The following is a 72,089-nucleotide window of genomic DNA, read 5'->3' as shown; positions in this document are numbered from 1 at the left end:
TTAGAGGCTACGATGGCTCTGGCGCGTTGCTTCTGTAACAGCAAGTAAATAAATAAAAATTATTTCATAAAACTGGAATGAGGTACGTTCTACCAAGGACGATTTGGTCTCATTAAACGTGTGAAAGAAAAATCACTCCGTTGTCCTTTAAAAATGCCAGGAACGGTCTGTTCAGAAACCCTTTGCTCTCTTGCTGGTACAACGATCGACGTCCCGTCTTGAAAACGCCTCAATCAGACGAGCACCGGTTTTGGTGTGCAGTGGAACCACCCAAGCGTACTTGGAGAGGACACTGATGCAGGTAAGTAGGTAACGGTTATCGTCATTCTCTTTGGCAAACGCTGCTATGTTGACCAGGTCCGCCTGCCACTGACTGTTTATACCCCCAACCACAACTCGGTTAGGAGGGTAGCGCCGTCAAGCGGGACGGTGCAGCGTGTACGTGTCCTGCTGGGCCAGCCAAGCCGACACGAGGGTCCGTCTCACTTTGAGCCTAAGTTGCCGGGCGGTCTTGATCAAGGGCTGAACACCGCTGTAAGCCGCTGGACTGTGGGGGTCGTAGTACAATGCATGGACAACGGTATCGACCGGGTCTGAATCTCTGCCCGCGAGCGTTCTCTGACCCCGCTTCCGTCCCCACCGCGGTGACAGCAGTTGCTGCTACTGCTGCCAGCGAGGTGGCTGGTAGCCGGTGCGAGTCATAGTCCGGTGTCGCCCCTGTGTCCGTGTATAGTGAGTGAACCTATCCCAGACAGCGGATATATTATCCAGTGTACATGCATTTGTCAACAAAATTCAGGCGCCAAGACCGACCACGTGATCACCCATGGGTCATTTGGGGCGCCAAGGAGCTGAAGAAGCTGGTCAACCCCAACATACCAAGACCGCGTGGCTGCTCATTGGCCCGTCACGCAAGATCGCGTGGTCACCCATGGGTCTGATTGGCCGCGAAGGAGCTGAATGAGCTGCGGTCATTGGTCCGTTGACCGCGGACTCAACGACACTTCAGGCGCCAAGATCGCGTGGTCACCCATGGGTCCGTTTGGGCGCCAAGGAGCTGAAGGAGCTGCTCTCGCGCGCGAAGTCACGCGCCTCATTGGTCAGTTTTGGCATGAAAGAGCTGAACTAGCTGCCCTCATTGGTCTGTTGGCGGGCCTCGCGTGACATGTGACGTCACACGCTTCGCTCATGGGAGCATGGAGTCAACGACACCCTCCACCTCCCCAATTCCACCTGCTTAATCGGACACGTTCGGCTCCTTCTATACTTCTCCCCACCAAGACTGACGTCACAGACGCAATCTCGTTACCACATGCAGATTTCTTGTTTTAGATATTTCTGTGATCCTTCAACTTTTCCGCATGTTTGCAAAGCGTTTATATATTCAGGCATAATTCGAAGGAATCATTCTTTGCAGATTGCTAAAATTACACTTTGTGTCAAGCAAACATTTGTGAAATTGGCCAGTCCACAAATTGCAGTTTTGTCTTCAAAATCAAATTACAAAATTGATTTAATTGCATTGAAAGTTTATATACGAAAAGGTTCAGGAAATAGGTTAATATGATTTGCTGTGTAGTGGAAAAAATTTCACTTTGCCTGTAAAAGGGTAGTAATTTTTAAGGGTTGAATAACTCGAAATGCATGCTGTAACCTAAATGCCTTTGGCAAGTAATGGTGAACCGTCTAACAAATGACGTGTTGGTGTACGTCATACTGATAGAAATCAAGTGACCTGTAACAAAGTTTACGCGAGGTTATCTGATGAGTACAAGGGTGTCTGCCCACCGCCTATAACATGTATTTGCGATGCCCCGAAGGCGTGCAACGTAGTCAACTCTCAAAAAATGATGTGTTAAATTTAATAGAAAGACTGCTGTCTGTGTGATCAAGTTCGCAAGATACATGGAACATTTATGCTAAACCTTCCTCACCTGTAACAGCGGAGTTTCGGGTTTTGGAAATCTTTTGTCGTCAAAGGTAAAATCAGTCCAACTGCGCTCCTGTGACTGGTGAAAAATGTCAGGCAACCTTTGTTGAAATTGCCTTATTGATCACCTTTTTCACCTTTTCTCATAGGCACCAATGACACGTCTTTCCTTTAGAAACTTCTCAAGATCACAGACTTTCAGCTTCCCAGTTTTCATTATCATTAGCCAACTCTAAATTATTTTATGACACTGTTATCAGACGACGTAATAGAGTGAAGGTGTTCAAAAACAGTTGCCTCACCTTTTTGACAGTTACATGATACAGTTGGACTTTTCTACATTCAACTATGAAAGTGTTTTAACTCGAAACTCCCTTATTCCAACCAAAACTGTGTAGCATGTTTTCTATTCTTGTCTTTGCGATGACGATTTCTACGCAATCTAGTCGTCATAATTATGACTTCTAACGCAATGATGATTTGTATGCAATCTGGTAACACGATGCGGATTTCTATGCAATCTAGCAACGCGATGATGGCTTCTATGCAATATAGTAACGCGATGATGGTTTTTATGCAATCAAGTACCACGATGACGGTTTTTATGCAATCTAATAACGCGATAACGACTTCTATGGAATCTAATTACGCGACGACTATTTCTGTAATTTAGTAATGTGATATACTCATTATTTCAAGAGAGCTGTGGTCAAGCTAGGATGAACCTGACAATAGACAGTGACATATTCTTGGCTGTGTGGTAAAAATTCCATCAGATAAGTAATAAACCATGTTTATACAGTGTACGCGTTCAAATAGACATCGCTTACCATCCGTCATCCAAAATGGACTTTCCAAGCCAATAATCGAATGATCAGTTTCCACAACAACGTTCAGTACAAATCATGAAAGCACTAAAGAAGAGTAGAGTAGTAGTCAGCGGTACTCACTCATCCCTGGCTGGGAGTCCACAGGAAACACGAAAGACGTGTAGTCATTTTGTTGCATAACTTCCTGAATGTTACACAGGACAAAACGCAAAAAGGTCTGGTCCTCAGTGTCAAAGGATACGTAGACGTCGTGCAGTTAGCCATCTGAAATAACGTGAAATATGAAATGTAGACGACATTGTTGATCCTTAAGAGTATAGTTTTAGAATTAATAAAAATGTAGTTTTTATATAAACTGTTTTAGCAAAGAGTGTGATAGGAGGCAAATGGTCAGACGTAACCGATGAAATACAGCTGCTTGTCAGTTTACCTCAGCTAAGGTTTTATTCCAGCATTTCATGTAAATGCGTAAATAGTAGCAAATTAAATCCCAACACCACCGAGGTATACAAGGTATCTGCGTTAGGCTTTCAACTGTTGATATGAACATGTATATATAGCTCAGGGGACCCAGAGTCGGATTAACAGTTACACACCAACAAAGCCTAGCGGTAAAGATTGTCCATGCTATATGGCTGTAAATTGTCATTTAGACTAGGCTAAGCGTGCTAGTTCACAGTTGTTTGGTGTTTTACCCCGTACTCAAGATTATTTCACTTGTGCGACGGTGGCCAGCATTGTGGCGGGATGAACCCGGATATAGCCAAAAGGAAACCCACGACCATCCGCAGGCTGCTGTCTGCTTCACGTACGGCTGCAGGGGAAACTAACTAATCCAGTTTTCTCCACCTATAAACCACATGCAGCCATACATACATACATCCATCCATCCATCCATCTTTGTACTAAAATATCTTAAGTACCACCTTAAACAACAATCTATTAAACACATAAGTTAGGTATACTGTGTAGGTGAAAAGCTGGGGAATTTAGGACATCCCAGATGGACACTTTGGGCACTGCCCCACTCAAGCCTGGCACACATACTCCTCTAACATACAGGGAGAAGCGTTCACAACCGTGAGCTTGGAGAATACTTGAGTAACTCTTTCCCCAGCTGTGCTCTCTCCCAAGCTTTCCATGTTGTCCACCTCGAACAGTGTCGTGACAGGCACACCATTAACCAGCCCGACGATTTCCGTCGGTTGCATTTCGCAGTGGAAAAAAAAACAGGACCTGAAAAACGACATGTTGCAATAAAAAATACTCATTAGGGACCTTGCGTCGCCAATGACCACAAAGTGCTTCTCCACATCAACCATATATTATTTAACAATAGTCCTGAAGTAATACGCAGTAATTTTATGTGTATGTTTACAAGAAAGAAGACTGTCCTTGTATCATATATGATCGCTACAACTGGCTTTAATATTGCTGCATTTATATAATATGGCGATAAGCCACAGTCATACATTCACTTGTTTCAGGATATTGAGGGCTGTTCTAATTCACCCCCTCCGCAAACTATACAGAATAACATTGTAATTTAACATGGACGTTAATGGGAGAGAATCAGAATGTATCGTTTTGCTATTTGATGTCCTTTAACATAAATCTGTTTCAAGGTACATTTTCACAGTTTCTTTTACTGGTCAAACTTTAAAGTTTATCAGACTAGACTGCTTGTACAGGACATGCTCTGATGTCTACATTCGTTTGACAACCAGTGCTGCCACTACTAGCAGATTTTGCACAGAAATATTGAACAGCGCCCAGATTACTGGTTTCAGAGCAAGGAGGCAGGAAATGATGTCATGAAACACGAAAATCTTGTTTCAATCTTTGCTTCTAATTATACTTAACACACATACAGTCTCTTTATCTGAAGTGTGCGTGATTCTATCCAATACCTGACACAGTTTTATTGATGAATATTGATAGTCCCGAGCCAAGATACCTGTGATGAGGCTAAGCCTAAACAAGCCCACGTGCGTCACGCGGGATCCAAAGGTCAGGCCTGTCTAGTGGTGGAAGTGATGTAAACCGAGCTTAGAGAATGATTTATATGCTGTATGGAGTATCATGTCTGAACCCTGTCAGTTATCTCCCCTTGTCTAAGGTAATTATCTCTGTGGAGCGATCATTATAGGCTTGGATTATAGTAGTGCCGGAGGGAGCACACTAAATCACCCAACTTTAATGATATATTTTTTTAAAAACTCTTACCTATATTACAGTTGTCTCCCTTCCACCCTGGACAGCACGACTTCCTGTAGTGAGTCTCTGTGCGCAGCCTCAGTTTGGTCTCGTAAACAATTCTGTACTGCAGACTGTTAATATATTAAAAGACTTGCAGCATAGAGTAAAAAAACCAGAGCAGAAACAAAAGTGGGACAGCTGGCAAATGATCACACGTAACCGGTGGAATATGGCCTCCGATCAGTTTACCTCAGTCAGGGTTTTATTCCAATTGTGCTTGTAAATGCTTAAATAGTAGCCAGTTACATGCCCCTAGCACTAAAAAGGTAAATAAAAAATGTTGTGATGTTAAGATAGAGATACATAGATAGGAACATTTCATATGTAAACAGGTTAACATAAAAGCTGGTAAATTCTGAATGGCAGAGCGATCCCGGTGTACAATATGTTCTAATGGTTTATAAATCTGACGGTAATCACGTCTGCCCGTAACACTGGCATGCTCATTTATGCAGTTAAAACACTGGTTTGTGAACTTGATAGACCTTAGTTTGCACAGAATGAACCTGCAGATAACATTTTTATTAGCAGGAAATATTTAGAGCATGTTTTGCATGGAAACCGAAGGTTGATGGATGAACAGACGCCCAGACAAACAGACGGACCGCCTCAAATTAATATGATAATAATGATAAAAATAACGCTTTATTTCATACACCAAGGTCTATACGAAGGAGTTTCACACTAAAAGTAAGAGAAATGTCAAAATGCCACGAGCACAAAAACTCTGAGCTATACCAGAATACAAATGACTGATCCGAATAACGACATATCTCTCGAATGTCGTAGGATAACGAATTAAGATATACGAGTTTTACTACCAGTGACAACTTATCCTCCTTACCTGTAATGGATACAACGACCTCGACCCCATAGTCCCACACGACACGAAATGCCTCACGCGGTACGACTTCACTACGGCTTGCGCTGTAGTAACGTTTACTTTTCGTGAAGAAACAAAAAATAGCAGAGCTACATTTTCATTAAAAACAGGACCAACCCGAAGAAACCGTTTGATGGAAATGATAAACTTTACAGAAACCGAACGTGCATTCATAAAACTCGAACTCGAAAACCGAACACTCTGTAAAACGACGACAGCTCCTCACCGCATGTCTTGAAAAAAATTGAGCACAGCTTGACAAAACCAAAAATAAATTGAGAAAACTCAGTACAGCCTGACGAAACCGATCACAACTTGATAAAAGTGAGCACTACATCACAAAACCGATCACAACTTGATGAAACTCAGCACAGCGCCTCACGAAACGAAAGATAAAGCTGGGGCGAATCAAGCTGGAAAAGTGTCTCGATGAAGTGCATGGACAGATTACACCACGGCTCTGAACACCGATGAGTTGACATGAGCAAACGGACAACCTAATATTTGAACGACCTGATACAGAGACCTTTGGGTCACACATAACACGTCGACGACTTCGTTAGCGGAATGTGTATACTCCGTCCGCGGCAGGAAAAGGGAGGAGAGCTGGGCTGTCTACTACGTAGGCCTAGGTCTGTGCATCAAAATTTAAGTGGGACACCTTTTTGTGTGCCTTTTTCTCGCCTGGGCGTTACAAGGCTTGTGTGACACGCTTACGTACAACTATACACGAGAGGTTGACATCCACAGAGAGTAGAACGCCCCAGTAGGAGTGAACAACCTGTTCAGTTTACACAAACCGAGAGGGATTAACATGCAACTTCGGCTGGCGGTAACTCGGATGTACTTAATACCTGTCTGCAGCCGGAATTAGTCCCACACTAATTTTCCACAAGAGACAATGTTAACGTTTAGTGCTGTAAAATATTTGACAATTTCCATGATTTATATACAAAGCATGCATCTGTTCATCAAAAATGGCCGGGTGGCAGCGACAAACGGAATTTACACCCTAAAATAGAGAATTACATGTACAGTCCAGTAAAGACGGAAGTGGTATTGGGGCCTTGATTCTAGTCACAGTGTAACACTTCAAACATAAACTTGTGTTATAGAGAAGAAAGTTTACTCACAGGAACTATTTTTCTGAGATAATGAAAATAATATTCCTGTGTGACATTCCATTCATTAATTCATCAGTCTAGCATAAATGAAGACATACCTGGAATAAGCTGCAATTATGAGGAAAACCTTGAGACATAAATATACAAAGTACAACGTATTATACATTACTCCATGTGTGTAGATCACTATGTTCGTGTAATCAGATACTATATCCACGAGATGGTTAGCTCACTACCACAGCGCAATGATCCAGGAGCCTCTCACCAATGCCGTCGTTGTGAGTTCAATCCCGGCTATCTTATGCTGGCCTCCTCTCCAGTCATACGTGGGAAGGTATCCCAACAACCTGCTGTTGGTCGTATGTTTCCTCCGGGATCTGCCCCCACTCACATCGTAATGCTGGTCTCCGTCGTATACAAGTAAACTATTCCTGAACTTGGATGTATGTCCACTTGCCTGTAAGCAGACATTTAAACCTGTATGGGGAGAAACAGTGTCCACATTATGAAACACCAAGGCACAATAATGACACACCATGGCCGAATTAATGGGACTATACTAAATATGTTTGACCAAAAAAAAAAAAACAGTGAATGCCAATTCAATCGTGTTTTGGCTCTCTATCATGTTAAAATAGCACACACGATTATCTTTCACAAAATATCAGCCTCATCTGTGCACGTGTTACCGTTCAATCAAGAAATGAAGTTCTTAGCCTTTGCAAAATGGACCGCACTATAACTTTTAGTCTGTAGAATTATGTTAACACTTTAAATAACATACAGATACGAGTCTGATATGTACTGAAATACTGTCACTTGAGCTAATCTAGCTATATAGAAAAACTTTAATTTGATTAATGAAGAGGTTTTTATTCGCGGAAAAATCTCCGGTATAGTTTCTTTAACCAACCTTAATGTCCCAACAGATGTCCACATCAGGATATAAAACATTTTCACAGGAAATATTGTGACTTACGTCGTACAGGGAAATGGTTTATGGAGCCTAAAGCCGAAAACAAATTAAAAATGTTCCTAATTAGGCATGTCTTTTATTTTCCGAATCCTAATTAACAGAAGTTCGTCACATAACACATATAAAGACAGTTTCTTGCTTCTCTTGGCGGTGGGTGTCTCTTTTATCACTTTGCTTGTCAAAGGCATCCGGGTTTGCTCAATGCAATCCTCTTTCTTGCGTCATTCCGACTCCCCAAAACCTCACAGCTGATAGGATTAAATAGGATTTCGTAGTGTGGCTTATAAAGTTTAGTATATAATTTCCGTTTCGTGACTTTTGACATGACCTCAACCCACTTGTACATTGGTACACGTCTACAGTTGCGGAGATAGGCCAGCCATGCATGTCTTTATGACCATGCATGTCTGGGACGAGTTACTCAAAAGTGTATACCATGGGAGCCTAGCCAGGCATTAGCCTTTGCCTGATCCAAAGATTCATTTGGCTTGCGGCACGACCTGGAGCATGACCAGTTTTAAGAGCCACGCACTCCACCACCTTCTTCTCTCTACCCATCTCCCCCAATCCCACCAAAGAAAATAAATAAATAATTTATTGGCTTCATTAAAAGCTACTTACCAAGAGTACACGTCACATGATTTAATCTGAGCGCAAATAATACTGGACAAACTGAATTTCAAACTAAGTTTGTTGATAAATAAACCTGTTTAACAATAAAGTTTGATGGCATAGCCAGGTTATTGTCTTAGTGGAAATAGTATATACATACATGTTATTTGTACATTACAGAAAAAAAGCGTCTTTCTGATATTTATCCGTAAACAACATGCCTCATAGCCAACTTTCCATTTGTTTTGTTAGCTGGAGTCTCCGTGGCCGAGTGAGTGAATGAGTGCACGGGGTTTAACATTGTACTGAAGAATTTTTCAGTCATATGACGACGAAGGAATCTTTAGAGTGCATGTAATGTGGCTCCTTGTTGCAGGACGGATTTCCACCGCTCTTTTATCTAGTGCTGCTTCACTGAGACGCCTTACCGAGGGCAAGTAGGCTTCCCCGACCGAGCCATTATATCGATACAAGTCTTTCGAAAGGTTGCTGCTGTTAACAGAAGAAAAGTATTGTAAAGTGGAATATGTGGTATGATCTTAATTGTATTAAACAAATGGTAAAATCTTTATATTTTAATTCATAACAGCGGATTAACTGTCAGGCGTAGCTCGCCCCAATGGGTAAACGGTGTGCGCCTGAGGAGTAGAATGTATCAGCGCGTGCTCAAATCAGAATCTGTGCAAACCAAGGTTCTCCAGTCGGTGCAATTCACTCGTTGTTAAGACCAACAACTATAGTGAGTATAAAAAGCCTTGCCTGAGGGAAGGAAGTCATTTTACCTCATGTTGTGAGCCCACAGCAGGTCGTGTTTTCTTACGGGCAAATTGTAAATACGGTTATACCATGTAAATCTTTGTGGATGTAATACACGAAACTTAACTATATATGTGGAATTGCTAAAGTTCGAATATGAGCTTACTCATGTATACGCTTTTGTATGACAGGATTCTGTTCATTATGTATACACATCCGTATCCTCTTATTTATAGCTTGATAATTGTGTATTGTAAGGCTTCTGCCTCCTTGCCAATAATTTATACAAGTACTGATTGGAGAACCTGCGTTGTCTAGTTTCCAGCTCCTAACCAAACCTGGGGCCTCCGTGGCTCAGTCGGTTAGCGCGCTAGCACAGCGTAGTGACCCAGAAGCCTCTCACGAATGCGGTCGCTGTGAGTTCAGCGACTCAGTTCATGTGGAGGCCTCCAGCAACCTGCGGACGGTCGTGCGTTTTCCCCGGGCTCTGCCTGGTTTCCTCCCACCATAATTTTTAATTAATTTAATTCTTTATTTGTTTACTGAGGATATCCCACAACCCATGGGTCACTAGGGGGTCTCCTCAAACTTATATACATCATACATTTATATAATCAAAACTTGATAGTAAAGAATAAAATATTTACAATATTTACAATACACATTGGCATCCAATACTGCACACCATACTCCCACCATAATGCTCACCTCCGTCGTATAAGTGAAATATTCTTGATTACGGCGTAAAACACCAATCAAATATATAAATAAATTAATATAGTCATTACAAGAACAATGTAAAGAGTTTAGAAATATCTACAAAAGAAAATATATAAGAATATTTCTCTGTTGTTTTGAGAAAGTTAACTTTATAAAGTTAATTGCGACTTTAAACAGCCTACCTGTTGCCATAAGAATGAGAAATACCCCCATATGTCGCAACGTCTCCATGTTGCTTCACGGCTCACTTGGAAAATGAGAAAAATGTTAATCTGCTCATTTTAACAAAGTCTTTTGTCTGAGTGATGCTAGAATGTATTCTGTTATTATAGCATGATACTGTGTTCTATTCAATATAATATCCTGTTAGTTTAATAGAATCTTTCTGTTGGATTAATAGAATATTGCTGTTATATTTAACACGATAGTGTGTTACAATAGCAGAATGCATTCTAGCATTACTCAGACAACAGATTATACTTTTGAGTGTACTGTTGTGGCACTAATTATGAGCAACTATAGTTGTTTGGAATGAATTGATGTGTTGGTGTGTTATGAAACTGGAACCATGTATGGATGTATGCTGCAGGTTTAACGCCGTACATAACAATTTCAGGTTCATGCTTGGAACTCACAAATGGATATGTCAATAAAAATTTGAAACTTGAAAGACAGAAAAATTGCACCGCTAGAGCCTACTTCTGAAACGAGTAAATTAGGCATAGCAGGAGGCAGATGTCTGATTTAATCTAACAAAGGTAAGCTTCAATAACTACTGCTTGGAGAACCTATGTTGTCTAGCTCCTACCCAAACCTACCTAAACAAGAACTATCGTGGTAAACAAGAACTATCGTGGCAAACAAGAACTATCGTGGCAAACAAGGACTATCGTGGCAAACAGGAACTATCGTGGCAAACAAGAACTATCGTGGCAAACAAGCTCTATCGTGGCAAACAGGAACTATCGTGGCAAACAAGAACTATCGTGGCAAACAAAGACTATCGTGGCAAACAGGAACTATCGTGGCAAACAAGAACTATCGTGGCAAACAAGCTCTATCGTGGCAAACAGGAACTATCGTGGCAAACAGGAACTATCGTGGCAAACAGGAACTATTGTGGCAAACAAGAACCATTGTGGCAAACAGGAACTATTGTGGCAAACAAGAACTATCGTGGCAAACAGGAACTATCCTAAGGACATAACAAAAGCCAAAACAGGATGTGATTATATGTATTGTATCAGCATGTAAGTGGCATTCAGCGACGAGCCTTTGACCTCAGGCTGCATAATATACAGAACACATAAAAGCTTCTTGCAATTATAAAAGTATTATCTTCTGACTGGTGAAAAAAAAAAAACTTGAAGGTTTCATCGTCGAATATTTCGTCCTTGAAGGAATGGAATTCTGATAACTTGGACTTCTTTGAAGCTTTCTGCCTTGATTTTCATAATATAATTTTTTTTACAGATTTCTTTTGTGTTTTCAGATGGATGTTTTTATAGTGGTATCTACTTCATAGTTCTTAGTATTGTGTGACAGCTGCCACAGAATACTGAGCAGCTGCCGCACAATACAGAGGACCTGCCGCACAATACTGAGCACCTGCTGCACAATACTGATCACTTGCCGCACAATACTGAGCACCTGCCGCACAATACTGAGCACCTGCTGAACAATACTGTGCACCTGCCGCACAATACTGATCACCTGCTGCACAATACTGAGCAGAAGTCGCACAATACAGAGCAGCAGTCGCACAATACTGAGCACCTGCCGCACAATACTGAGCACCTGCCCCACAATACTGAGCACCTGCCGCACAATACTGAGCACTCGCCCCACAATACTGAGCACCTGCCGCACAATACTGAGCACCTGCCGCACAATACTGAGCAGAAGTCGCACAATACAGAGCAGCAGTCGCACAATACTGAGCACCTGCCGCACAATACTGAGCACCTGCCGCACAATACTGAGCACCTGCCCCACAATACTGAGCACCTGCCAAACAATACTGAGCACCTGCCAAACAGTACAGAGCAGCAGTCGCACAATACAGATCTTCCACTAGCATTACAGAGCACCTGCCGCACAATACTGAACACTTGCTAAACAATACTGAGCAGCAGTTGCACAATACAGATCTTCCACTAACATTACAGAGCACCTGCCGCACAATACTGAACACCTGCTGCACAATACTGACCAAATACTACACAATACGTAGGTCTGGCACAGAACACCAAGAGAACGCTTCAGAGGCCTGACGGTTAGAACGTCCACCTCGAAGTCGGGAAACACCGGGTTGGGTCATACCTAAAACATTAGAAATCATACGTGCTTTGCCTCGAGAAGTTAGAACAAGGAAACACAGGACTTGTTGGTCCTGTGTCAGTGTAATGTGACTGGATGGGTGTGTCATGTCTGGTGTCGTCGGCATGATACTTCAGTGGTGGCAGCACATAGGTGGCATGGACTCTCTCTGCCACACGGAGACACCGTATATATCCCCCCCTCAAATGACTTCTCGTAGTCATATGACCGACTAATTGATAGGTATGATGTAAAACTCAAGAATACATACATAGGTGTGAAGCCCACACGATCACAAAACAACTGTTTAGAAAACAAACTGTTTAGAGAGCAAAAGATCTCTGAATTTATCTTGCACTGCGATTTATTACAGGTGGCCATAACCGACAGAAGTACAAGCCTGGAGATATTTTTTAATCCATTGACCGATGCAACAGGTGCTGACGCACCTCAAATGGAGATGTGGTGTGCTCGGAAAAAGCATGCATAAAGCTACTAATATCTTAAAAGGAGCCAATATGTGGAATGTGCAAGATGTCTGAACCACATTATCCTAGAATAACAGGAAGAAAGAAGAGAAATGAACATTCATAGGGAACCTCGGGGCCACTTTCACAAAGATGTCTTACTCGTACGATATCGCACGGATAGGACAATGGTACGTTAATAATGACGTACAAAATATCGTACGACAAATGTAAGAAAAATAAATGTCGTACGCCGCTTTGTGAAAATGGCCCCAGTTCTACATTAACGGGTGTAAGATAAGCCTTATCACGGACATGGGTACAAGTACAGCTAAGTGTAGACAGAAAAATAAGTAAAAAAAGTAATTAGCTTTGGTTTGTGACCATATCTTGGTCTCTACATATTATGCATCCCTGAGTCTATGAATAAACTGTTCTCAGTCAGTGTTATTGTATGTACGTTTAAAGTAAAGCGGCAATCATCTCTGCACGTATTATGTGTTTCTTCAAGCAATTTCTGAATACACTTTGAATTTGCATGCATTTGTTTATGACGTATCTGAATTTACTTACACAGAACTCTGTTTATTTATTTATGTGCCTTACGTCTTACTCAAGAAGACTTCACTTATACTACGGTAGTCAGTGTCATAGTGGGAGGAAACCGGACAGAGCTTGGGGGAAACCCACGAACATCGGCGGATCATCATGGTGTAATGGATCCTCTTCCTAATACCGCGATGCACGATGATTTTACTTATACCATTATCTCCGTTATACTGTGACACACCATGAGTTGAATTATATCATCTCCATTGTACGGTGATACACCAAGATTTCACTTCTACCGTCATCTTCGTTATACCGCGACACACCATTATCTCACTTATACCATTATCTCCCTTATACCACGATAGTCCATGATTTCACATCATCTCCATTATAAGGCGATACATCATGATTTCATTTATACCGTCATTTTCCTAATGTAATGAGAAACAATGATTTCACCAATACCATCATCTTCCTTATACCGTGGTACACCATGATTTCCATATGCGGTGATATACTATAATTTCACCTATTACCATCATCTTATTTATACCGTGATATGATTTGATTTCGCTTTTACTATCTTTTCCCTTGTACCTTGATAAAGCGCGATTTCACTTAATCTCCCGTGACACCGTGATACGCCATCGTCAGCTTATACCAGCGTAAAAGTTTATTGAGGGATTTACCTCCCCTGGTCAGATGAGGTGTATTTCTCAGAGCTAATTATTTTCTCTTTCAATCTGCGCAGTTTTATCGAGTTGTGAAACGCGGTGGGAATTGTATCGATAGGTAAGTCCTGTAAGACAATCAGGTGAAGAAGTTGCTTTACTTGATCGTGTTTCCTACTCTCAGACAGTATTTAATTGGTCTGGTCGTCCTCAAATGGACACAAAGCAGACATACGACTTGGGGCGTGTCTTTGCATGGACTCTCAGCTTGTGTGTGAACATCTGACACTGCCAATAGATATTTTCAAAATATTTTCTTGTCAAGGAAAACGACTGATTTGGGTTCAGGGCGATAGTACGTCATTAATGAATTTAATGATGCTGACCTACCTCTAGGTTGGAGCGAATTCAATATTTACGGTTTAAACATTTTGTTTGATCAGTGTTGATCGCAGTGTATAGCAACTGTTGTAGTCTGTACTGTGGTTTCTGCCAATAACATAATAAAACACGAGGAGCTGGAAGGCTAAATTTGACCTTAGTTCATAATCCTTTTAAACTAAGTAAAATATGTTCGTGTTACTCGTCACTATTAGTAATGTTGTATTTATTATATCTCTAAAATTCTGTAGATAGACATGTTCAAATGTTTGGCCTAATTATCATAGAGTATATAGGCTCAAGTTACCTTTATAACCACTGCAGCTGACAGGCTTGGCCATATTACCATACTGAGTCAAGTCCCGACATGGCTGCTGAAGGTGTTTTCGTACTGGCTGTCTATAAATTAATGTGAGGCATGCATTAGGGTTAGCGTAAAACATAAACTTATGTCTGGCATCCAGTGAGGTGTCCACGACAGATACAAACTAAGGTGAGGCATGCATTAGCGCGTCCACAAAACATACACTTATGTCAGGCATTGCAATGAGGTGTCCACAATAGATACAAACTAAGGTGAGGCATGCATTAGGGTGTTTACAAAAGATACAAACTGATGTGAGGCATGCCATAAGTTGGGCAAAACAGATACAAAAAACACATTTATTTCCTCACTTGGTATATGCTTTTTTTAAATGTTGACATATTGAACTGTTTTTTTTTTTTTAATCTATTGCAGAAAATTTAATCTTATACTTCTTTACTTCTAATAAGCCTGATGGATTAAATAGTCTTTGGGATATTGTGGCAAAGAAAGTCACTTGGTAAGTTATGTGTGGCGAGTTACCTCCCTTACTACACAGACGGCTTCGGTAGCTTGTTACTCTACGAATGACAACAGGCCTACTACATCCTCGTAGTGAATTGTGTGTTCAAATGTGCCATAACTGAGAACTAAAACCATGTGTCGGATAGAGGAAGGTATTGTTCATGCTGTGGGTGATAAGTGTCAAACAATTTAAGGCGCTGAAAATCTGTATTTTAAACCAGTAGTTAGTCCATGTCGTACCCGCCATTTAGTGATGGATCCAGTTCTTGTCGAAGCTCAACTTTTTCAAACTGCCTGAAAATGACTGAGATCTGTGTATAAATTACATTCGTGTCAATAATATCGTCATTGTTGTTTATGCTGCTTCTGTTGTATTTTTGCAGAGCCAACGCTGATATTCACTTGGACAGACGCAGTAAACTGAGAAGTACTGGCATCGGCTGTGTGGTAGAGGTTGAGGGCTTGTCCCGGGGGTGGTGGAGGAAAGCTGTGACAGACGGCCATTACCAGACTGGCATGTACTCCTGGGACGTACTGATCTCCTGTTCACCTGGCTGTCGCTGTGATGCAGGAGTTAGACAGAAACGCTGTGTTAAGGGGGTGACAAAGCCTGGCCGTAACACCTGGTACATTGGGATGTTGTACAGTTGTGATGAGGTCAGCTGTGTTAGTCACCGTGGTGGTGAGATCAAATCTGACCATCAACAGTACAAACCTTACACACGACCTCATCACCTGGGTGTGTACCGGGACTGTGATGACCAGTCACTGACAGTCCTGGATTGTGACAGCAACAGGGTAATGTACACTGTCAGTCACAGAGCCTCCCGTGCCATCGGTTGGGTTTGTCAGGTCTGGATCTGTGCCTGCTCGTCTGGTAAAAGGTGAATCTGCAACTCTGCCTCAAGTTCTCTGTGATATAATAAGCACTCCCTGACCCTCGGGTAATTATTCATTACATTTTTTCCATCATATTATAATTTGTTGAAATAGACTTTAATTAAGAATTTTTTAAACAAACTAACCAATTTGCGTAGATTGACAGAGGCATTACTTATGGATAACAATTCCTGGATTTATTGTGTTGGTGACGTTTCGATGTAGGTTCTTACATCGTTATCAAACCATATGAACATACAGAGATACAAGACAACATATATACAGTAAGAGAGTGAGTGGTGTCAACAACAGGCAACAATGTAACATAGATAGTAACTTCAGGGTAATGGCTTCAGGGTTTAAGGCGGTCACTGTCTAATCTGATGAGGTCATTGTAGGCGGTCGGTAGGTGGTACCGGCTGTCTCGGTTAAGCTGTGGATTGTGTCGTCGGATCATGATGGCTTCCAGCAGTTTCCTTCTTTTATAGTCTGACTGGTTGTTTTGTAGGGTATGAACTGTGTTCCATTGGAGTTGGTGTTTTGGATGGCGTACATCGAAACGTCACCAACACAATAAATCCAGGAATTGTTATCCATAAGTAATGCCTCTGTCAATCTATACCATCCCAATTCCTAAATGCCTCTGAAAGAAGCCATAACCAATTTGCGTATGGATGTTTTAGTTAATGTCAGCAGTGTGGCTAATTCAGTACAGACACAGTCTGTCTGACTTGTCCTGAACATCAGTGTCAGTTTTCTTCCAGACAAAATACATGTAGATTATGACTGGGTAGTTTTATTTTTAATAATGCTGAGTTGTAAATCAGCATAATCAGGGGTGTCACTGAGCAAAACAGGTCACAGTTTATACATGAGAATACATATAGTCAACATGATACATGTAGTAATTCTTGTTGTGTTATGTAACTTTAGTTCCTAAGAAAAATACTAAATGAGGGAGATATTCCTTACCCTTTTAGGTTAGAACAGTGCATTGGTTAGACGAGAGCATTGATTTTCCTGATTAATTATATAGTAAATCTTCAACCTCAAAAATATATTTACCCTTACTTTCGCGTGGCACCTTGTCATACCGCCACATGCAGCTTGCACTTTTGTCTACAACATTCTCAGCTACAATTTCTAATAGCTGTAGTGGCTGGAAGTGAAGTCATAACATTTTCTTACGTTGGTAAGGTGGGTAATAAAACTGGGAGAAAAGCTTTCTGTTCTATCCAAAACAAATAAAATTCTGATATATTTCATTTAGACATGTTAGATGCAAAGTAGCACAGATGAATTTTATAGTGCATGAACAAATTAAATGCCTCTGAGTCAGTAATATCAAGTCAGTCCCCCAACTTCAGTTCTGGGGCAAATCTTGGTCCCAAATTTTTTGTTAGTAATATTTTTATATGATTTTCTCATTAAAACCAAAATCTTACATGGGTAATGGCAAAAGTCAAATTTCAGGGCTGTCAGTAGCAGCCCACCTGGGTTGATACTCTACACGCAAGTGTCTGGGATAGGATGTCTTGTGGAGAGCGGGGTTTAAATTTGTTTTCTGAAAAATGAAAATCTGCCGAAATGAACATTTACCCTATATTTCCTTAAAATGCAACACTTGTTGTCCTTAGATGCTAAAATTTGACCACATCTCCCCAGCTGCGCAGAAGTTGTGTAAGAATTGCTAACCCTATCCCCACTTGTACGTGTAGAAATGAATTGAAAAACTGATCAAATTTTTATTATTGTTGTTGCATAGACAGCACATTTGATAAAATTTCATCAAAGATAAGAAGCAGATCAACTTTCAGACCTATTTTGAAACACAGCATTAGCATATTTAATGTTGTAAAGTCACTTTGCATATAGCTAAATTGCAATACTTAATTGTGCATTGCTGTACTAAATGTCATACATGTATGTAGGTGTTTCAGAATATGTGATAAATATAACTTGCTACGTCTATCTGTATATATCCTAAAACGGCTCTGGTCAAATAAATGATATCTTACATTCGCCTGTGTAAATGAAATTTGGAGATACAAGCCTTAAGTGTGAGGGTGAAATTTTGCATAAATGGCAGGATGGGGGTAGGGGTAGGGGGTAGACGGGCTGGGAATGTAATGGTTGGGGTTAACACATGGTAAATACCCAAAAAGTACTCCAGTTAAGTTAAGACACTCACTTGACATCTCACAATAAAATTGATCAATTGTACCTGGCCATAGTTTGATTAAACACATGAATAGTGTTATGCATTAGAGTATAAATATGTCACATGTTTACAATATTAAACATTTTGAGATGTTTATCAGCTCTCTGCACTCAATATGAACATGTGTTTACTGGAATATGTCTTCTTAATATATACACCCCATTACTATGTAAATATCTGATGTGTTTACCCTAATAAACACATCTCCTAGTTACTAGACACATTTCTTTATGAATAAAAACCAATACGCGATTCAAAAGTGTAACAGAAATGTGTTTAAAAAATAAACTCTTTTTTTAGTATGTAGGTAATGTGAGGAAGGATGCTAAGCATTTATATTATAAATTATAAATATTTCCTTTAAATGAGATTTCCATGTAAGTGCTATGATGTTATATAACATGCATTACTGCACATTGTATTCACTGCCCAGGTAGATCCCTGCCCTGTAGGTATTACACCGTGTCTGCTGGTTATACAAGATGATATTGTTAGAATTTTGCCCAGTGCAAATGATACGTTATAGCTGTGTTACATGCTTTTCTAAATACATGTATATACGTTGATTACATGTATGTCAGTTCTTTAAGGATTTTGTTCAAAATATAGATGGTGTTTGGCTTGGAGGTGCCTAGTCTGGTAAACTGATAGGTGTATAGTTGTTACACCGTTTTTCTTTGGTTTTTTTTTGTACTTTTGATGTAAACAAACCTGTCCGCAATTTTTCTTTCAAAAAGTTGATCAGTTTTTGTTGTACATGTACTGAGCGCTAATTCTCTTTTATTGCATACATGTATGAAAAACTACAACATGAGCTGTGTCTGTCATATGTTTAATTAACTTCACCCACAGCTGTAGAAATACACGTGCTTAAAGTAAACTGACATGTATAATATAACACCATGACATTCTCTGAAATGGGTAGATAGTTCTGAGTAAGTCGAGACCAATGACGTCTAAGAAATTGCAGTTAAGATCACTGCATTTTTTACCCAACTCTACTTAAGCCGTGGTGCTAGGGGATGTGTAAATTGCTACTGTTTATGCATTTAACTGAACAGTTAGAACAAAACCCTGACTGAGGTAAACTGACAAGAGGCCGTATCTCGCCGGTTACGTGTGACCATTTGCCAGCTATCACACTGTTGTAGCTGCTCTGGTTTTACTCTCTTCGCTGTCCGTCTTTAATTATGTTGTACCTGATTTACTTTAAGAAGCAGCGTCATCACTAGTACTATAGCTATGACAACCTGTTGTCAAGATTATGAGGTCATCTAAACTACCAGGCAAAAGAAAGGTTTCACCGTATTTTTTGTCATAAAAAAGTAAAAGCGCGGTTCCGGGTTTGATTCTAAGCAGGACTTAGTGTATGACTGCATCGTTTCCTCTACCAGAACGCATCGTCACGAACGCAGCAATTGGAATTGTGAAATTGCGACCACATGCAAAACGTCCTTTTAAGGCATGGCTCGTGATGCACGTGCGGTAATGTTGCATAAATACTCTTGCTCGAAAGAGCAGACATTCAGTGACCGAAAAAACACCAACAGTATGCCAAGACTTACGCAAGCGCAACGAGACCAGGCCATCGGTGTGTCCACCATGGCAGTCTCGCAACGTCACATTGTAAGAACGTTCAACTGCAGCCAAACCACCATCAGGAGGTTGTTGATACGCTATTAGCATACAGGCCAGACCCAACACAGACCAAGATTACCCAGGGTTACAACTGCGGCTGAAGATCGCTACATCCGGCAGATCCACCTCCAAAACCGATTCGTCACGGCGACGTCAACAGCGGCGACGGCACTAGGCCATGTCATCAGCCCCAGAACAACACTGCGTCGTCTTCGTTCAGCTGGTTTACGACCTTACCGCCCCTTCCGTGGGATGGCCTTGACCCTTTTACACCGTCAACGCAGATTGCGATGGGCACGTATTGTACGTCGGTGGCAACGACGTGACTGGGCGAGAGTGCTGTTTACAGACGAGAGCAGGTTCTGTCTATTCAGGAACGATGGCAGAGTTCGAGTTTTCCGATGAAGAGGCGAGCGTCTCGCGCCAAACTGCGTAAGAGAGGTTTATCCGTTTGGCGGCGGAGGCGTCATGGTTTGGGGAGGGATTTGTGACCAAATGAAGACGCAGCTGGTTATTGTGCGAGGTAATCTGTCTGGCCAGCGATACGTTGATGAGGTACTGAGACCTGTCGTCGTTCCTTTCCCCCAACGACAGCCAAGTGGATCGATCTTGCAACACGACAACGCAAGACCTCACACTGCCCGCATTGTTACAGACTACCTCGAGACCGCAAACGTCATCGTGTTGCCCTGGCCAGCCAACTCACCAGACATGAACCCCAATGAGCATCTCTGGGATCACCTTGACCGCCGTTTGAGACAGCTGGTGCCTCCTTCAAACTAACCAACAGGAACTTCAGCAAGATCTGTTAAACCTATGGAACGTTATCCCTGTTGACGTCATCCAGCGACTGACGACGTCAATGCGGAGGCGTGTGCTTGCTTGCATTGATGCCCAGGGTGGCCACACTCGCTACTGATGACTGTAGTCCTTCATTTCTGTGGATACTGTGACTTTACATGCACTTGCCAGTTAACTTTACATTTGTGTAATTTTTTCTTCTGACCCCTTGTCTCTTTCACTGTGTTTTGTGGTCAATTGAATGCCAATATTTCAAAGCCTTTTTGAGAGAATATTTCACAATGATTCCTGTTTATAAACCAATCTTCTTAATTCTTATATCTGCCTTTGTTTTTGTTTTATGGGCTCAAGAAGTGGGTGAAACCTTTCTTTTGCCTGGTAGTTTATTAGCGCATCTGCTTGCTGTTATTGATGTCAGCTGTATTTCTATACATCTACATGAGCCATTTTTTGTCCTTTGTGTTCCAACTTCTGAGAAATACGCTAAATAAAAATGAATGATTGTGTACTGCGTAATTCTCGTTTGAGTGATTGAGTTAGTGTCAGTGAAATGTAGAAATACACATTTAAAATCATGAACCGTATGTAGTATTGCTACAGAATTTTTTACGTATACGAACTTCATATTCAACATATTCAAGTTACCTGATGGGTATCTTATCAGTAGTGCTGGGTTTCAAATACCGAGTTTTCACATTACCTGATGTGTATCCTCTCAAGATAGCTGGTTTTTCTCTCTTTCTAATACTGGGTCTTCACATTACCTGATGGTTATCTTCTCAAGTGTCGTGGATTTCGTCTCTGTCTGATAACTTGTCCGTATTACCTGATGTGTGTCTTCTCAGCAGAGCTGGTTTTCCTCCCTCTCTCTTATTCCAAGTCCACACATAACACGATCTGTAACTTCTCAGGAGAGCTGGTTTTCCTCCCTCTCTTATACCAAGACCACACATAACATGATGTGTAACTTCTCAGGAGAGCTGGTTTTCCTCCCTCTCTCTTATACCAAGTCCACACATAACATGATGTTTAACTTCTCAGGAAAGCTGGTTTTCCTTCCTCTCTCTTATACCAAGTCCACACATAACATGATGTGTAACTTCTCAGGAGAGCTGGTTTTCCTCCCTCTCTCTTATACCAAGTCCACACATAACATGATGTGTAACTTCTCAGGAAAGCTGGTTTTCCGCCCTCTCTCTTATACCAAGTCCACACATAACATGATGTGTAACTTCTCAGGAGAGCTGGTTTTCCTCCCTCTCTCTTATACCAAGTCCACACATAACATGATGTGTAACTTCTCAGGAAAGCTGGTTTTCCGCCCTCTCTCTTATACCAAGTCCACACATAACATGATGTGTAACTTCTCAGGAAAGCTAGTTTTCCTCCCTCTCTCTTATACCAAGACCACACATAACATGATGTATAACTGCTCAGGAGAGCTGGTTTTCCTCTCTACATATAATATCGGGTCCTCACATGTCTACCTTTCAGCGTGTGCTGGATTTCCTCTCTGGATGACGCCTGATTCGCACATTACATTCTACATGTATCCATCTTCTCTACTGTGGTGCGTTTCCCTGTCTGACACCTAGTCCAGATATTAGACTACCTGATTTGTATTTTCTCAGGTGTGGACAGTTTCGTTTCTTTATTATTCCGGGCCCACATGTTACGTAAGTTGTATCTTCTCTGGTGTACTTTGTTTGTTCTCCGTCTAATTCCTGGTCCTCCTATCTGCTTTCTTGTGTGTACGTGGTTCAAATTTTAATATAGGTTGTGAAAGAAGCTAGAGAGGAGACCCTGGCAAAAAGATGTATACTATCTCATATAGCTTGTTGTCTTCCACAGTATGTTCGTGGATATGGTATGCGAATTATCGTGGATTTCTCTCAAGCACTGCCCTGTTTCCTTTCCACTATACTGCTGTCCGCCGTCGTATAGTGAAATATCTTGAGTGTGGCGTAAACACCAACCAAATACATATATTTAAAGAAAGGCTCCTTATTAACTTTCCACCAGTGAGGTTCTTAAGCACCAAGACTGAGTTTTCAAACTCTTGTGATAAGAGGGATCCAACATTTTAACTCATGATTTCCTTGTGAAGTCGTAACTGAAAGACCCACAGTGCATGTACTCCCTCACTTCCTATGTGCAGGAAGCGCTGAGTTTAGTTTAAAGCCGCGTCTCGTGACTTGTGAATGATGATGTGATTATTGCTGGAATGCAGCTGTGAATTCACATGATGAGCGCGAGGTGTTGAGGAAAAGGTTACAAAAATTAGCAAAAGAAAGCTCGATAAGTATTCCTGTTACACAGTTTGAAGCCATGCATGAAGATATTAAGAGTTAAAGTATGACAAATCAAATAAATATATCGCGCCTAGCAGTAGATGTATGTATATCAAACCACATCAAAATAGGTCGTAAAAATCATGACATTTGAAGTTTGAACAATTCTAACAGCATTAAGAATTAACTAAATTATCCTTGACATGAAAGGACCGACTGCTTTATGTTGTCCAGTCTTAAAACAATAGCTAGACAGTAGTATATTACCGAAGTGACGAAATACGTGCTTTATAGAACTCATGTCATTCAACCTAACTTTCGCTCTCAAAGACGATATACCATGATTAGATGTTATAGATTACAATTAACACACACCTTAGAACGTTTTTTAAGTAGAATGGTGCATAATACGGAAAAAACCAAATTACAAATTGACGAGAACACAGTAACTTTCGATTTCAACAACAGCATGTACGGCGATCCTCAATAAATGTCTCTCATACGGAATTTACACAGTTTTCGAATCTGTGATACGATGCCTGTGTCGCCCGTGTTCTACGCTGAATGTCCTATTTCGCTACAACTGCCTGCGGTGATAATTTTCACGATGCTAAGCATTTATATTATAAATTTTTAAATATTTCCTTTTAAATGAGATTTCCATGTAAGTGCTGTGATGTTATATAACATGCATTACTGCACATTGTATTCACTGCCCAGGTAGATCCCTGCCCTGTAGGTATTACACCGTGTCTGCTGGTTATACATGATGATATTGTTAGAATTTTGCCCAGTGCAAATGATACGTTATAGCTGTGTTACATGCTTTTCCAAATACATGTATATACGTTGATTACATGTATGTCAGTTCTGTAAGGATTTTGTTCAGAATATAGATGGTGTTTGGCTTGGAGGTGCCTAGTCTGGTAAACTGATAGGTGTATAGTTGTTACACCGTTTTTCTTTGGTTCTTTTTTGTACTTTTGATGTAAACAAACCTGTCCGCAATTTTTCTTTCAAAAAGTTGATCAGTTTTTGTTGTACATGTACTGAGCGCTAATTCTCTTTTATTGCATACATGTATGAAAAACTACAACATGAGCTGTGTCTGTCATATGTTTAATTAACTTCACCCACAGCTGTAGAAATACACGTGCTTAAAGTAAACTGACATGTATAATATAACACCATGACATTCTCTGAAATGGGTAGATAGTTCTGAGTAAGTCGAGACCAATGACGTCTAAGAAATTGCAGTTAAGATCACTGCATTTTTTACCCAACTCTACTTAAGCCGTGGTGCTAGGGGATGTGTAAATTGCTACTGTTTATGCATTTACCTGAACAGTTAGAACAAAACACTGACTGAGGCAAACTGACAAGAGGCCGTATCTCGCCGGTTACGTGTGACCATTTGCCAGCTATCACACTGTTGTAGCTGCTCTGGTTTTACTCTCTTCGCTGTCCGTCTTTAATTATGTTGTACCTGATTTACTTTAAGAAGCAGCGTAATCACTAGTACTGTAGCTATGACAACCTGTTATCAAGATTATGAGGTCATCTATTAGCGCATCTGCTTGCTGTTATTGATGTCAGCTGTATTTCTATACATCTACATGAGCCATTTTTTGTCCTTTGTGTTCCAACTTCTGAGAAATATCCTAATAGAAATGAATGATTGTGTACTGCGTAATTCTCGTTTGAGTGATTGAGTTAGTGTCAGTGAAATGTAGAAATACACATTTAAAATCATGAACCGTATGTAGTATTGCTACACAATTTTTTACGTATACGAACTTCATATTCAACATATTCAAGTTACCTGATGGGTATCTTGTCAGTAGTGCTGGGTTTCTTCTCAGATACCGAGTCCTCACATTACCTGATATGTATCTTCTCAAGATAGCTGGTTTTTCTCTCTTTCTAATACTGGGTCTTCACATTACCTTATGGTTATCTTCTCAAGTGTCGTGGATTTCTTCTCTGTCTGATAACTTGTCCGTATTACCTGATGTGTGTCTTCTCAGCAGAGCTGGTTTTCCTCCCTCTCTCTTACTCCAAGTCCACACATAACACGATGTGTAACTTCTCAGGAGAGCTGGTTTTCCTCCCTCTCTCTTATACCAAGTCCACACATAACATGATGTGTAACTTCTCAGGAAAGCTGGTTTTCCTCCCTCTCACTTATACCAAGTCCACACATAACATGATGTGTAACTTCTCAGGAGAGCTGGTTTTCCTCCCTCTCTCTTATACCAAGTCCACACATAACATGATGTTTAACTTCTCAGGAAAGCTGGTTTTCCGCCCTCTCTCTTATACCAAGTCCACACATAACATGATGTGTAACTTCTCAGGAGAGCTGGTTTTCCGCCCTCTCTCCTATACCAAGTCCTCACATAACATGATGTGTAACTTCTCAGGAGAGCTGGTTTTCCTCCCTCTCTCCTATACCAAGTCCACACATAACATGATGTGTAACTTCTCAGGAAAGCTGGTTTTCCGCCCTCTCTCCTATACCAAGTCCACACATAACATGATGTGTAACTTCTCAGGAGAGCTGGTTTTCCTCCCTCTCTCTTATACCAAGTCCACACATAACACGATGTGTAACTTCTCAGGAAAGCTGGTTTTCCTCCCTCTCTCTTATTCCAAGTCCACACATAACACGATCTGTAACTTCTCAGGAGAGCTGGTTTTCCGCCCTCTCTTATACCAAGACCACACATAACATGATGTGTAACTTCTCAGGAGAGCTGGTTTTCCTCCCTCTCTCTTATACCAAGTCCACACATAACATGATGTTTAACTTCTCAGGAGAGCTGGTTTTCCTCCCTCTCTCTTATACCAAGTCCGCACATAACATCATGTGTAACTTCTCAGGAGAGCTGGTTTTCCTCCCTCTCTCTTATACCAAATCCAAACATAACATGATTTTTAACTTCTCAGGAAAGCTGGTTTTCCGCCCTCTCTCTTATTCCAAGTCCACACATAACATGATGTGTAACTTCTCAGGAGAGCTGGTTTTCCTCCCTCTCTCTTATACCAAGTCCACACATAACATGATGTTTAACTTCTCAGGAAAGCTGGTTTTCCTTCCTCTCTCTTATACCAAGTCCACACATAACATGATGTGTAACTTCTCAGGAAAGCTGGTTTTCCTCCCTCTCTCTTACACCAAGTCCACACATAACATGATTTTTAACTTCTCAGGAAAGCTGGTTTTCCTCCCTCTCTCTTATACCAAGTCCACACATAACAAGATGTGTAACTTCTCAGGAGAGCTGGTTTTCCTCCCTCTCTCCTATACCAAATCCACACATAACATGATTTTTAACTTCTCAGGAAAGCTGGTTTTCCGCCCTCTCTCCTATACCAAGTCCACACATAACATGATGTGTAACTTCTCAGGAGAGCTGGTTTTCCTCCCTCTCTCTTATACCAAGTCCACACATAACATGATGTGTAACTTCTCAGGAAAGCTGGTTTTCCTCCCTCTCTCTTATACCAAGTCCACACATAACATGATGTTTAACTTCTCAGGAGAGCTGGTTTTCCTCCCTCTCTCTTATACCAAGTCCACACATAACATGATGTTTAACTTCTCAGGAGAGCTGGTTTTCCTCCCTCTCTCTTATACCAAGTCCACACATAACATGATGTTTAACTTCTCAGGAAAGCTGGTTTTCCTTCCTCTCTCTTATACCAAGTCCACACATAACATGATGTGTAACTTCTCAGGAGAGCTGGTTTTCCTCCCTCTCTCTTATACCAAGTCCACACATAACATGATGTGTAACTTCTCAGGAGAGCTGGTTTTCCTCCCTCTCACTTATACCAAGTCCACACATAACATGATGTTTAACTTCTCAGGAGAGCTGGTTTTCCTCCCTCTCTCTTATACCAAGTCCACACATAACATAATGTGTAACTTCTCAGGAGAGCTGGTTTTCCTCCCTCTCTCTTATACCAAGTCCACACATAACATGATGTATAACTGCTCAGAAGAGCTGGTTTTCCTCTCTACATATAATATCGGGTCCTCACATGTCTACCTTTCAGCGTGTGCTGGATTTCCTCTCTGGATGACGCCTGATTCGCACATTACATTCTACATGTATCCATCTTCTCTACTGTTGTGCGTTTCCCTGTCTGACACCTGGTCCAGATATTAGGCTACCTGATTTGTATTTTCTCAGGTGTGGACAGTTTCGTTTCTTTATTATTCCGGGCCCACATGTTACGTAAGTTGTATCTTCTCTGGTGTACTTTGTTTGTTCTCCGTCTAATTCCTGGTCCTCCTATCTGCTTTCTTGTGTGTACTTGGTTCAAATTTTAATATAGGTTGTGAAAGAAGCTAGAGAGGAGACCCTGGCAAAAAGATGTATACTATCTCATATAGTTTGTTGTCTTCCACAGTATGTTCGTGGATATGGTATGTGAATTATCGTGGATTTCTCTCAAGCACTGCCCTGTTTCTTTCCACTACACTGCTGGCCGCCGTCGTATAAGTGAAATATTCTTGAGTGTGGCGTAAAACACCAACCAAATACATATATTTAAAGAAGGCTCCTTATTAACTCTCCACCAGTGAGGTTCTTAAAGCACCAAGACTGAGTTTCAAACTCTTGTGATAAGAGGGATCCAACATTTTAACTCATGATTTCCTTGTGAAGTCGTAACTGACAGACCCACAGTGCATGTACTCCCTCACTTCCTATGTGCAGGAAGCGCTGAGTTTAGTTTAAGCCGCGTCTCGTGACTTGTGAATGATGATGTGATTTATTGCTGGAGTGAAGTTGTGAAGTCACATGATGAGCGCGAGGTGTTGAGGAAAAGGTTACAAAATTAGCAAAAAGAAAGCTCGATAAGTATTCCTGTTACACAGTTTGAAGCCATGCATGAAGATATTAAGAGTTAAAGTATGACAAATCAAATAAATATATCGCGCCTAGCAGTAGATGTATGTATATCAAACCACATCAAAATAGGTCGTAAAAATCATGACATTTGAAGTTTGAACAATTCTAACAGCATTAAGAATAAACTAAATTATCCATGACATGAAAGGGCCGACTGCTTTATGTTGTCCAGTCTTAAAACAATAGCTAGACAGTAGTATATTACCGAGTGACGAAATACGTGCTTATAGAACTCATGTCATTCAACCTAACTTTCGCTCTCAAAGACGATATACCATGATTAGATGTTATAGATTACAATTACACACACCTTAGAACGTTTTTTAAGTAGAATGGTGCATAATACGGAAAAAACCAAATTACAAATTTGACGAGAACACAGTAACTTTCGATTTCAACAACAGCATGTACGGCGATCCTCAATAAATGTCTCTCATACGGAATTTACACAGTTTCGAATCTGTGATACGATGCCTGTGTCGCCCGTGTTCTACGCTGAATGTCCTATTTCGCTACAAACTGCCTGCGGTGATAATTTTCATGACAAAAACATATCAACAAACAGACCGTGGTGTCCAGTTTAGACCTCACCAAAGATCGTTATAAAGTTAGTAAAACAAATCAGATCGAAAGCCGTTAATATTGTCATTGTGTGTTCAATGTGATGACCATGTTCCAGACCTCTTAACGTCTGAAACAACCTCAGTAAGAGCGTCTCTTGGTCTTACGTAATCGGCAAGCTCTTAGCTCTAATAAGACGAACCTGTTTTAAACTATTATTAGTAGGACGATGACTAAAACTGCGTACAGCATTTACCGTTTATTATGGCTTCACGGCAGTCATTGTCATGTCAGGGTGTACATGTGGACCTTACAAGTAGTTCTTTCCCCTGTTGTTGAAATAATTTCATTCAATGTTAACGAAGAACAGTCAAAACATCCCCAAATCTGAGAGTTGTAACCTGGATTTTTCGTTCAACACAACCTTCAGTACTTTGATCTAAAGCAAAGACTTTAATTTTAGACGACTGTTTTTCTCTTAGATGCAATTACTTTGCTTGTTCTATATGTAAGACAGTTAAATACAAAATCTGTTTAATTTGTTTATAGGTCAGGAATGATATGTACTGCTATTTTGTCTCTTTAAATACACATCCACTTTGGGAGAGGCAGATCCTGGGTCAATCCTGAGTCGGGTCACACCTAAGACCTTTAAAGAGGAAGTTGTAAACTTCCTCGCTTGGCGTTCAGCGTGAAGGGGATAGTGCAACGACTAGTTGACCCGCATCAGTATAATGGCTGGGGCGGGGCGGCTGACTTGCCTTCGGCAAGGAAGTTCAGTGAGGCAGCACTATATGAAAGAGCGATGGAAATCCGTCCTGCAACAAGGAGGCACATTACATGCTCTGTAAGGATTCCTTCGTCGTCATCTGACTGAAAAATTGTTAAGTACGACGAGAAACCCGAAGCACTCACTCACGCACTCTTTAAATGCACACACGTGTGTTTAACAGTGTATTGCAGGTATTACTCCCATGGATACAGGGCTAAATCATGCTGTGTTGGAGAATAATGAAACGTTTAAGAACATCTGAAGCTCAAATTGTGGTTTGTTGTATCATGTATAAGACTGGTCAGTTGGGCAGGTGTTAAGTAACTTGTTCCTTGAAACAAGATTTGATCAAATTAATCACATGTGACCTGTCTCAACCTTTCTGTTCATCTGTTTTACTTGCAGTTGCTTGAGTAATTTTACCATGTGTACAGCAATGTTCCCTGGGTAACATTTTCTCTTGAGAGACTTTTTATTGAGGACATAGGTTGATGGATAGCATTTGCATCTTAATACAACTAGGGTATTACATTTATTTCTGTATGTACAGCTTTAGGATGTTGTGGCAAAAGATTTTTGCCCAAGGGGAAAAGGTGTACTTCATAGTTTTAGCTTAGTGGAAATTCGATAAAGCTGATCAGAACGCATGTAAGATGTTCTGCGAGACACTCAATGCAACAGGCGAACCGATATTAAAATTTAATGAATTTGTTTTACGGTCTGCCAATAGAACTATCCCTAAGACATCGACAAATCCAAAACTTAAAAGTAAACCCTGGTATGATTAGGACTGTCGCAAAGCCATTAAGGACCGTAAAAAGGCCGAGCGAAGTTTTATTATATGTCCCACTGATAATAATTTAAACTAGGTTCGTATTTTTCGAGCTAAGGCTCGTCGATGACGTCCAAGAGACGATCTTGTTGGTGGAACTTTGTTTTGGGCATTACGTCAAAAAAGCCTATGGGTAAGGTCTGGAACATGGTTCAGAAACTGAAGGGCAAAAATTATCAAGGGAAAGTTTAGGATTGGACAGATGGTATTATCTATATGTTAACTTCTCAACCTGATATAGCAAATAAACTAGCTGAAACAATTTTTAAGAAATCTTGGTCTGACAATTGCAGTGTTATTTATTTATTTATTTATTTATTTGATTGGTGTTTCACTTATACGACGTCGGCCAGCATTATGGTGGGTGGAAACCCACGACCATCCGCAGGTTGCTGTCAGATCTTCCGACGTAGGGTCGGAGAGGAAGCCAGCATCAGCTGGACATCAACTCACAGCGACCGCATTGGTGAAAGGCTCCTAGGTCATTACGCTGCGCTAGCAGGTTATGCTTGTTTTTAAACGAGTGACATATTTAAGCGGAAAAATAACATAGTTTGTTTCTGCAAGACTTCGTGTTCACCAGTTATTAAGGATGAAACGTCGTCCGGTGGATACATTCATGGTCTTTATTGATTAGGTTTTATTGTTTCGTTCTTTATTGATTGCGTCTCTAGCTATAGTAGGGTAGGTGCAGAGTATTGTTCTCCTGACAAAATGTTATGACTGCAACGTGCATGTTCGTGTCTCCATACTGCGGCTCCTTCGCCAATGAACAATCTTTGTGCTGTTAGGAATTCAAAGCGACACCACTCACAAGAACGATAACTCTCGCTAAAAATGACCATCACTCATCGGCACTGACTCATGGCTTCGACTATATTGTCAGACCTGCCTATGAATGGCAAAAAAAAAAAACATACTGAATTACCAAATTAGCGACAAACATGATACTCATAGTAGGATGTACGTAAACAAAACTATTTCTCTTTGTTTGCTTGATTGGGACGCTCAACGTTCATATCGGTCATATCACGACGGTGCCTCCCTGTCGCTGGCCTGACCCAATACCAACATTTTTAAAGTGCTACGTGACTGGAATGCCATGTCGAGGACACCAGACATGACACCGCACACAATCACACTATCTTGAAACCAGACCGACTAGTACTTTGCTTGTTTCTCTTATGATGAGCGCCAAGTTAGATAGTAAAAAGATTACCGATTTTAAAGTGTTAGACATGGCCATACCCCTAAAAGCATATATGTCGCTCTCTGCGCTCGCTTAACATCACTGCCACCAGAAGACAATAATATACTCGCGCGGAATTGTTTGATCAACATTCACTACTAAAACCGCTCACATCTGTCTAGCCATGCGTATACAAGAGAAGTGGAGGTGAACTTGAGGGCGGTGAAAGTGGGATGAGGACGGTGAATCTATGAAGAGATCGATGAAACGGCCAAGAGGTTGATAAAACTACCATGAAGACAGCGAAACTGGAAAGAGGACAGTGAAACTGGGCATTAGACGATGAATCTATAAAGAGATTAATTAAACGACCAAGAGGTTGGTGAACTACATGACGGCGGTGAAAATGGCAAGAGATCGGTGAAACAAGAGACACAGACACATTCAGATAGCATAGGCAGTAACACAACTCTCGCGCAACTGCCTTTCAGCTGCAAGTCGATGAAACATATCACGATTAACGTGACGAAACGAAAACTATGTACATTTGATGATACTGTAAACACTTGGATGAAATCAGGGTTAACATGTCAAAACCAGAACTATGTGCATTTGATGAAACTGTAAACACTTGGGTGAAATCTGGATTTACATGACGAAACCAAAACTGTGGACATTTGATGAAACTGTAAACTCTTGGATGAAGCCCCAGTAGGGCTGAGCAAACTGTTCAGTTTACACAGACTGATTCGGTCTTAGGCTTTGCCTATTTCATATTACATGTAGGTTGATGATTATAGAACTGGTCACTTCACGAAAATGGTCAGATTGAAAACTTGGACTGAGACTTGACCATCGAGTAAGCATTGTCAGTTTCTCAGACGCAAATGTGGTGTGTATTATGAGGTCGAGTCTTTAAAGGTTCCACACCTCCAACATTTGAAATGTTTGTAAAAGATCGATTACCCGTTTGGTATTCGTTTTGTGAGGAGATGAAAATAGTAAAATACATGATCAAATACCTGTTCTTTTTTCACAGATTTACCTCTTACCTTTTTATTCTTTTTTTCTTTTTCTTCATTTTTTCTCCTTTTGTATTCTGCACTGTGATACAGCCATTAAGAAAACATGTATAAGTTTATCAGTAACCCCATATTTTCTATTAACATTAGATCTTTCTTCCACGAAATTCTTCTCCACACAGAAGTAAATAATGATGGGGAGAAAAAAGCATGTCATCTGCTTTTCGCCCAATCCCTGCTTACTTTCGTAAACGAAAATGGCTCACATGTTTTAGGCTATGGTCGTCAAACTATGGCGGGTTAAAGAATGCAGTATATTTCTTTGTCATCCGTTAGCACGCTCCACTCATAAAACTAACCATCGGCAAATATGAGTGAAATATTGTAAGTGCAGTGTTAAATCCTTCAACCAATGCATCAGTCAATTAAATGAGTCCAATCTATTAAATCAGTCGCTGTAGGCCAACTGAGATACGACATTCATTGTAATTCGTTTTGGAATATTAGTTTAATATAAGTTTTGGAATATACCTGGTCTGCTCTTTATTTTGCCAATATACATATAATTACTGCAGAAATATTTGGCTTTTATCTTTCCCCGTGGTTAATCCATGCAATGAACAACATGTTTATATCTTTACATTTCAAAAATACTAAGGGTGAAATGCAATTCTTTGCTTTCAGCACTACTAATATCTGTCCTTTGAAAAATAGAAGGATTAGGGAAATTTTCATGTTTATCTAGCCACCGTTGGTTGAATTCTTTTGGCTGGTGATTTGGGAGATGGTTTTACCCTCCACAGTGTACTCTCCACAAACAAGTGTTAAGGACGTAGAGATGGCAATAAGAAAGCGTGTTTGTAAGATAAGAGGACGTCACTTTGTCGACTATACACAAGTTTTGTTTACCTGGTCCTTCATTTGATATCATTTTTGAACCATGTCCGCGTGGACTGACCTATTTTAAAATTCGATCAAAGAAAGAAAGAAAGACCTCACCGGTCGCCATTTAAGATAGAGTGGTTTTATTGTATTTGTCCCAGATGCATGGCGGCTCCGATAGCACACTTAATAGGGCGTAGATCCAAGGTCAGTCCTAAGTCGAGTCTCATCTAAGATCTTAAAAGAGGGAGTTTTAACTTTATCGCTTGGCGTTTAGCATGAAGGGGATATTGCAACGACTGGTTGACCCGTATTAGTATAATGGCTCGGGCGGGGCAGCTTACTTGTCTTCGGTAAGGCATCTCAGTGAAGCAGCACTAGATAAAAGAGCAGTGGAAATCCCCCCTGCAACAAGGAGGCACATTGCATGCACTGTAAGGATTCCTTTGTCGTCATATGGCTTAAAAATTGTTAAGCACGACGTTGAACCCCAAGCGCTCACTCGCAAAGGTAAGACATTTCAAGCATTTGAAAACACGCTCACTCACTCCCGGATAAGTTAGGGGCTTCCTCGCTAGTTTCTGGAGCAAAAAACAAGACCAGACATACTAACCTTGGTAATTTCTCACGTATGACATTGTTATTGTCTACAATGGATATAGACGATTGCCATGCAGTAAAACGCTCTAGAATAAACATATACTGAGAACTATGAGTCGAGTACACCGGCAACGTATCAACGCGACAGAAATTCAGTTTCATCATGTAACCAAACATATTAGCTTTTGTGCCAACAACTTTAACTACAATTCAGAATGTTTCATCTCTTCAAAATGTCAATGGACGACAAACGTGTATAAGAAGGCTAGGAACAATCCTGAACTCAACCAAGAAAACAGCATCTTTAGTAGCTTTATGCTGGGAGGAAACCAAAAACTGCTCGGGCAAAACCCCAGACAATCCGAAGGTTGCTGCAAGACCTTCTCACATAAGACCGGAGAGGAAGTCGGCATAAGCTGAAAAATAGCAGGTGTCAATAGAACACAATATATATAGTCCTACATTACACCCGGCTAATTGGCCTTATAAGGCATATATATATAACATGTCTTATACCTAATTCTACTATCCTTACAACTGTAACCAACAGAAATAAGGAATACGAAACGTATTCCGCGTTGAAGAATCGACCAAATTTTCCTGTGCAATTGTTCTTAATTTATTTCCAAAATATGAAATATTTCTTTCCACAAGGTCTAATGACAAAAAGCCTCTACCATGAAATTACTGAACTGGATACTTTCCATAAGATTACTATTTTAAGAGTGTAAAATAATCTTCAGTCCAGATGCGCGGATTTGCCTTTTGGTTTTACCAGGCCAGTTTAGTTATTATGTAATAGGAATTCGGCGGGATTTTGATTTGTATGAAGTGCTAACTTCTACAGGAAGGGAAAAAGGAATGAACCGTGGTTTAATGCCACATCGGCAATATTTTACCCATATCGTGGCGATGGGAATAATCTAATATTCCCAGGGATAACAAACAGAGTCGTCTGGTCTCGCCATTCATGTTGTAGAAAACAAACCTTTAATATAGAAGTTTGATGGATTGGGATGTAACGTCGCTAACAACATTATTTCGGTCATATTAGGACGGTGTGTCCACGTGGGAGGCTGGACCCAATGCCGACATACTCATAGATCTGACTCACCAGAATGCCATACCGAAGACACCAAACCCGACACCTCATTAAGTCACATTGCAATCCGTGCCCACCAGTACCTGGCCGATATTCCACTTATGTTGAGCGTCTAGCCAGGTGCGAAGACTAAATCGCAAATATGCCAACTCCTACGGACCAGGGAAATCTGAGTGTCGATTTCTTTATTCAAATTCAGGTTAAAAGATTTTTTAATTAACAATATTTGATCCACATTAGTCATACAATCTACGAGACAGAATGTGTTACACAAAATATTATTCACACTATTGTTAACTATTGTTAACTTAGGTTTTTGTAGTGTTACATTTCTATGTTCATTTTTTCCCAAGTAAATTTGTTTTTTGTTAATACAATTGTTCAATAATTATCGTTCCTCACCAAGCATGTAGTATTATTATTTGATAATAATGAGTCAAGGATAGAACAAGTCCCTTTGACTTTATTCCCACCATTTACGAGATATGTAATTATTCATATATTTACGTATGGTGAATAAACATTCAATTTAATTCACAGTATAACACAGTTCTAATGTTCCGAGTTACACTCATTTTGTCCCACGCCGTGGTTGTACTTCACTGCAGGGCAAGTAGACACATTTACAGGTGTCATCGTACATAGAGTGTACATTCTGGAAATATGTATCAATGTTGTAAACATGTTTACGATCAAACCATCCAGTATTTTCTTTTAGGTTAGTCTATAAAGACGACCGACGGAGTTGTGAAGCTCGCGGTCATTTACTCATGTTCATTTGATAGCAGGCAATAGCAGGGTGTAATACACCAATTATCGAACTGTCATCCGTAGATTGACTGTGGGTTCTATATTTACGTGGACTGACTCGCCTTTCTTAGCCGGAATATTCAATCCGTATTTCATTGTTCAAATATATGTATTGAACTTATTCAAGCGTATTCGTGTTTCTTTGTTTGATCTTGTGTTAGGCCTATCCCTGATTTGAGCGTTAAACAAGCCAGGTGTTTCTCATCTTTACTATCCGATAGTGGCACCCTTACAAGTGAAATATTCTTTAGTAAGGCGTAAACACCAATCAAATAAATAGACAATGTATGAGGGAAAGAGAAAGCCTGTGAGACAAAGCATGGTCGCATCTGGTTTCAACACCTAATGCAAAAGTTTTTGAGCGTTGCGTTGACACTTTGCACCGCACAAGCGGTAACTTGTTCGTAGATAAATCTGGAACAGTATGCAAATGAGCGTATTAGAGCAGAAATTAAGATCGTGCAAATAAAAAACTTTGAAAGGAGACAAATGTTATGGAAATGTTATGTAAGGAACGTTATGTTGGCCTTGATTTTTTTGAGAGTGAAAGGTTGAATTTGTAGCTCCTCAATGCCTTAATGAAATTAATTCTTCTAATGTTCCAGTTTTAACCCTCCATTCGGGAATTCGTCGAGGATCTCCCGTTTACGAGGTAGCCTTTTGAATATATAGTCGTATAGTCGTATAGGTGACATATTTATTATTTTGGCGTAAGATTTATTTATTTATTTATTTAATTGATCGGCCATCATGGTGGGAGCAAACAGAGCAGAGCTCGGGTGAAGCCCACAACGATCTACAGGTTGCTAGAAGGCCTTCCCATGTACGACCGAAGAGGACTTTGGCGTAATATTGCCATCAAATCAGTTTACTGGCTTATTTATGTGCTGGGTGTGTGCCAAGAAACCGGTTTACGTGAACTGGTGCTATCACATCCGGGAGTGGGGACATCCGGGATCTGCATACTATCTGTAAGAAATACAATAAAGTGAAATTGAACACGGCAGCTTTCAACCACGATTCTCACGTGTGCTTTAACTCTTTTAACCGCACGATTAGCCGTTTGTTAATGCACTATATAAAGGGCTTTGCTGGTGCCCAAACTTGCAGAGTACTTCGGTGAGACGTCACAATGAAGGCTGCGAAGATTTTGCTCTTTGCTTTCTTAGCAAACGTTCGTGGACAATATATAGAACTGAACTCTTTTACTTTGGGTGGTAAGTAGCTGACATTTTAAAGATAAGATAATGTTTACTATATTTTCTCAGTTTTATTTGTGTCTTTGTTTTTTGGAGTTCTATTTTCCGTATATTTCCGTATTCCGTATACAGATGTTTCCTGGTCAAGTAAACTCCTAAAATGTTGGCGGGAATCAGGGACACATATGGTTCCTAGTCATGTAAACCCCTAAAATGTTGGCGGGAATCAGGGATACAGATGTTTCCTGGTCAAGTAAACTCCTAAAATGTTGGCGGGAATCAGGGACACATATGGTTCCTAGTCATGTAATTTCCTAAAATGTTGGCGGGAATCAGGGATACAGATGTTTCCTGGTCAAGTAAACTCCTAAAATGTTGGCGGGAATCAGGGACACATATGGTTCCTAGTCATGTAAACCCCTAAAATGTTGGCGGGAATCAGGGATACACATGTTTCCTGGTCAAGTAAACTCCTATAATGCTGGCGGGAATAAGGGATACAGATTTACCTCGTTATAAAGGTGTCAACGCAATAACCATTCAAGGACATATCTCAAAAAACTTTTCTTTATTTTTCATGATATTTCTGTTGCAATAAAAATATTTTAATGTAATATATTATCTTTCCTAGGGTAATACAGCACTTGCAAGCAAACCTTGTCTCTGTAATCGTGATAAGAATATATTGTAATGTTTATGTATTTAAATTAAAAAATAGTCTTTCACAATGCCCAATTGCATCTCTTTGATAGAATTCTTTTCTTTAATTTAGATTAATATTTTAAGGAAAGCATGGTAAAGAATAACGTAGGTACAAATTGAGCTACCATAATCCAGTGTCTTTGAACAGATACAACAGTTTGTTCCTGGACGCGATATCCTACAGTCCAAATTGTTGCAGAGGAAATATGGTAGATGATTACCATACGATCTGGAACTCATTCCTGGACAACGAATTTGAACTTTGACATGGAAGAGCATGCCTGGAATATCCACTGTGTGCCCGGCATCACTGGAAACTGATGACCGCTTCTCTCTTGTGTGTTACCGGCTTTATTTCTTATTTGTATAACTTCTTACATACCTTTGTCTATGGGAGCTAGTGTTAAACGTTTGTTTATCGACTTGGAACGCCCTTTACGGACTACGAATGGTATATGAATGTCGGACATGACACTTATATTTACATTAGTTAAAACTTCTGCTGATGCATATAGGATCTGGCAGTCTATCTGATGCAAAGTATATTGTCGAGGAACCGAGTCTCATAGACAAGAGTTCAATTTGAAATCGGATCTTATTCACAATGTAGCACCAAGTATTCGAGTTTCAGGCACAAGAGGTCAACAGGCACTCGAGTCTCATGTTCCATATATGGCTACGTATTCAACTCCCATGCACAAAACTACGGATATAATATGGGCACTCGATCATGCACAATGTATCTCTGAGGATTCGAGTTTCCGACACAAGAAGATCAACAGTCACTCGAGTCTCATGAACAAAATATATCGCTACGTATTCGAGTTTCTCGCACAAATGTGCATGTATAGTGTTGATTGTCATGCTCCGTATGTCACTAGAGATTCAAGGGTACAGGTATAGTATAGACAGTCGATACTCATGCTTGGTATATGGCTAATGATTTGAATGAATAATAACCTCACCTCATCTAAGACCTGACAAACCTCACCTCAGCATATACCGGACAAACTTCACTTCGCCAGGTACCGGACAAACCTCATCTCATCAGATACCTAACAAACCTCACCTTCCCAGGTACCGGAAAAACTGACCCAGCAGACAAACCTCACTGCGCCAGGTACCGGACAAACCTTACCTTATTTGATACTTGACAAATCTCACCTCCCAGGTACGACAAACCTCACCTCAGCAGATACCTGACAAACCTCACCTCAGCAGATACCTGACAAACCTCACCTCAGCAGATACCTAACAAACCTCACCTCCCCAGGTACGACAAACCTCATCTCAGCAGATACCTGACAAACCTCACCTCAGCAGATACCTGACAAACCTCACCCCAGCAGATACATGACAAACCTCATCTCATCAGATACCTAACAAACCTCACCTTCCCAGGTACGGGAAAAACCTCACCCAGCAGACAAACCTCACTGCGCCAGGTACCGGACAAACCTCACCTCAGCAGATACCTGACAAACCTCACCTCAGCAAATACCTGACAAACCTCACCTCAGCAGATACACCTGACAAACCTCACCTCAGCAGATACCTGACAAACCTCACCTCAGCAGATACCTGACAAACCTCACCTCAGCAGATACCTGACAAACCTCACCTCAGCAGATACCTAACAAACCTCACCCCAGCAGATACATGACAAACCTCACCTCAGCAGATACCTGACAAACCTCACCTCAGCAGATACCTGACAAACCTCACCTCAGCAGATACCTGACAAACCTCACCTCAGCAGATACATGACAAACCTCACCCCAGCAGATACCTTACAAACCTCACCTCAGCAGATACCTTACAAACCTCACCTCAGCAGATACATGACAAACCTCACCTCAGCAGATACCTGACAAACCTCACCCCAGCAGATACCTGACAAACCTCACCCCAGCAGATACATGACAAACCTCAGCCCAGCAGATACCTGACAAACCTCACCCCAGCAGATACATGACAAACCTCACCTCAGCAGATACCTGACAAACCTCACCCCAGCAGATACATGACAAACCTCACCTCAGCAGATACATGACAAACCTCACCTCACCAGATAGCTGACAAACTCCAACGTGACAAGCATCACCTTTCCTTACACCGGAGAAACGGTTTCATTTATAGCTTGAGCTAAACCCTAATACAGAGAAAAAAGAAAAAAATAGTATTAAACTAAGTTTGTCTGAACACGGGGATGTGATTTTTTATCACCCTTTTCATAAATTTTATCATTAAACTTCCAACATTATTTTAGTGTTATAATCTAAATACGATGATTAATCTGAGCCTCCAGTGATTAATCAATTACCGTCTTCCTTTTTTGCAACCACGGATAGAACCACAGCCATCATGGTCACAGTCAGAGTCCTTAAATAGGAAGGTTTGAAGAAAAGGGACGGTCGAGAGTCGTAAGGGAAACCATTTGATGAGAACCAATTCCCTATGTTTTATGAAGACTTTGAGCTGCTTGAACAGAAGGATGTGTCCTTGTGATTTGTATTTTTTAGCAGAAAGCAGGAGCAGGTATTGGGGTTAAGCTACGTCAGAGCCAATCAGCTTCCACCGAGTTGCGGTAAGAATACAAAACATCCTGTTTTGTCTGCATGCATTTTTGTGGTACTTTTTTTTATTTCTAAAGGCATATTGTCAAATAGAGGACAGTGGTTTACGTCAGCAGAACCCCGTGGGCCTATACACTGTTTCCTCACCCACAAGGATGAAAGAGAGATGAATATTCATAAGTCATTCTCAAATACATGCTGGTAAAATTTTTCACTGTCGGTAAAGCGGCGAAGCTTTCAAGACGTTACAGCTAAGAGCGCAACGGTAAGACATTTCAAGCATTTGAAAACGCGCTCACTCACTCCCGGATAAGTTAGGGGCTTCCTCGCTAGTTTCTGGAGAAAAAAACAAGACCAGACATACTAACCTTGGTAATTCTCACGTATGACATTGTTATTGTCTACAATGGATATAGACGATTGCCATGCAGTAAAACGCTCTAGAATAAACATATACTGAGAACTGTGAGTCGAGTACACCGGCAACGTATCAACGCGATAGAAATTTAGTTTCATCATGTAACCAAACATATTAGCTTTTGTGCCAACAACTTTAACTACAATTCAGAATGTTTCATCTCTTCAAAATGTCAATGGACGACAAACGTGTATAAGAAGGCTAGGAACAATCCTGAACTCAACCAAGAAAACAGCATCTTTAGTAGCTTTATGCTGGGAGGAAACCAAAAACTGCTCGGGCAAAACCCCAGACAATCCGAAGGTTGCTGCAAGACCTTCTCACATAAGACCGGAGAGGAAGTCGGCATAAGCTGGAAAATAGCAGGTGTCAATAGAACACAATATATATAGTCCTACATTACATCCGGCTAATTGGCCTTATAAGGCATATATATATAACATATCTTATACTTAATTCTACTATCCTTACAACTGTAACCAACAGAAATAAGGGAGTAATAAGGAATACGAAACGTATTCCGCGTTGAAGAATCAACCAAATTTTCCTGTGCAATTGTTCTTAATTTATTTCCAAAATATGAAATATTTCTTTCCACAAGGTCTAATGACAAAAAGCCTCTACCATGAAATTACTGAACTGGATACTTTCCATAAGATTATTATTTTAAGAGTGTAAAATAATCTTCAGTCCAGATGCGCGGATTTGCCTTTTGGTTTTACCAGGCCAGTTTAGTTATTATGTAATAGGAATTCGGCGGGATTTCGATTTGTATGAAGTGCTAACTTCTACAGGAAGGGAAAAAGGAATGAACTGTAGTTTAATGCCACATCGGCAATATTTTACCCATATCGTGGCGATGGGAATAATCTAATATTCCCAGGGATAACAAACAGAGTCGTCTGGTCTCGCCATTCATGTTGTAGAAAACAAACCTTTAATATAGAAGTTTGGTGGATTGGGATGTAACGTCGCTAACAACATTATTTCGGTCATATTAGGACGGTGTGTCCACGTGGGAGGCTGGACCCAATGCCGACATACTCATAGATCTGACTCACCAGAATGCCATACCGAAGACACCAAACCCGACACCTCATTAAGTCACATTGCAATCCGTGCCCACCAGTACCTGGCCGATATTCCACTTATGTTGAGCGTCTAGCCAGGTGCGAAGACTAAATCGCAAATATGCCAACTCCTACGGACCAGGGAAATCCGAGTGTCGATTTCTTTATTCTAATTCAGGTTAAAAGATTTTTTAATTAACAATATTTGATCCACATTAGTCATACAATCTACGAGACAGAATGTGTCACACAAAATATTATTCACACTATTGTTAACTATTGTTAACTTAGGTTTTTGTAGTGTTACATTTCTATGTTCATTTTTTCCCAAGTAAATTTGTTTTTTGTTAATACAATTGTTCAATAATTATCGTTCCTCACCAAGCATGTAGTATTATTATTTGATAATAATGAGTCAAGGATAGAACAAGTCCCTTTGACTTTATTCCCACCATTTACGAGATATGTAATTATTCATATATTTACGTATGGTGAATAAACATTCAATTCAATTCACAGTATAACACAGTTCTAATGTTCCGAGTTACACTCATTTTGTCCCACGCCAAACTGATTTGTGGTTGTACTTCACTGCAGGGCAAGTAGACACATTTACAGGTGTCATCGTACATAGAGTGTACATTCTGGAAATATGTATCAATGTTGTAAACATGTTTACGATCAAACCATCCAGTATTTTCTTTTAGGTTAGTCTATAAAGACGACCGACGGAGTTGTGAAGCTCGCGGTCATTTACTCAAGTTTATTTGATAGCAGACAATACCAGGGGTAATACACCAATTATCGAACTGTCATCCGTAGATTGACTGTGGGTTCTATATTTACGTGGACTGACTCGCCTTTCTAAGCCGGAATATTCCATCCGTATTTCATTGTTCAAATATATGTATTGAACTTATTCAAGCGTATTCGTGTTTCTTTGTTTGATCTTGTGTTAGGCCTATCCCTGATTTGAGCGTTAAACAAGCCAGGTGTTTCTCATCTTTACTATCCGATAGTGGCACCCTTACAAGTGAAATATTCTTTAGTAAGGCGTAAACACCAATCAAATAAATAGACAATGTATGAGGGAAAGAGAAAGCCTGTGAGACAAAGCATGGTCGCATTTGGTTTCAACACCTAATGCAAAAGTTTTTGAGCGTTGCGTTGACACTTTGCACCGCACAAGCGGTAACTTGTTCGTAGATAAATCTGGAACAGTATGCAAATGAGCATATTAGAGCAGAAATTAAGATCGTGCAAATAAAAAACTTTGAAAGGAGACAAATGTTATGGAAATGTTATGTAAGGAACGTTATGTTGGCCTTGATTTTTTTGAGAGTGAAAGGTTGAATTTGTAGCTCCTCAATGCCTTAATGAAATTAATTCTTCTAATGTTCCAGTTTTAACCCTCCATTCGGGAATTCGTCGAGGATCTCCCGTTTACGAGGTAGCCTTTTGAATATATAGTCGTATAGTCGTATAGGTGACATATTTATTATTTTGGCGTAAGATTTATTTATTTATTTATTTAATTGATCGGCCATCATGGTGGGAGCAAACAGAGCAGAGCTCGGGTGAAGCCCACAACGATCTACAGGTTGCTAGAAGGCCTTCCCATGTACGACCGAAGAGGACTTTGGCGTAATATTGCCATCAAATCAGTTTACTGGCTTATTTATGTGCTGGGTGTGTGCCAAGAAACCGGTTTACGTGAACTGGTGCGATCACATCCGGGAGTGGGGACATCCGGGATCTGCATACTATCTGTAAGAAATACAATAAAGTGAAATTGAACACGGCAGCTTTCAACCACGATTCTCACGTGTGCTTTAACTCTTTTAACCGCACGATTAGCCGTTTGTTGATGCACTATATAAAGGGCTTTGCTGGTGCCCAATACTTGCAGAGTACTTCGGTGAGACGTCACAATGAAGGCTGCGAAGATTTTGCTCTTTGCTTTCTTAGCAAACGTTCGTGGACAATATATAGAACTGAACTCTTTTACTTTGGGTGGTAAGTAGCTGACATTTTAAAGATAAGATAATGTTTACTATATTTTCTCAGTTTTATTTGTGTCTTTGTTTTTTGGAGTTCTATTTTCCGTATATTTCCGTATTCCGTATACAGATGTTTCCTGGTCAAGTAAACTTCTAAAATGTTGGCGGGAATCATGGACACATATGGTTCCTAGTCATGTAAACTCCTAAAATGTTGGCGGGAATCAGGGATACAGATGTTTCCTGGTCAAGTAAACTCCTAAAATGTTGGCGGGAATCAGGGATACAAATGGTTCCTGGCCAAGTAAACTCCTATAATGCTGGCGGGAATCAGGGACACATATGGTTCCTAGTCATGTAAACTCCTAAAATGTTGGCGGGAATCAGGGATACAAATGGTTCCTGGCCAAGTAAACTCCTATAATGCTGGCGGGAATAAGGGATACAGATTTACCTCGTTATAAAGGTGTCAACGCAATAACCATTCAAGGACATATCTCAAAAAACTTTTCTTTATTTTTCATGATATTTCTGTTGCAATAAAAATATTTTAATGTAATATATTATCTTTCCTAGGGTAATACAGCACTTGCAAGCAAACCTTGTCTCTGTAATCGTGATGAGAATATATTGTAATGTTTATGTATTTAAATTAAAAAATAATCTTTCACAATGCCCAATTGCATCCCTTTGATAGAATTCTTTTCTTTAATTTAGATTAATGTTTTAACGAAAGCATGGTAATGTTGAAAGATTAACGTAGGTACAAATTGAGCTACCATAATCCAGTGTCTTTGAACAAGATACAACAGTCTGTTCCTGGACGCGGTATCTTACAGTCCAAATTGTTGCAGAGGAAATATGGTAGATGATTACCATACGATCTGGAACTCATTCCTGGACTACGAATTTGAACTTTGATATGGAAGATCATGCCTGGAATATCCACTGTGTGCCCGGCATCATTGAAAACTGATGACCGCTTCTCTCTTGTGTGTTACCGGCTTTATTTCTTATTTGTATAACTTCTTACATACCTTTGTCTATGGGAGCTAGTGTTAAACGTTTGTTTATCGACTTGGAACGCCCTTTACGGACTACGAATGGTATATGAATGTCGGACATGACACTTATATTTACATTAGTTAAAACTTCTGCTGATACATATAGGATCTGGCAGTCTATCTGATGCAAAGTATATTGTCGAGGAACCGAGCCTCATAGACAAGAGTTCAATATGAAATCGGATCTTATTCACAATGTAGCACCAGGTATTCGAGTTTCAGGCACAAGAGGTCAACAGGCACTCAAGTCTCATGTTCCATATATGGCTACGTATTTAACTCCCATGCACAAAACTGAGGATGGCGGGAATAAGTGATACAGATTTACCTCGTTATAAAGGTGTCAACGCAATAACCATTCAAGGACATATCTCAAAAAACTTTTCTTTATTTTTCATGATATTTCTGCAGAGTACTTCGGTGAGACGTCACAATGAAGGCTGCGAAGATTTTGCTCTTTGCTTTCTTAGCAAACGTTCGTGGACAATATATAGAACTGAACTCTTTTACTTTGGGTGGTAAGTAGCTGACATTTTAAAGATAACATAATGTTTACTATATTTTCTCAGTTTTATTTGTGTCTTTGTTTTTTGGAGTTCTATTTTCCGTATATTCCGGATAAGTCGAGGCTTGATACACTGATTTATGAATTTCAATCATTGGTTTAAATAAACACGGAAAAAAAAACATGTGAAATGCAATAAGGTGTTTGATTCGCTCTTTGATCGTTTTATTTGATATGGTTATGGTGTTTTGGTTTTGTTCTTTTAATTTGTAGTTTTTATCAATTATTTACCGATAATTTTAGTTTATTTCACTGTTGTCAGTCTTTCTTAATCTATACCGTGAAGTTTTCGCTGACTTATTCCATTAAGGCGTTGTTCTCAACACAGCCGTTCAGCCCTCAGTCAGTGGTGTTGCGAGTTCGAATCCAGCTCTTGCCGCTTGTTATGATGCAAGTTGTTTATCAGGTACATGTACCTGATAACAGACCTTAGCGGCTGCCAGGACCGCCCTCAGCCGTGTACTGCATCGATTAGCCCGAAACCCACAGCTTTGGGATTTAGGACAAACCATGTCAAAACTGTTCGAACCAAGTTGTCTAGTAACTAAGAAAAACATAAATACATAAATATGAAAGCGATTGGTTTTTCACGATCGATGAGCTGAATAATGCCACAAACAGTGTGTAAGTTTAATTGTTTCAACAAAAAAGAGCACATGTCCAATAAAGAAAGAAACATTGTTTTCCTTCATTTCTGTCTTTTTTTTTTTTTTTTTTTAGTGCTTGCGCCGGAAGTGGCGTCCCAGCTTGAGATTTTGATTCAAAACGACTTTGTTGCGGTGAACAAGACGATAAGTAATCTAAACGACCAGTTCAAAGTATGCACTGACCTGGTCTCAAGAAGACATGAGCAATGTGGGAATTGCATCAACGAAAATTGCCAGATCAAGTGAGTTATACATGTATAGCCAGTCATTCTGCTGCGGCTTTATTTTTGTTTATTTATTTGATTGGCGTTTTACGCCGTACTCAAGAATATTTCACTTATACGACGGTGGTCAGCATTATGGTGGGAGGAAAACGGGCACAGCCCGGGGGGAAACACACGACCATCGGCAGACCTTCCCACTTACGGTCGGCGAGGAAGCTGGACTTGAACTCACAGCTACCGCATTGATGAGAGGCTCCTGGGTCTTTACGCTGCGCTAGCCACGGAGGCCCCGCTGCTGCTTTAAGTCAGGCAATGTGCTAGGGATATGGGGCCACCAAGCCATTTCTAACTTGAGTCAAAATTTAAATCCAATTCACAGAGCTTTGCTTTTCAAAGCTGAAATTTAAATTTTAAGATAACACTGATGAGGTGGACCCAACTTTAATTTATAAAGCCGAAAAATAAGCTTTAAGATCGTATATCAAATTTCGAATTAAGTCGGAAATGGCTTCGTGAAATCGGCCTCTGATGAACTGACCGATTGACGACTACTGAATTATCTCGGGTCAATCAGGAAGTGGGCTAATAAACCTCAGTGTTGACATCTTCTCCGACAATCACCGCTTGACAGTGACGGTTACATCGAGCACGTTAAATTGTCAGATCGATCGCTAATATCGGCAAAATTCACGCAAAAAATATAAATGATCTCGTTGGACTGTCCAGATTTCTCTGAAATTTTACCACAGAAGAGTGAGTAGCCTAGTCCGTTATCCCACTTGTCACTTACACTGGGTTAGCCAGTCAGCCTTCAGGCGGTTCAGTCCGTGGGGTAGTATGCCTCCCGAAACCGGACAAAAGTGTTGAAAGCTGCATATTATGAGTCCTGTCAGCACATTCTCCGATTTGTGCGCAGTCGTGTATATATACACCCAGGAAGTTCACGTGGAATAGAATCTATCCTACCTCCTTAGATGTATTAAAAAATACTCCGCATGGCAGGGTTATAATAATAATAATAATAATAATAATAATAATAATAATAATAATAATAATAATAAGAAGAAGAAGAAGAAGAACAACAACAATAATAATAATAATAATGGTGTAAAACACTAATCAAATAAATATTTTACAAAGATGCATTGTTCACTATAATGTCTGTGTCAATAAACTAAATCAAAACTAAAACCTCTCAGTCCAGTGTGTAAGTGGTCACAGCTCTTAATTAGAAGAGTTACAGGCATCAAGGACTGTGACCAATGACATAGTGTAGGACACAAAATATCCACATGTGTGATGCATAATGGATAATTGTCTGACACCATGGTTTGGGTCCCTTTATTTATTTATAAGATTAGTGTTTTACGCTGTACTCAAGAATATTTCACTTATACGACGGCAGCCAGCATTATGGAGGGAGGAAACCAAGCGGAGCCCGGGGGAAACCCACGACCAGGTTGCTGGCAGACCTTCCCAGGCACGGCCGGAGAGGAAGTCAGTATGAGCTGGACTTGAACTCGCGGCGGCCGCATTTGTGAGAGGCTCCTGAGTCACTGAGCCGAGCAGGCGCGCTAACCTCCTAGACAACGAAGGCAGTGTGTCCGTTTATAGCTTTATTGCAAGCTCAATAAAACCATGCAAGAAAAAAAAAATCAAGTATTATACGACGTTATGCTTGGGCATAATTTTTTTTTACTACAGACAGCGGGTCATTCGATGTTGGTACTTCTCCTACATAAATTTCTGAAGCTATACGTACTTGATTTTAAATAATATGGTACGAGTTAATGGACCCGTGCTTTTCTCATGCACAAAAAGAACACCACAAAGACTATGGGACCACCATAAAGACGGTAGGAGCCTGACGTCTAGCTTAACTGTCGGAACACTGTGTGAATGTATAACGTGGGCTATGGAGAATGTCAATAATTACGTTACAGGCGTCAAGTCAAAGACTAAAATGTACTGGAGTTCCCCACAACAACTAACACGTAAAACGGATATTACGGAGTGAAAGGGACATGGCGTGTTTCTCTTTTTTTAACTGTACGTTTTTGTTTTTTTCCACTTTTGCAGACGGAGTTTTTCTTTTTTTAAGCAGGTGCCCCCACCCCTACCTCTCCCTCCAAAAAGGAAAAATGTCCAGAAAAAGAGATCGGGGTGGATTTTTTATTTTAAGCAGATAAAAAAGGCCCAATCCTATATCTTTTTCTTAAAGTTTTTCTTTTTTTCATCTGCCTAAATAAAAAAAGAAAAACTCCAACCTGATCTCGTTTTCTGGAACTTTTATTCTTTTTGGAGGGGGAGGGGGCGTGGCTCAGTTGTCGCTGGCGCAGCATAATGACCAATGCGGTCGCTATGAGTTCAAGCCCAGCACATACTGGCTTCCTCTCCAGCTATGTGTGGGAAGGCCTGTCAGCACCTGCGGATCGTCTTGGGTTTCCTCGGGGCTGTGCCCAGTTTCCTCCCACCATAATGCTGGCCGCCGTCGTATAAGTGAAATATTCTTGAGTGCTGTGTAAAACACCAATCACATAAATAAATAAATTTTGGAGGGTGGGAGGGGGGAGGCTGGCGACCTGCTTTAAAAAAAGAAAAACTCTGACTGCAGGAAGCGGGAAATGAACAAATCTAATCTTGATACATCAAAATGTGGTAGGGGCCTCTGTGGCTCAGTTGGTTAGCGCGCTATAGCGCACCGTATTGACCCAGGAGCCGGCGTAAAATACCAATCACATAAATCAAATCAAATCAAATAAATCAAATCAAATCAAATAAATCAAATCAAATCAAATAAATCAAAATGTGTTTTTTTCTAATGATCAAACTTAAAAATCGAAAAAAAAAACCTTGCGACTGTCCTTGGACACATTTTCAATTCAAACGCCTCCTTTTTCTGCTACGGCTTTGTCAGGATGATTTCTTGGTACTTTGGTACAAGGGTTCTCCACCATCTCAAACTTTAACCGTATTTCTATACTTGAAAACGTATATAAACGTTGTTGTTTCATTCTGCCAGATTTGGCAATTGCTTTTCTTGGGGTCAAAAATTGTTTTGTGACTTATTAGATTGATTTTCAGGCTTCTGTACCCAGTGGAAGAAAAGGCGACCAACAATTAATTCTAAATGTCCAGAAATACCAGAAGTAAATGGCGTTCGTATTAATTGAATTGAAAATATAATATTTAATCAGTCATTTGGTAGTTAAATAATATGTCAACCAAAACCTGATAATTATATCGTTACAGGGCCCATGAATGCTCCGTGCATGTAGACATGAAGAAATTGCCATGCCAAGCCTCTCCTACGGCTTGTAAGGTTATAAATGTGGTGAAGAAGGCTGCAGAACTTGTGAAGAAAACTGGAGACAAAATCAAAAATGGTCTCAAGAACATACTTGGTAAGATATTTTATCTTTTCGTTTTATTGGCTGAATGTTACAAATAACCTTCATTTAACTGTACAAGGCTTGATGGGCCTCCTTGCATAGGTGGTTAGCGTGCCAGCGCAACGCAATGACCAAGGAGCCTCTCACCAATGCGGTTGCTCTGAGTTCATGTTCAGCTCATGTTGGCTTTCTCTCTGGCTGTATGTGGAAAGATATTTCTTTCTTTCTTTCTTTATCTATTTATTTACTTGATTGGTGTTTTACGCCGTACTGAAGAGTATTTCACTTATACGACAGCGGCTTTTTGGTTCTTTGATATATTGAACTAGCCATTCTGATTGTTAGTAAACTTTGACCTCTGTAGTCAGCGATGTTTGCGGAGTATAAGATAGAGGTAGGGGTTTTTTTCTTCAGATTTTGTTACCAACTTTGTAAAAAGCAGCCAGTAAATTGGACTTCATATTAATTTAATTCAGTCATTCAATCCTTGAGCATTCCTTGTGTCTTTTCATCATCAATGAAAGCACCCAATATCGAGTTCAGTATCTTGGGATGATCAGTGGTCAGTACCGTTTATAAAAATAGTACGGTAGTATATTTATTCCTTTTCTTTCCAACTAGTACGGAGACTCACTATTGGTAGGGCATTACTATATCACAGCTTTTTTTTAAATTTAATAAATTCTTCGTCGGTCGTATTGCACAAACACCCACGGATACCCACCTCTATTGTTTATTACTAAATCCAATGCTGTGTTTTACTTGTTAAACCGTCCGCTTCGGGAGCGGTAGATCCAGAGTCAATTCTGGGTCGAGTCACACCGAAGACTTTAAGAGAGGAAGTTGTAACTTCTTCGCTTGGCGTTGAGCATGAAAGGGATAGTGGAACGACTGGTTGAACCGTTACAGTATAATGATTCGAGTGGGGCAGCTTACTTGCCTTCAGTAAGGCGTCTCAGTGAAGCAGCACTAGATAAAAGAACGGTGAAAATCCGTCCTGCAACAAGGAGGCACATTACATCCACTTTAAGGATTTCTTTGTCGTCATATGACTGAAAATTTGTTAAGTACTACGTTCAAGCGCTCACTCACTCACTTGTTAAACTACAGGGGGAATACGTCTACGCAGAGTCTCACTTCCCCGGATAAGGCTTCCGAGAATTAGATTGCCGAGAATCCGGTTGCCGAGAGTCAGGTTGCCGCGGATTAGGTTGCCAAGAGTCCGTTTGCCACGAATCCGAATCCGGACGCCTCGAATCCGTTTGCCAAGAATCCGCTTCCGAAGGGGATGGGGTCGACGGAAGCGCCAGTCGGCAGATCCTAGTTGTGAGGACCTGGAAAGCAATGGAGAAACAGCTTGTCTGGTCTACGCGGCGCAGTGTTCTGTCTGTTCCGGAATGGATGAACCTGACGAACTGGTGTTACTTGAGAACGGTAAGTCAAAATTGTTATGCAGGTGAAACAATCTCTAAGTATTTATTACACTGTTAAAACTATTATGGGGCTCGGAGACATAATTTAGACTTCGAAATAAATGATCAGTGGACCACAGGTTTCTGTGAGAAGCCTTACCCGATGCAATTTGTTCACTTCAACTGTCAAAAGGCACAAATAGTTTTGCGTGCTACGAGAGAAAATTCAACAACTCCAGACGACAAATCGCACCGTTTGAACGCGATTCGTGATCTAGTGAAGTTCGTGAATAATTTGCCGAAAATCGCTGGTTTACGACGAGGTTTATCAAGTTCCTGGCTGAGCAGCGGGGGTTTATCGCGGACCTTCCGGTTTCCTCTACTCATAAAACTGACTCCCATCGCGTAACAGAATAAATTTTTATTAATTACAGGCGTTAAGTGAAATATTCTTGAATATTGCGTAAAACACCAGCAAATAAATAAATTATTTATTAAACGTATTTATTCGTTTCAGTGTGCGGCAAAGATGTGACAGCCATTTTCAGCAGCTTGCAAGCTAAAGAGGAAAGGCTTATCAGATTGGAAGAAATATTTGATATCACTAATTCCAGTGTCTTCAGTATCACTTCTGTAAGTACTGAATATCCAACAGTCCATTTAGACTCAAACAACATACAACTCTTATCCAGAAACATTTAAAATAGATGTGAATACTGCCTGAAGATAATCGTTGCGTTGGAACTTTTCATGGACTTAAACAACAATTGAACAACAGAACCGTAGCTCCTTATTTCAATGCCTCTAACAGGAGGGAATGAACGAGATTGTTTCAATTAAGCACGCGAAGCAGGAATCCTTTTCTGAGAAGCTTTTTAAGAACACTTTCAAGAACGTGGTTATTATACACAAAATTCTTCCTAATTCTTCCAACAGCAAATGTTAACATTGTTTTTGCTACAAAGGCACAAATAAATACACTGAAAAATGACATCAGACCACTAATGTAAATCGGATGTCTTGTTTTGGGTTTGTTCTTGTTAACAAACTTTTTCAGAGGCAAATTCATTCACTCATTTACCCATTTAATCATCCGACTATTTCGTTCATTGGGGTGATCGTTTTATCCATTTCTTGTTCAGTGATTTTCTCCAGCATTTGATAACTCAAGTCCCATCCATTCAGGAGAGAATACTGATAAGCTGAGTTTTGTGTGCACAAGTAGGTCATAGCCTCATTTACATATAGATGAGAACTTCCCAGCTTGTTGAGGGAATGTGACCTGTTGATCTGTTCAGGATATAATAATATGTTTGCTCAAGTAGGTCTTGGCCTTGCTTCAATATCGATAGAAAATCCTTGTTACTTACTCTTACAGACAGGGGAGACTATTATGTCAAGTAACATGCGCACTGGTAGGCAGCTGTCCGATGTAAATTTCCCTAGTACGTATTTCTTTAGACAAGGGAGAATATCGTGTGAAACTATGTGTGTACAAGTGGGTTATTCTGGTTTAAATATCAACAGGTATTTCCCTATCTTTTACGTAAATATGACCTCATCCAGTCAGCCAATCATTCACTCAATCAATCAATCGATTCATTTTTTCAGATCCAGTTTGACCCGTCCCAGTATAATGCTGAATCCTTAGGATACAACGCTGTCCGTGTAGGATACTCTCTCCTAAGAACCTCCTACGTGGTCACCATGAAGGATCCGGTTAATCCGACAAACCCTGTCGCCGCTATCCCAGTCATTTCACAACTCCTGTTTGAAGAGCTGGTAAAATAAGTTTCATGCTTACCGCATAAAACCAGCTTAAAATCTCACTACCAGTTCTGCCCGGTTTAGAAAGTAGTCCCAACTGGTAGAAAGTTTTTAATTTTCTGTAGTTACTGTCAGACATCTTAATACTTATACTTTCCAAAAGATAATTAGTCACTGTAAGAAATCTTATCACTTGTTCTTTTTAGTAGCTAATTAGTTACTGTAAGAAATCTTATCACTTGTTATTTTTAGTAGCTAATTAGTTACTGTAAGAAATCTTATCACTTGTTCTTTTTAGTAGCTAATTAGTTACTGTAAGAAATCTTATCACTTGTTCTTTTTAGTAGGTAACTAGTTACGGTAAAGCATCTCATTACTTGTCCCTTTCAATAGCTAATTAGTTACTGTCAGGCATCTTATTTTTTGTTCTTTTTAATAGCTAATTAGTTACTGTCAAACATCCTATCACTTGTTCTTTTTAATAGCTAATTAGTTACTGTCAGGCATCTTATTACTTGTTCTTTCTAATAGCTAATTAGTTACTGTCAGGCATCTCATTACTTGTTCTTTCCAATAGCTAATTAGTTACTGTCCGGCGTCTTATTACTTGTTCTTTTTAATAGCTAATTAGTTACTGTAAGAAATTTTATCACTTGTTCTTTTTAGTAGGTAACTAGTTACTGTAAGGCATCTTATTATTTGTCCTTTTCAATAGCTAATTAGTTACTGTCGGACATCTTATTACTTGTTCTTTTTATTACCTGATTAGCTGCTGTCAGACATCTTATCACTTGTCCTTTTTAATAGCTAACTGTCAAACATCCTATCACTTGTTCTTTTTTAATAGCTAATTAGTTACTGTCAGACATCTTATTATTTGTTGTTTTTAATAGCTAATTAGCTACTGTTAAACATCCTATCACTTGTTCATTTTAATAGCTAATTAGTTACTGTCAGACATCTTATTACTTGTTCTTTTTAATTCCTGATTAGCTACTGTCAAACATCCTATCACTTGTCCATTTTAATTGCTAATTAGTTACTGTCAGACATATTATTACTTGTTGTTTTTAACACCTGATTAGCTACTGTCAAACATCCTATCACTTGTCCTTTTTAATAGCTAATTAGTTACTGTCAGACATGTTATTACTTGTTGTTTTTAATACCTAATTAGCTACCGTCAAACATCCTATCACTTGTCCTTTTTAATAGCTAATTAGTTACTGTCAGACATCTTATTACTTGTTGTTTTTAATACCTGATTAGCTACTGTCAAACATCCTATCACTTGTCCTTTTTAATAGCTAATTAGTTACTGTTAGACATCTTATTACTTGTCCTTTTTAATTGCTAATAAGTTACTGTCAGACATCTTCTTGCTGTTAAAAAAAAGACCCTTACTGCATGAGGTCGTACTGCACGGGTAAAACGTGTGGCCATTCGCCAACATTTTGCCCTCTATGATGTAGTCTTCAATGTATGAGTAAACCCGCAGGACAAATAAATACATCTGTAGTCTGCTAATGACCGTATGTTAATTCAGCCAATTTTAGTCGAGTAAATCTCCTAACATACATAACCTGCTGTGTGTAACTAACACGACTGTAACCGGTGGTTCCGGGGTTCCACTGCAAGTCTAGGCATACCGACATGTGGAATTTTAAACTCTGTTGAGGTTATCGCTACCTTTCTGGGTTATCACTACCTTGTTTGGTTCTCACCGTATGAAGAATAAATCATGGACTGTTGTCTGTATAATGTGGCTGGATGCGACATAGTGTTCCAGTGAGGCAGCACTAAAAAGATGTGGACACTGGTCACAGGAAGACACAGGCGTGATGTGAAGCGATCTATCATACATACAAAGGAGTTAGACTAATACAAACCCGGTTGCTGTGAGTTCAAGTCCAGCTTGTGCTGGTTCCTCTCCGGCCGTAAGTGGGAAGGTCTGTCAGCAATCTGTAGATGGTCGTGGATTCCTCCCGGGCTCTTTCCGGTTTCCTGCTACCATAATGTTGGCCGCCGTCGTATATGTATGGCGTAAAACACCAATCAAATAAATAAACATGTCAATAAACACACCGAATAGAAAAATAGACACTCGCTTCTTCGGGCTACTGGAAAACCATTCGGACAACCGAAAATTAAGAAGCGGATGGCCAAAGGATGACCACAAAAATACTTTTTGACCACTGAAACTATAGTCCACAGCTTCAGGCCAGGAGTTTTCTTTAGAAAAAGCCCCAAACTTAGGTAGGAAAAACGTCTCCGAATCATTAGGGGAACGTCCGTGGCCCAGTGGTTAGTGTGCTAAAGGCAGCACAATGGCTCAGAAACCTCTCACCAATCAATCAGCCAGTCAGTCGCGATTTCAGTTTCGCATGGATGGAAAATGCAGGTACACATTTTAATGAAATTATTGCTAAGTTAAAACAAAGACGCACTTTTTCATCTCGGATGTCGACCTGAAAGTGTGAAGCAATGAAGGTGTTCAAATGCATGCGCCACTAAGAACTGCGGTATATTCTGCGTATGTAAGTATGTACAGTAGTACAGACTACAGGCTCAAAAAAACTGCAGATTTCACGGTTACCTCAACTAGAAACGCCCATGACGTGACGTATAGTCACAGCTGAGCGAAACTGTAGATCCGGCAACTCAGCCCTCTAGAGTGATGTAGTTGACCCAGCTGAACAAAACTTGGAGACGGAGCGATTATCCGAGGCCCATGAGGTGACTTAGCGGAAATAGGAGTCCGGCTCGGCCTACCCAGACCCCTGGCGTGATTACATGTACATCAGCTGAACGGAACTGGGGGTCCGACATGGTCATACCAGTCCTATGACGTGACGTAGTTACCACAACTAAACGTACCTGGGGGTCTGCCACGGTCATTTCAGGCCCATGATGTGATGTAGCTACATGTGCCTGCGCTGAACGAAACTGGGGATCCGACATGATCTTCCCACGCCCGTGGCGGGACGTAATTACACGTACCTCAGGTGAACGGAACTGGGAGTGCGGCACGGTTAACTCAGGTCCATGATGTGACGTAGTTATATGTGCTTGAGCTGAAAGGAATTGGCAGTCTCACACGATAATCCAGGGCCATGACGTAGTTACATGTACCTGAGCTGAAAGGAACTGGCAGTCTCACGCGATAACCCAGGAATATGACGTAGTTATATGTACCTGGGTTGAACGGAACTTGGGGTCCGGCACGGTCAACCCTGCCAATGATGTGACGACACAGGCAATGTCATCCCAGGCATGTCAGGCTCATTATGTGACGTAGTCACCTGAAGTGGATGGTAATTGATCTCGAGCTTGGTTTTCGCTGACGATGACGTAATGGAGTTACCGCAATCATTGGATATTAGAGAGCCATGCTAACGAAACTTAATCTATAGTCTCCAATAATAATCCTGTACTCGCTGAATCACATTTCATGAAACATGAATGATTTTCTTCATAATTAAACGTAAGTCATTTTTTTCCCTTTCAGGCAAGAATGTCTCTGTTTTGATAAATGTGTGTCAGGGACTCGTAAAGTGTAGAACCAAAGCACCTGATTGGCTTGATCGGAAATATATGCCTTGTCTTCTTAATAAAGATCATTTTATTATTATCCATAATTATTTTAGTAAGATTCCCTTATGATTTACAACAAAGGTAAAAGGTACAACATCAGCTACTTCTTGGAAAATTTCGTACAAATTAGATATTTTAGGGTTTTAGGCAACGTACTAAGTAACTGAATAAACATGTTATTTTTTTTCAAGTGGTAAAATTGAAACATTTCCTTTTCATTCTATTTTGCGTTATTTCTAAAACCAATTTCTGACAAAATGCATGATATGTACATGAATGGAATAAATGTATTCATAAGATAAATACATGGGCGGCTATGATTTTTTTTTCTGGCAGATGATTCAGTAGGTGAGTTTTGACATCGAACTCTTTCTCAAACGGTAAAATAATCCCTACTGTATCATATGAAGAAAATGTCTAGAATGTTCGGCTCCGTTTGTTGACATGAAAGCAACGATCACTTGCCTCATCTTCTTCTTTCAGGAACTTCTTAGGTGCATAAACACTCAGACCCCCACCCCCACCCACCCCCGTCAAAAATCTCACCGCACCCACATCCTAGTGCTCTCTATCGTTCTTTTTCTATAAACAACATTGTGTGAAACTTTTTAAGACACCCAACTTTACAGTAAATGGAATCAAAAATAGTTGCATCTTTACATGCCGTTTTTGCCTTTCGTGATAAAACAAGTTCAAAGTTGCAATTTCCCCGTGAGTGACAATTTGATACGTTGCGAAACACAATATGTGCAAAAGTTATTTTCTAAAAAGTCACGCTTCACGATTAGCTGATTTAAAAAAAAAAAAATACAGGATCCAATCATTCTCAGAATGCTCCATTGTGTCAACAGGAACTGGAATGAACGTGTGAAACACCTGGATCACTCGTACATTTACAGCAGATCAAAGCATGTGGTTCACTAATCAGTTACTGTAACAGGTCACCATTGTGTGGGTGAACGATTCTGGAACTTGGATTGAACAGTAGATAAATAAATAGTTTTCCACATCTAAAAAACCAATATATGTTTGTTCATCTATCTGAATGGATCGCAAAAAGAACCTTTCACTTTTACGACAGCGGGCAAAGCCAACCGACAATAGCAAATATTTTATTTCAACCTATGTAGTGCAGCCTTAATGGCAAAATCATGCCGCTGAAAACATGTGGGGCCTATAGGCCAGTCACCCCGTATTCCGCGCACCTCCAAACCACTCTCCGGGACCAAACGTACATGCCATCTTCCTTCAGGGAGAGCATATTTCAAACTTAAAAATCATTCTAACATTCCACATAATGCGGGTACATGTAGAATATTTTCTGAAATTTAATACTACTAGCTGTTTTTCGTAAGCAAAACATTGTTTGATTAGCGAATATCGATTTTGGCTAAAAATCTCCAGTATAGTTTAAATGAACGACCAGAGTGTTATAGTCCACAAATCCATTAACACAATGGCTGCGAGAAAGAGGGGTGTGAATTTTACAGTTAATATTTTATCAAACGATACAGGATTAATTTGTGGATCAGTGTATACAGTTTAGTCAAAACAAACCATTATCATAATACACATCCCCACGGTTTGATTTGTTGTATCCTTCAGTACAAACTAAACAAAGGACAAAGAAAGTACATGAGATAAGAAATTAGAAAGCACTGATACGAAGAGAAGCAGTCAATTATTTTTATTGATGACGGAACGACGCATTGAAGGGTTTACTCACAAAGCGCTAATGTGTATTGTTTTATGTGTATCAAAGGTAAAGAATCTGGTACACATTTAAAGTGTATCTGCATACATATGATATGTGCAAGGCACACATTATTTTCCTGTGCACATTTGTTAATTTACTGTGTACCTGTAATACAGATCTTTTGTATTTTGGCTTATAACGAGTAACCGCCGAATGAATTAAAGCAGTATCCGAAAGCTATAGTTCATGCATGCAATTTGTGGCTGGAGAGATCAGGCAGGTGCGTCATTGTAAAGCACGTGTTTTGTAGTCAACATCTCGTAGACAGCGAGAACTGCCATCGCTGAATGTCATCGGTCGGAATCCCCGTACCAGCGATCATACTTCGATACCACGTTCCCGTACTGTTCGTTCTTACACCGTCCATGTATTAAGGCGTAAATGATGTTCTTCAGGGTGTCTCCGATATTCCCCCGACAACTTCTAACAGCGCCTATCACACCAGCTGAGGTGTGCCAGTGGAGACTAAATGGGTAAAGTCAAAACATACGGAGATATTTATTTACTTCTTTTATTTATTTATACATTTATTTCTTCGATTGGTGTTTTACTCCGTTCTCAAGAATATTTCACTTATACGACGGCGACAAGCAAACTGCGCAGAGCCAGGGGGGAACCCACGACCATCCGCAGTTGGCTGATAGACCTTCTCAACATATACAATCCAAGCCATATGTCCGACATTCGTGTCTCACTCGACGACCCAAAATACGGGGTTTAAGTCAATAATTGTAAGATCCTTTCCACAACAACACCAGTTACCAAAGAAATATGAATGGGTTAATACAGTGATAGTAAATAAAGCAGGCCATATGTGAGTGAGATCCAGTCGATACTTTTCAGTGATGCAAGGAAGAGAGTTGACAGTATAGGCATGTGATTCGAATCAACTTTCAAACCAGAGGTCCGTGAGAAATTTTCAGATCGAACACAAAACAAGTATCTCAGCTGCCTTTTTATTGTTACATTAACTGTTTATAAAAGCGGAATTTGATACAGCTTTGATATAGAGGTCTTCAACGGTCTGTCCTTATTTTTGTCAGAGTGTTATACTTGTGACCGAATTTATAAAACTCAGAATGAAAGCGTTTGGTGGAGTATTTTGGACACTGGAGTATTTTTTAACTAAACGTTTGTGACGCAGAGAGAATATCACATCTTTACGAAAACGCTCTCTAAATCTGGCCCTAGATTTCTAGTCTATAGTTAGCGGAGCTAACTTGTGGAACTTTCATGAGACGTAAATACAAAACAATCAAGAACACCTATCCCTCAACCCCAACCCCCACCTCCGTCACCCGAAGAAGGTATAAGATAACTTCATTTTGACCTTTGTGTCGTTTGGGGTGGGTGGTATGGGTGGGGGAGGGGGTGGTTTGGTTGTGAGGAATTTAAATGTACACTGAACAGGTTTACTGTTGTCTTTCAACACCTGTGGATAGAACATTGATCTGTCTTATCTGAATGTAATCTGGATTTATTTAGTTATTTATTTATTGGATTGGCGTTCCGCGACGTACACGAGAATATTTCACTATACAGTCATGCGAAGGCGGCCAGCATTATAGTGGGAGGCAATCGGGCAGAGAGCGAGGGAAATTCAAGACCATCTGCATGTCGTTGGAAAGCCTTCCCCCATAAGACCGGAGAGGAAACCAGCATTACATAGGTTTGAACGCACAACGATCGTATTGGTGAGGAGATCATTGTGCTGCATTTGTGCACTAACACGCCAACCGTCTGTAAATAAATTAAGACAGCTGGCTATGTATCTACGCGTGCTTACGGACAAATCGTCTCGTAGAATGTCTCCCAGTCTCTCGTAGCATTCACTTCAATCATGGTGGTATATCGAGCAACAGAGTGAGTGATCAGGCAGTCCCAGAATTCAGCACTGCTATCGTTGAAACACGAAGCTCCTCTAACATAAACTGGGGAATAAATAAACAAATACAGATGCATTCACAAGTATACCGGAATTTGTCAGTTATGGCCAGCTATGATCAGTCTGTCTAACTAAATCAGTCTGTTCGTGAGAATGATGGTTTCTAAAAGTACCAAGGCCACTACCATTCAATCTTTGTAATTAATTATTTTTTCCACGTTTTTGTTATTTCGTTATTAATTCACTTTAGAAAAACTGAGTTAAGCCAACGTGTTTTGAGACAAGGCAGTTTTAAAGAAGCACCCCTCACATAAACTGGAGAACAAACATATAAATACAGATACATTTACTAGTATACCAGAATTTGACAGTTATTGTTACTTATGACATATTTTAACTGAGTCAGTCTGCTCGTGAGAATGATGATTTCGAAAAGTACTGAGGCCACTACCATTCAATCTTTGTAATTAATTGTTTTTTCCACTTTTTTGTTATTTGGTTATATATTCACTATATGTAAACTGAGGAAAAGCAACGTGCTTTGCGACAACATATGAGACAATTTCAAAGGTCTGTAATTGCGTACGTCCACCACTATCACTCCATAATGGTAGTGTATATGCGGATAGAATCATGGAGGACAATAGATTCAGATCTTCAGAGCGTTCAGAAATCATGGAGGAAAATAGACTCAGATCTTCAGAACGTTCAGAAATCATGAAGGACAATAGACTCAAGTCTTCAGAACGTTCAGAAATCATGGAGGGCAATAGACGCAAGTCTTCAGAAGGTTCAGAAATCATGGAGGGCAATAGACTCAAGTCTTCAGAACGTTCAGAAATCATGCAGGACAATAGACTCAGATCTGCAGAACGTTCAGAAATCATGGAGGACAAAAGACTCAAGTCTGCAGAAGGTTCAGAAATCACGAAGGACAATAGACTCAAGTCTTCAGAACGTTAAGAAATCATTGAGGACAATAAACTCAAGTCTTCAGAAGGTTCAGAAATCATGGAGGACAATAGACTCAGATCTGCAGAACGTTCAGAAATCATGGAGGACAATAGACTTCTTCAGAACGTTAAGAAATCATGGCGGACAATAAACTCAAGTCTTCAGAACGTTAAGAAATCATGGAGGACAATAGACTCAAGTCTTCAGAACGTTCAGAAATCATGGAGGAAAATAATCTTCTTCAGAACGTTCAGAAATCATGAAGGACAAAAGACTCAAGTCTTCAGAAGGCTCAGAAATCACGGAGGACAATATACTCAAGTCTTCAGAACGTTCAGAAATCATGGAGGACAATAAACTCAAGTCTTCAGAACGTTCAGAAATGATGGAGGACAATAGACTTCTTCAGAAGGTTCAGAAATCATGGAGGACAAAAGACTCAAGTCTTCAGAAGGTTCAGAAATCACGGAGGACAATAGACTCAAGTCTTCAGAAAGTTAAGAAATCATGGAGGGCAATAAACTCAATTCCTCAAAACGTTCAGAAATCATGGAGAACAAAAGACTCAAGTCTTCAGAACGTTCAGAAATCACTGAGGACAATGAACTCAAGTCCTCAGAACGTTCAGAAATCATGGAGGACAATAATCTTCTTCAGAACGTTCAGAAATCATGAAGGACAAAAGACCCAAGTCTTCAGAAGGCTCAGAAATCACGGAGGACAATAGACTCAAGTCCTCAGAACGTTCAGAAATCATGGAGGACAAAAAACTCAAGGTCCTCAGAACGTTCAGAAATCATGGAGGACAATAGACTTTTTCAGAACGTTCAGAAATCATGGAGGACAAAAGACTCAAGTCTTCAGAAGGTTCAAAAATCACGGAGGACAATAGACTCAAGTCTTCAGAAAGTTAAGAAATCATGAAGGACAATAAACTCAATTCCTCAAAACGTTCAGAAATCATGGAGAACAAAAGACTCAAGTCTTCAGAACGTTCAGAAATCACTGAGGACAATGAACTCAAGTCCTCAGAACGTTCAGAATCATGGAGGACAATAGACTCAAGTCTTCAGAAGGTTCAGAAATCATGGAGGACAACAGACTCAAGTCTTCAGAAGGTTCAGAAATCATGGAGGACAATAGACTCAAGTCTTCAGAACGTTCAGAAATCATGGAGGACAATAGACTTCTTCAGAACGTTAAGAAATCATGGCGGACAATAAACTCAAGTCTTCAGAACGTTAAGAAATCATGGAGGACAATAGACTCAAGTCTTCAGAACGTTCAGAAATCATGGAGGACAATAATCTTCTTCAGAACGTTCAGAAATCATGAAGGACAAAAGACTCAAGTCTTCAGAAGGCTCAGAAATCACGGAGGATAATAGACTCAAGTCCTCAGAACGTTCAGAAATCATGGAGGACAATAAACTCAAGTCCTCAGAACGTTCAGAAATCATGGAGGACAATAGACCTCTTCAGAACGTTCAGAAATCATGGAGGACAAAAGACTCAAGTCTTCAGAAGGTTCAGAAATCACGGAGGACAATAGACTCAAGTCTTCAGAAAGTTAAGAAATCATGGAGGACAATAAACTCAATTCCTCAAAACGTTCAGAAATCATGGAGAACAAAAGACTCAAGTCTTCAGAACGTTCAGAAATCACTGAGGAAAATAGACTCAAGTCCTCAGAGCGTTCAGAATCACGAAGGACAATAAACTCAAGTCCTCAGAACGTTCAGAATCATGAAGAACAATAAACTAACATTTTCAGTATTATCAAGAATCATGGAGGAGGACAGACTCAAATCTTCAGGAGTTTCAATTCGTGAAATGATTTCAATACTCAGTTACCTCCCACTAATTCAGTGACAACGCCAACTGTATGTCGACTACATGTACGTTCTCTGTTTCGTCTCTCGGTCGCTACAGGAACCGCCTAAATATCTATGTAAGTCAGTTTTCTCTGCGTGTTTTACAGCCGTTACCCTGCCGTTCTAGGACTGTCTCTCACTGACTGAAGCTAAATCATTTACAGTTTCTACCCCACACTTTTCCACACTGTGAAAACCTCTCAACCACTAACTCACTGAACATGTAAATCCTTACCTTCTCTATGGTCAGAAGCCTGTAAAGGCGATCCGCGTGCTCTCTTGATCGTAACCTTGCATGCTTAGGAAGGATTCGTCTTCTGGACAATCTTCGATTAGCTCCGACAAACAATTTTCATAATCCTGGTAGACACTTGAGTTAAAACGAACAGTATGGTGTACATGTCGTTTTTCCAGACCGTTGTTATAGTCTTTTCAACTGTTTGAAGAAACTAGTAAACTTACTGTAAATACACTGTCATTACAATTTTGTATTTTACTGAAAATTTGCTGGCAGATTATGTTATAGTGTATTTCCCTATAGATAAGCATCTCTATTTTGAATGTAAATAACCTGTATCAGCCAGACGCATGCAATTAAATAGACAAGGTGTTGTCCAAGTACAACAAAGTCTCCTTCGCCATCAAAGTGCTATAAAATGCCAGTCAAATATAAACCATCATGGTGTAAAGTTACAGGAGAAATGTGTCCGCAAATCGATGGTAAGTCACCTCCTTAAACCTACTGCAGGTACTTGCGTTTGTACAATGTTTTTGTAGATCTACTGGGTTAATCATTGTATTTTTGTATATACAGTACTTTTTCTGCCGTAAAGCAATGCCTGGGGTTTAACGCCGTACAATTTTTCAGTCACATGACGCGGAATCATTTAGTGTGTGTCTTCGTGTGGAAATAACGCCAAAGAGCTGCCTCCACTGAGATATCATTCCGTAGACACCAGACAAAACACACCGCCACATTACACTGACACTGGTTCACTTAGCTAACCGGTCAATGCTGGGCACAAAGTGAGGCAGTAACGAGTACCATTCTTAAAGTCTTTGGTGTGACCACACCGGGGTTTGATGAGCTGTCAGTGACACGTAAGTGTCTGTTTACGCAGCATAACGTTCGTTCAAGGCCACAAGCACGTTCTTCACCGATATACAGTGCGCATATCTTTACGAAGCACATGGTAATGTTTGTCAGTAACTTCGTAAATCGGTGGTTTACCATTGTCACTCCGGCTTCTTTGATGCACAAAAATAATCCACATTGTATAATCAGGTATGTAACGGTAAAAGATAGTCAAATAAATAGAGCCTTCTATAAACAGTGTTCGATTCACAGACCATGTGCATATGCGTCATTGCAAACGAAGAGTTACTTGTGCCAGCTAAACATTCATATATATAATTATACTCTCATAGCCGAGTAGGAAAACGCTGAGCCGAAGTTTTGATGTTTGTCTTCCGGGTTTGTTTGTAACAGGCTGGTTCAGCGACCAAACAATATGTGGATAGCGCGCTAGGTCAGCGTAATAAGCCAAGAGGCTCTAACTAACGCGGTCGCTGTGGGTTCAAGTCCAGCTCATGCTGGCTTCCTCTCCAGCCGGACATGAGGAGGTCTTCCAGTAACCTGGGAACGGTTGTGGGTTTCCCCAGGGCTGTGCCCTTTTTCCCAAGACCATAGTGCTGACCGCTTCGTATACGTGAAATATTCTTGATTACGGCGTAAATCACCAAACAAATAAATAAATTAATAAATATAGCATTTGCAGAGCCATTACAGGAACAATGAAAAGAGTTGAGAAATATCTACAAAAGAAAATATATAAGAATATTTCTCTGTTGTTTTGAGAAATTTTATAAAGTTAATTGTGACTTTAAACAGCCTACCTGTTGCCATAAGAATGAGAAATACTCCCATATGTCGCAACGTCTCCATGTTGGTCCACGGCTCACTTGGAAAATGAGGGAAATATTAAACACTAGTGTTTTATTGCCTATTTCCTCCGATCACGTGGGAGGTAATGGTGCGCATGCATTCATTTAAATATGTGTCGCTGTAGTCCATTAAAAGTGACATGTGTTGAACGCATTAACAAATGGGCATACGGAAACTACACTCAAAAAATTAATCTGCTCATTTTAACAAAGTCTTTTGTCTGAGTGATGCTAGATTTTATTCCGTTATTATAGCATGATACTGTGTTCTATTCAATATAATATCCTATTAGTTTAATAGAATCTTTCTGTCTGTTGGATTAATAGAATATTGCTGTTATATTTAACACGATAGTGTGTTACAATAGCAGAATGCATTCTAGCATTACTCAGACAACAGATTATACTTTTGAGTGTGCTGTTGTACTAATTATGAGCAACTATAGTTGTTTGGAATGAATGGATGTGTTGGTGTGTTATTAGACTGAAACCATGTATGCATGTATGCTGCAGGTTTAACGCCGTACATAACAATTTAGTTATTAGGTATGTGTACATTGATGGTGTCTTCTTGTTGCAGGGCGAGACCATGCCGCCAAAGTGCTGCCGCTACTAATTTATCATGCCAAGGACACCAGACATGACACCCCACAAATGTCACATTATACTGACACCGAGCCATCCAGTCATGTTTCCTTGCTCTAACCTTTCATTGCTGAGCGCCAAGCAAGGCAGGAGCTAGTGCCATTTTTAAACTCTTTGACCAGACCCCGCTGAAACTTTTGGGGAATGAATATATTATAAGTGGTAAAAAATACATGTGCTGTGGTATTAAGGAATAAATATGTAACTCTTTCAGACAAATATGTGAAAACAGTTAAAACACATAAACACAAAGTTTTATGTCGTATCCATATTAAGATATTACATGTGCAAATCTGAGTCGTATAAATAGAAGCTGTTAACCGAACTTTGCATGAATTGCTGGTATGATAAAACATGTTCGCGCTAAGCAAATAATGGAAACGAATTTACTCTTGTACATATTACTGAAACGTTCAGAAGTCATCGAAAAAAGGTAGAAATCCACGTGACCCTTTGCCTTACTCTGAAATCTTCGAATGCGCAAAACACCTAGGAAAAAAATTGACAGTGCTGAGAGAAGTCCCTGTGCTTTGTTACGTTTTCAGGTAATTTTAAAATATTGTGATAATCGTTTCTGTTTTGTGGAAATAGTTATTACTTCGAATTTCACTAACAGTTGTAACATAAACAGCCTACATCATATGAATTTTTCAAAACATAAAATAAGTGGCCGATGTTCCACGACCTGGATTCGAACGCGTTAGGTAACACATGCGCAATTCAGGCAGTTGGATCCAAGATTTGTCTCCGAACTGAAGAGTGAAGGAGTACTGATTGGGTAATTCTACCACACAGGCAGTTTAGGTTGGTGACACTATAAATACCTAGCATGCTATTTTACACCTGTTTAAAATACATCAATTATTTTTCCGTTTTGGACAGAACTGAAAACCTTTGCCCAATGCTACTATTACAACCACCCCACCCCCCTTCAACAACCCTCTCCCCCCTCCTCCCGACCCACCAACCCCCACCGGAGGCTATCTAGGTAACAAAATGCTAACATAGGTATTTCTGCCATAGTCTCTCCAGCAGCCTTCAAGGTACAGTGAACTAAGTTCGAATCTTGGTGGTTCTTTGTTTTTTTCTTTGGAAGCATACATACTGTGAGTAAAGACATAGGTCACCTTGCAGTATATAAGTTTTATGTTGAATTAAAATGGATAATTGTTTAGGTATGGTATACCTAACATGTGGAAACTGCAGCGATATCATACGTGAATCCTGGTTAACATCACATGTGGTCGTCTATCATCAACATTAGCATATTACGGGTAGAGGACTTATAAACCTGGAAGCTACATTTATTATATATTTATTAAAGTGATTGGTGCATTTTTTCAGAAAGGTACAATTGTGGTGCAGTGATTTTCCCACTTTACAGTGTTTAATGCAAAAAAGATATTTCAGTTTGACTGGAGAAGGCCGCTATATTTCGATTTTGTGACCTAAACATCGCTTCAATGCACTGGGGTCTAGTCCCCGTCTGACCATACCAGGACCATTACGACATAAATAGCAAGGAAATCTACACACCCGTCTAACCTATAAGCTTCATTTTCGATCACGCGCCTTTACGCATAATTCGACGGTACAGAGACAAAAAAAGGAGACAGTAGGCACATTTCCGTTTAGAATGCTTTAAGCTTATTTGTACAAGCATGAGTTGTCTCCCATGGTATCTGTGTATTCCAGAACAGGGTACATGCAAGTACATCTCATGTATACTATGTAAAGCTTTGGTGGTCTTCCCGTGAATATGACAGTCTTGATTCTTTTCATCACTTATGTTGACACAGACTACAGTGCTACTGAGTTTTGGATGCATTACACAGATGGTTTATCTTAACTGATTAAGGGGTCCCCATGGCCGAGGGGTTAGCACGCCAGTGCAGCCCAGTGACCCACTAGCCTCTCACCAATGCGGCCGCTATGTTCTATCATCCTGACTTCCTCTCAGGCCGAACGTGGGAAGATCTACCAGCAACCTGCCGATGGTCATGGGTTTCCCCCGGCCTCTGTTCGATTTCCTCCCACCATAAGGCTGGCCGCCGTCCTATAAATGAAATATTCTTGAGTACGGCGTAAAACACCAGTCAAATAAATAAATTAACTGATTAATTCATCATGTTGTACTAACAGGCCTGGTTATGCACATTTATTCAGCAGCGTTCAAACAGTGCGATTTATGCCATCGACTCATCGAGTTAAACTTGTCGAAAGAGAAACATGACAGGACCTTGTAGAATTCGACAATTCCACGGGGGGGGGCGGAGATACAGGGTCAGTCCTTTGTCGGGTCACATCGAAGACATCGAAGTTGTCTCAGAAGGTTAAGTCGTTTCAGTGAAGCAGAACTAGATAAGAGAGCGGTGGAAATCCGCCCAGCAACAAGGAGGCACATTACACATCAATGCACTCCCGGCACTCACTCTCTCACTCACTCATAGTAGTGAGAGCTACTAGTGTATGTTCTAGATGGTGTGTGAATTATTGCCATTTAAGCATTTACATGAAGAGATACAATAAAACCATAATCGAGGTAGGCCTGAAATGACATGAGGACGTATTTCACCGGTTACGTGTGATCATTTGCCACGATACCACGGACGGTGTTAAAAATCCTATAATACAGGAATGCCACCTGGTCCTCGCATCATGAAGCGATCTATGTCTTAGGGCAGAATTTCAGATCACTTTAAAATTGTTATTTCTGATGTAACAAGATGAAAATATTGCTTGACAGCGTAAATTCTGGGTACGTTTTGGTAAAAACTATTCCGAAAAATTAACGAAAAGAAACAAACCAATTTTAATGATTAAAATTTTTACTTTTTTTCTAAGATCGCTTGGTGACCCCGGGGCCTAATCTTCACGAAATTGTTCACATTAGCGTTAGCACAACCGCTTAAGAGCCTGTCATCGATGCAGCCACTGTGAGTTCAAATGAAGATCATGCTGGCTTCCTCTCCTGTTGTACGTGGGAAGGTCTCCCAGCAACCTGTGGATGGTCTTGACCTTCTCCAAGGCTTCACACTCTGTGCCGTAGTTTTTTATACTCTATAGTCGAATTAGACGAATCGTTACCACGGATCACATCTAGTGAACGTGGTTGAAAAAATGACAAAATTGTGACAACAGTGTACTGATATGGGTAAACGACCCATTCAACTATATCTATTTCTTTTAAAGATTCGCCTGTATTCAGCTCTTTGTAAAATCAATCATACTCGTCAACAAAACCGCCTTTAGCCAATGCCAAGTCATGCCGCCTGATTCATGTTTAGTTACCATGCAACCTTTGCAGTCTTGCCGCCTGATTCCCGGTTAGCAGTCATGTCACCTTAGATGGCATGCGGTCTGACCCAGGGTTAGCAACCATGTCGCCTGATTCATGGTAGTTATTATCCTTGACGCCTGATTTGTGGTGGTTAACATCCTTCACGCCTGATTTGTGGTGGTTAACAATCATGCCGCCTGATCCATGGGTTTTAGTAGTCATCCCGCCTGATTCCCGGTTAGCAGTCATGCCACTTGATCCTTGGTAGTCAAAAATCATGCTGCCTGACTCATGGTGGTTAGCAGTCATGCCGCCTGATCCATGGTGGTCAAAAATCATGCTGCCTGACTCATGGTGGTTAGCAGTCATGCCACCTGATCCATGGTAGTCAAAAATCATGCTGCCTGACTCATGGTGGTTATCAGTCATGCCACCTGATCCATGGTGGTCAAAAATCATGCTGCCTGACTCATGGTGGTTAACAGTCATGTCGCATGATCCATGGTGGTTAGCAGTCATGCCGCCTGATCCATGGTGGTTAGCAGTCATGCGGCCTGATCCATGGTGGTTAGCAGTCATTCCGCCCGATCCATGGTGGTTAGCAGTAATTCGGCCTGATTCATGGTGGTTAGCAGTCATGCGGCCTGATTCATGGTGGTTAGCAGTCATGTGGCCTGATCCATGGTGGTTAGCAGTTATGTGGCCTAATTCATGGTGGTTAGCAGTCATGTGGCCTGATCCATGGTGGTTAGCAGTTATGTGGCCTGATCCATGGTGGTTAGCAGTTATGTAGCCTGATTCATGGTGGTCAAAAATCATGCTGCCTGACTGATGGTGGTTAGCAGTCATGCCACCTGATCCATGGTAGTCAAAAATCATGCTGCCTGACTCATGGTGGTTAGCAGTCATGCCACCTGATCCATGGTGGTCAAAAATCATGCTGCCTGACTCATGGTGGTTAACAGTCATGTCGCATGATCCATGGTGGTTAGCAGTCATGCCGCCTGATCCATGGTGGTTAGCAGTCATGCGGCCTGATCCATGGTGGTTAGCAGTCATTCCGCCCGATCCATGGTGGTTAGCAGTAATTCGGCCTGATTCATGGTGGTTAGCAGTCATGCGGCCTGATTCATGGTGGTTAGCAGTCATGTGGCCTGATCCATGGTGGTTAGCAGTTATGTGGCCTAATTCATGGTGGTTAGCAGTCATGTGGCCTGATCCATGGTGGTTAGCAGTTATGTGGCCTGATCCATGGTGGTTAGCAGTTATGTAGCCTGATTCATGGTGGTTAGCAGCCATGTGGCCTGATCCATGGTGGTTAGCAGTCATGTGGCCTGATCCATGGTGGTTAGCAGTTATGGAGCCTGATTCGTGGTGGTTAGCAGTTATGTAGCCTGATCCATGGTGGTTAGCAGTTATGTAGCCTGATTCATGGTGGTTAGCAGCCATGTGGCCTGATCCATGGTGGTTAGCAGTCATGTGGCCTGATCCATGGTGGTTAGCAGTTATGGAGCCTGATTCATGGTGGTTAGCAGCCATGTGGCCTGATTCATGGTGGTTAGCAGTCATGCGGCCTGATTCATGGTGGTTAGCAGTCATGTGGCCTGATTCATGGTGGTTAGCAGTTATGTGGCCTAATTCATGGTGGTTAGCAGTCATGTGGCCTGATCCATGGTGGTTAGCAGTTATGTGGCCTGATCCATGGTGGTTAGCAGTTATGTAGCCTGATTCATGGTGGTTAGCAGCCATGTGGCCTGATTCATGGTGGTTAGCAGTCATGTGGCCTGATCCATGGTGGTTAGCAGTTATGGAGCCTGATCCATGGTGGTTAGCAGTCATGTGGCCTGATTCATGGTGGTTAGCAGTCATGCGGCCTGATTCATGGTGGTTAGCAGTCATGCGGCCTGATCCATAGTGGTTAGCAGTTATGTGGCCTGATCCATGTTGGTTAACAGTCATGCCGCCTGGTTTCTAGTGGTTGGCATTCATGCCGCTTGATTTCTAGTGGTTAGCAGTCATGCCGCCTGATTCATGGTCCGGTGTGTGCGATTATCGTACAAGTACGATGTCTTTATGAAACTAGGCCCTGGTCTTGAGAAGCTGGGTCGAGTCTCGTAGGGCACATTTTGTCTAAGGTTTCTCTCCAGAAATCATTTTGTTGATAAATTGCTTTGTTGAAAAGTCATTTTGTTAAGATTCATTCAGTGTGTGTTGTGTTTCCTGTGGAGACAGCCTTGTGTTGTCTATGGGCCGGAAAAGGAACATTTCACGTAAATAAAATAGAGTCAGAGTCTTGGTGCAGGGCGTTCGACGGGTCTTTAAAATGTATTCATTTATTTATTTACTTGATTGATGTTTTACGCCGCACTCAAGAATATTTCACTTATACAATGGCGGCCAGCATTATGGTGGGAGGAAACCGGGAAGAGCCCGGGGGAAACCCACGACCATCCGCAGGTTGCTGAAAAACCTTCCCACGTACGACCGGAGAGGAAGCCAGCATGAGCTGGACTTGGAACTCACAGCTCACATTGGTGAGAGACTCTCAGGCTTATACAGACGGGTAAGTACCAGACAAACCTTCAGACTGAATATCGCAGTTATACCAATGGGAACACGCGACACGATTGACCAGAGTTCGCCACCACAACGCTGTAATATTGTGCCGTTAACCATATAATCATTGTTTCAATGACCTAAGGCTAGTGATCTAAACTGGAGCTTGTATAAAATGCAGGAGCAGACCTTCGAACAACCTATCTGCTCTCTCACGCTAAAGAAGTAATTAAGGTCTCAGTTTATTATTAAAAGCCTACGTGTATGTACATATATAATTAATGGCCTATAGGCCTACTCCAACGTCATGGACCATGAAAGTGTGATATAAAAAAAAGTCAAACCACCGAGAAGTTATACAAATAAGGAAGAATGTTAAGGAAGAAATTCTCTCTTCTATTCTATACTTGTAGGGTTGTGGTTAGTGAGCCCATATACGTACCATAAACGCGAGATCGCAAACATCAGCTCTCGCTTGGAGCGAGGTTACACGTGATCAAATCCCTATAACGCTTTGCATACGCTACCAAAAGTTTTTTATATATGTGTCTGAATTCCTAAAGGCAAATACACGTCGGCCGCTATTTCAGATATGTATCTTAAAGTTGAGTGGATTTGAAAACATAATACCATACGAAAAAATTCAGACTGGCCGTTGGCAGATTTTTCAATTTCCTCAAAAAAAAAACAAGAAGCTTTTATGTGTTCTGCATATTATGCAGCCTGAGGTCAAAG

The 72,089-nt window shown here is 40.5% G+C and overlaps 2 protein-coding genes and 1 long non-coding RNA gene across 3 annotated transcripts; 2 read left to right on the top strand and 1 right to left on the bottom strand.

Moving 5' to 3' along the window:
- The first annotated feature begins 43,718 nt into the window (after positions 1–43,718).
- Positions 43,719–49,683, top strand: LOC135477437 (uncharacterized). The gene is made up of 4 exons (XR_010445197.1): positions 43,719–43,812; positions 45,272–45,378; positions 46,146–46,314; positions 49,549–49,683. It is a non-coding gene; the product is annotated as an uncharacterized LOC135477437 (long non-coding RNA).
- Positions 49,684–50,885: 1,202 nt separating this feature from the next.
- On the top strand, positions 50,886–53,288 carry LOC135478009 (uncharacterized). The gene is made up of 3 exons (XM_064758259.1): positions 50,886–51,122; positions 51,618–51,733; positions 52,712–53,288. Exons 1-3 carry the CDS (start codon positions 51,086–51,088, stop codon positions 52,889–52,891), a joined length of 333 nt encoding a protein of 110 aa, XP_064614329.1. The 5' UTR covers positions 50,886–51,085; the 3' UTR covers positions 52,892–53,288.
- Positions 53,289–68,852: 15,564 nt separating this feature from the next.
- LOC135478230 (filaggrin-like) lies at positions 68,853–70,757 on the bottom strand. Its single transcript, XM_064758501.1, has one exon. It carries the CDS (start codon positions 70,755–70,757, stop codon positions 68,853–68,855), a length of 1,905 nt encoding a protein of 634 aa, XP_064614571.1.
- Positions 70,758–72,089: the final 1,332 nt, after the last annotated feature.

The sequence above is a fragment of the Liolophura sinensis genome, chromosome 11 (assembly GCF_032854445.1).
Source record: "Liolophura sinensis isolate JHLJ2023 chromosome 11, CUHK_Ljap_v2, whole genome shotgun sequence".
Classification (NCBI taxonomy): domain Eukaryota; kingdom Metazoa; phylum Mollusca; class Polyplacophora; order Chitonida; family Chitonidae; genus Liolophura; species Liolophura sinensis.
This window is presented reverse-complemented; position numbering and strand designations above follow the sequence as displayed.

Bases quoted from the DNA above. Each gene is read 5' to 3' on its own strand.
- LOC135478009 (XM_064758259.1), top strand. From the start codon at position 51,086: ATGGATGAACCTGACGAACTGGTGTTACTTGAGAACG. The intron at 51,123-51,617 runs GTAAGTCAAAAT...TATTCGTTTCAG, and splicing joins ACTGGTGTTACTTGAGAACG to TGTGCGGCAAAGATGTGACA. The intron at 51,734-52,711 runs GTAAGTACTGAA...TCATTTTTTCAG, and splicing joins GTGTCTTCAGTATCACTTCT to ATCCAGTTTGACCCGTCCCA.
- LOC135478230 (XM_064758501.1), bottom strand. From the start codon at position 70,757: ATGACTGTTAACCAACATGGATCAGGCCACATAACTGCTAACCACTAT.